The 72,089-nt window shown below is 35.4% G+C and overlaps 1 protein-coding gene across 2 annotated transcripts; it reads right to left on the reverse strand.

Annotated features, from left to right (window-relative positions):
• Nucleotides 1–7,439: 7,439 nt before the first annotated feature.
• On the reverse strand, nucleotides 7,440–45,539 carry BAM4 (beta-amylase 4). Of its 2 annotated transcripts, none has more exons than XM_089822026.1 (10): nucleotides 45,230–45,539; nucleotides 14,877–15,005; nucleotides 14,406–14,655; nucleotides 14,007–14,227; nucleotides 9,977–10,054; nucleotides 9,686–9,845; nucleotides 9,114–9,367; nucleotides 8,851–8,920; nucleotides 8,165–8,233; nucleotides 7,440–7,777 (listed from the first exon to the last, which is right to left on the reverse strand). In XM_089822026.1, the coding sequence occupies exons 1-10, from the start codon at nucleotides 45,511–45,513 to the stop codon at nucleotides 7,577–7,579; spliced, it is 1,716 nt and encodes a 571-aa protein (XP_089678152.1). In that variant the 5' UTR covers nucleotides 45,514–45,539; the 3' UTR covers nucleotides 7,440–7,576. The 2 variants fall into 2 exon arrangements, with proteins under 2 accessions (XP_089678152.1, XP_089678150.1); XM_089822024.1 differs by having other exon boundaries at nucleotides 14,877–15,017.
• Between the last annotated feature and the right edge of the window lie 26,550 nt (nucleotides 45,540–72,089).

Here is a 72,089-nt window from a genome sequence, read left to right on the forward strand (position 1 = left end):
CCTTTTGAATTATGGTATGGTCACTCACCTAATGTAAAACATTTCAAAGTGTTTGGTTGTAAATGTTATATTCTTAAAAATACTAGAAATGGCAAGTTTGATACAAAGAGTGATGAAGGCATATTCCTTGGATACTCCACTAGAAGTAAAGCATATAAGTGCTTGAATACTAACAATAACAAGATTGTGGAGAGTGCAAATGTATGAGCATGCAGAAGTCCAAGTTGATGAATTTAAGAAACCAAAATATTATAGAACTTTTGTATACTTCTATGAAGGAATGATTGTTGAAGATGATGATATCAATCAAGTTGGGAATCAACAACAAATTTTAGTATCAGCTGAGTCACAACCAATAAACGTCGAGCTGCATTCAGAAGCCGAGTTACAGAATGAAGAAAATGCACATTCTAACTCTGAAATCAGTACACATGGAAGAGATAATGAAATACCAAATGGTGATTTGCAAAGTGACTCTGAAGCTGAAGAACCAAATATGGAAAGAAGGACAAAACCAAGATTATCCAAATATGTGAGAAGACGTCACCTTGCAGAACGAATCATTGGTGACAAGGAAGTTGGACCAATGACAAGGAATAGACTAAGGAATGAATCATGTCTGCTAAGCAAGATTGAGCCCAAAATAGTGAAAGATGCACTACAAGATGATAACTAGCATAAAGCTATGGAAGAGGAGATAGATCAGATTGAGAAAAACAAAACCTAGACCCTAGTTCCTAGACCAGCTAATAAAAATGTAATTGGCATCAAATGGGTCTTTAGAAACAAACTTGATGAGAATGTTGAGATAACAAGAAACAAGGCTGGACTAGTCTGCAAAGGCTATGCACAAGAAGGACTAGACTATGGGGAAACATTTGCCCCTATTGCAAGAATGGAAAGAGTAATAACACTACTTGCATATGATGCTTACAAAGGTTTCAAAGTCTACCAAATGGATGTAAAGTCTTCTTTTCTGAATGGTATACTAAAAGAGAAAGTCTACATAGAACAACCAAAGGGATTTGTTGATGACATCAACAAGGATATGGTTTGCAAATTGCATAAAGCACTCTATGGTTTGAAGCAAGCACCTAAAGCATGGTATGAGACTGTACAAATATCTTGTGAAGATAAGATTTGAAAGAACAGATGACAACAACCTGTACATCAAGGCAGAAAAAGGTAAAGACATTTTGATATCTGAAATCTTTGTTGATGATATAATTTTGGGAGGAAAAGATATTCTATACAAATATTTTGCTGATCAAATGAAACATGAGTTTGAGATGTCAATGTTTGGAGAAATCAAATTCTTTGTTGGATTGCAAGTACATCGATTGAAGCATGGTATATTTGTGACCCAATCAAAATACATCAAGGAGATACTCAAGACATTTGGATTAGAAGACTCAAAACTAGTCAATACACCAATGGTAACAAAACATAAGTTATCCAAGAATGATGAGTCAACTAAAGTGAATCAGACAATGTATAGATCAATTATTGGAAAGTTGCAGTATGTTGTACATAGTAGACCGGATATTGCATTAACAGTTGGAATAGTGGCGAGATTTTTTGCTAACCCAAGAGAAAATCATCTAATGGCAGTAAAGAGAATACTAAGGTACCTAAAAGGAACTTATGACTTTGGTTTTTACTACAAGAGGAGTGAAAAGTTTGAGTTGAAAGTCTACACTAATGTAAGTTGGGGAGGTAATATTGATGACAGAAAAAGCACCAGCGGAGGAGCACTTTTCTTAGGTAAAAGATTGATTACTTGAACCAAAAAAAAGCAAAGTTGTACCTCACAGTCCACAACAGAAGCTAAGTATGTTGCCGCTGCTATCAACTACACCAATATTGTATGGATCAAACATCTGTTGCAAGGTATGAAGGAAGAGGTAATTGGACCTGTGATACTCTATTGTGATAACACAAGTGTCATCAACATATAAAAAAATTATGTGATGCATGCCAAAACAAAGCATATTGCAATTAAGTATCACTATGTAAGAGAATTGGTGGAAGACAAGCAAGGATGGAATATGTTAGGTCAAAGGAAGAAATTGTTGATATCTTCACAAAAGCACTACCTAAATATGCTTTTGAGTATCTTAGAGGTAAGTTAGGGGTGATACCTCTATCCAAGGCTATTTGAGAAAAAATAAGACTGCCCTGCATCAAATGAGTTAATTGTTGGCATATTACAAATTGATGCAGAGGATATTTACTTTAGGATCATGCCTGAAGTAATCAAAGTGCTTAAGTTCCAAATCAGTCGCAAGCAAGGTGACAGAAAAAGGAATTGGAGTACCTACAAATGCTATACTTGCATGTCAAGATGTTGAAACAATAAGTCTTTGGCATTGTTGTCAAAGAGGGAGAAGTGATAAAGAACTGATCAAATCTACAAGATCAATTGGATAGAGGGAGAAGTAGAAGTAGTTGTTACCAGAATAGCAGAACATGATAATGTAAGAGGGAGTCAGTGAACAGTGGTTATCAGATACATTAAAAAAGGGAATGTTCAAATATGCAAAGGAAATCACAGCTCAGAGGGAGAAAACAATACAAACAAGAATCAATCAGAGGAATAGCAAAACAAAAAGGGAGAAGACAGTTTATCAACAAAGAATTTAGAGGGAGTCATAAGTTAACTTATACTGTTGATAATGAATAGTTTTGAATAAAGTTTTCTTTTTGACATTTGATTTACTATTTTAACCTAGTTGGCATTTTGATAACTTGGTTGATCAGTTTGATTTGCCATCAATGCCAAAAAGGGAGATTGTTGGAAATCTAATTAAAAATCATTGAAAGAAGAAGATTGATTGCAAAGATGAAGATTGTTAATAAAGAATGTTTTCCATCATTGTTTTGTCATTGATGTCAAGCCTACTATTTGTTGGAATGACAATTGTTTATAAGATCCAAGTACTATCACTTAGTTAATTGATGAAGAGGACTTAATCAACAAGATGTAACAAGAGTACCTTAGAGAAAGGTTGAGTTATGGTTTTGTAAAAAAATGCAATGATCAGTTAAGACAATGGTAAAATGATGTATTGATAATATACTTGAAGATACAGAGGTTGGCCACATTTAGAAACATTGGAGGAATAAGTTGCAACAAGGTTGACTGCAAAGCTTAACTAAGTTCATTAGTGAGTGTCGAGCAAGCTAGTTCGAGCCAAGCAGATTTTTAGTTAGTGTCAAGCAAAAGCAAATTCTAGTGTATGTTGAGTGATATAGAAGGAGTCGAGCATGTTCAGGTGCCAAGCAAAGTAATAGGTGTCGAGCATAAGTAAAACTTAGTGGATGCCAAGTGAATCCACAGTAGGTGTCGAGCATCAATAAAACGTAGTTGATGCCAAGAAACATAATATGTGTTGAGCACCAGAATTTCAATAGTGCCGAGCTACTGCATTATTGGAAAAGTCAAAGATTTGCCAGATCTGAGCCGACAAGTTTGTTACCTTGAATTTTGTGAACTCGTTGGAGGATAAGGAGGATGAGTTGGTGGCACATAATTTTATATAAACTGCTTTTGAGCGAATTCAAAAGGATTCTTCATGATGTTTCTAAAAGGAGCAAGATGTGGGTTAGATTCAATGAATCCTACCTAATCTATTCGAACTAAAATTAAAGGAGGGAAGAATCGAGCGAGAAAAGCAATTCCAGACTTCTATTTAAGGAGTCATAGGCCAAGAAGCTAGAGCTGCTAGAGTGTCAAAATTACGAAGTGGTTGAAAGGTGTCAAGGAGAAGACATCAAGAGAAGAAGGAAGAACATGGCACAGATACTTTGCTTCGATAAGTGGTCATATAGGAGATTGCACTGGTACATTGAGCATGGAGACTCAAGGAGATAAAGCTTGAAAAGAGAACAAGTTGTCAGAGCTGCAAAGACTAAAAGCCAGGCAAATTGTGAAGAGTTGAACAGAGATCTAAAATCTACAAGATAAGTTGTGAATTGTAATCAGGTCAAAAGCCCTTCTTGTTACTCTCTAACAATTGTGCAAGCTAGCATAAAATCCTATGGACTTAGGTTGGTTTAACAACCATTTGTAAAGCCTTTAACAAGATGGCATTCCAAGTGAATGTTCTAAAATCCTCTAACCAAGCCCATTTCTAACAGAGTGATTAAAAATCCTTTAACTAAGTCACATTTAACAGTGTGTTGTAGCCTTTAACAGAGCAGGGCTTTCACAAGGCATCACTTCAAAAGAGTGAAAATTGAGTAGCATGTTACTGGCGATTTTTCCCAAATTGGGTTTCCACGTAAATCATTGTGTTATGTGTTGATCTTTCATGTGTTATGATTGCATGTTGATTTACAATAACTTGTTAAGTAGAAAAGTTTAAGCTAGGATGAATGAACAGTTAAATAGGCTCACTTTACTTGATGAAAAAGTTTTAATTGGACATTTGGACCTTAAATAACTGATTCACACCCCCGCCCACCCACCCCTCTTAGTTATTCTAAAGTGTTTCTAACAATTGGTATTAGAGTCATCTGCTAATTTAGTTTAAAGGTACTAGAAGCAGGAAGCTCAAAATGTCCAAAAGAGAAGTTTCCAAGCTTAACAGAGATAACTTTGTTGCATCGCAAGGCCTAATGAAACTACACCTTGGATCAATAGGTGATAATGCAAAAACCTCAATTGGAGTAGAACATATAGATCCAGTGAGACCCCTTTCTGCAGATGATTTGAACAAAAGGAAGGAGCACAATCAGGCAATGTTGGAGACACCCTCTGCACTTAACTATGTTGAATTTGATGACATCAAAGGATGTGATTGTACATTCAAAATGTAGAATGCCTTATCAAGCATCTATGGAGGAGATCAAAATGTTCAAAGAGCAAAAAGAAAAAGCCTCAAAGGAAAGTTTGATGACATGAAAATGGAGGAAGGTGAGAATGCTGCTCAATATGCCTCTAGAATGAAAGAAGTGGTAAGTGCAATAAGAAGTTTGGGTGGTCATTTGGAAGATGATACTATCTACAGCAAATACTTAAGAACCCTGCTCCCCATCTATGCTATTAGAGTTTCAACATATTAAAACTCTTATTTGCTCCTAAAGTCCACTTAAATTCTTTTATATCCCCTCTCATCATTTCAATCAAGGGTCCACAAATACTGTCAAAACCTCTAATAAACTTTATGTAAAAACTAGTCAGCCCATAAAAAGATCTTACCTATGTACATTTGTGACCGATCTTCCGTACTGGTGGTAATCCATCAAGCACATTATCTGACACAATATCTAAAAACTCTTCCAACAAATCTATAGCTTTTGTAGGTGCTTATTCTACTTCCTCTACCATATTTTGGAATTATAGCAATACACATATGTACGCACCTCATACCCTCTAGGAACTCATTTCCATCAACATAACAAACTCTAGCAGCACTACATACCCTTTCATCTATATCCTTCAATACCTTCAGCTTATATTTCACTCCATCCTTTATCAAAGTATAGGTAATTGCACGTCCATCATGTATAGCATGTCTATCAAACTAACATAGCCTACCCTACAACATGACATGTCCATAAGTATGATGTCACACAACACCTCATCCTGGTAGCTTCCAATCTTAAACTTCACTAAGCATTTTTCATCGACCATAACCTTGTGGTCATCTTTCACCCAAGTAATACAGTATGGATGCAGGTGTGTCTACCTCTTCAGGTTTTCATTTGTGACCATCTTTTCTAACACTAGATTGTCAAGATTCTCCCACCATCAATTATCACATCACAACACTTATCTTCACATTTGCACCTTGTGTAAAACAGGCCCCTCATTTGATCTGGTACATTCTCACCACTTAGCAAGACTCTTATGTTAACTAGGACTTCTCTTTTAGCATCTTCAAAATGTAATCAATTGGATCTTCATCAACATGCACAACTCTGGAATGACCCTCAATTCTTCTATTAGTCCTTCCTTGGCGCTGGGAACATTCACATTTTTATGCCCTTCTTCTATGCAATCTAAACCTTGGAGAGAACCATGTGGTCAAGCATGTTTGAGTTTGGAATGGTACTACAATAGATGTTTTACATTTGTGAACATCAGCTAGATGCAATAAATGCCAAGTTTTCCATCTATTTACATGGCAAGCATGTTCTAAACCACTACTCATGAATATGGATTAATGAATTTTACTCAAAAACTACAAAGTTGAATCTTGATAGCAATATCACAAAATTTATTTTTCTTGTTGTGAAAACTATCTATTGCTTATCAACTGTCTTATAGTTTTGCTTTTTAAAGTGTACTCCCACTTAAAGTTGCTTTATGATTATAATTTAAATCTTTAATTATTATATGTTGCTTAGGAGATCTTATTTACTTAACTTTTTGCTTAGAAAAGTATTTTACATTCAATACCAAAAAATATTTTAAGATCTATTTTAATTTTTCAAATATTATGTTCTACAATATGAAGGAATTTTATTAACGTAATAATTATTTTATTTCATTTTAGAACTGGTTTTGTTTTTATTTACTTACAAGTTGCCTTAATTTCTTTAAGAGAAGTTATATAATTTTATTTGAATATTATTTTATATTAAAATTATTTTATTTAATTAAGAACTATATTATAGTCACGTCATAATCCTCAATCCCACCTACTGAAATCCTCCTAAATGCCACTACAAAATACCTCCCCGTACTTCAATGGGCTGGCTGGTGTTTTTGATTCGTACAAGCTACATCAGCGAGAGATAGCCACATCAATATATTTTCAATTTCCAGCCAAATCTTATCATAGACTTTTCAAAATTGCAAATGTCTACCTAAATCGCCATCCTCTATCGTACTGACTGTGGGGTTAAGGTATACGTGCATCACTTGCATTTTTTGCAACACTATTAGGTGCCTCCTACAAGGAACGCGAGGTAATCTCGTATAACTGTTAGTGATCTGAGACCCAAAAACAGATTGTCACGTTTCGTGGAAGCTGAAAGGGTCCATTTAAATTCATTTCCAGTATCTTACAAAATATTTTATAGATAATTAGCATGCAAGCTTGCTCTTCTGCAAATTTGTTAATAAATGAGAAAAACATGGAATATTCTCAAGTTCCAGTCCTCAGACACTTTACAAGTAGTTTAACTGGAGTAGAAATTAAATGCAAAATATTATGTAAACCTTAAAATCTTGTACAAAATAAAATTGCTTCGTTGCATTCCTTGACATGTCATAAGTTGTGTTCTCAAGGAAAAGATACGGTACAGCGATCCTCTATAACTAAGAAACATTCTAACGCGCCATCTGTTTGTAATTGAACACCATGCAATTCAGTATAACCGAGAATATAAAGAAACGGCACAGCTGTGTGATCAACACAAATACCCTAATAGACTTGTTCGGAATTTTACTTTTTAACTTTTCCTGAGATGTCTTTCAAGATGTGAGGTATTTCATAAAAGGGATCAAAATTAGATAAACTATAGAAAAAAAGATTATTATGTACAAGAAACTTGGTGCTATAAATAACACATTAGCCTTAGCTATGGAAAGAATATTGAGCAAACCGTTGGAATGTCCATGACATCATCCTGCTTTGCATAAATTACTATACATTTTGCCATTGCAGCCTCCATCTTGAGACTTACTATACATCAGTTTAACAAAATGCACAAAAGATTTCCAATTGTCAGCCCGGAATAATGCCTCTTTCATTCGGAAATATGTGAATGCTCTCATGACTTGTGGACGTTGGTAAGCATTCATCGCAATTTGACAGAACGCCTCCTATAGTATCGCATCAAAATCACAATAATGAGAGGCGTCGTGTATAAGTGGAAGAAAAGCTTAAGGAACAAGGTGTATGGAACCGATGAAGTCTAAAGCCATTTTATATTTAGGGGATTTCAAGGTTCAAAAACATCAAAGGATCTGAATGGCACAAATAGATGAAACTAAGAAGTCATTTTTTACTGAGACATATTTGGCATGACCAATGTCACAATAAGAACAAATGAAGTTTGATAAAAACACAAAACAGGATCAAATGGAGAAGAAAGAAAAGAAAAGAAATTCTGCACAGAATATCACAATCGTATGCAATAATGTCTATTCTCCAATATCAATTAGTGTATAACAACAGAACATATATAGCACAAGAGCAAAGAAAGTTACCTTGTCAAATCGTTGAATTGCGTTTTCACCAGTTAAAGATATATTTCCTTGCAATGCAACTTCTCTTATCTGTAAAATAGTAGAGGTGTTCAGAATTAGGTAGCAGAATGGAACAGCAGCTTGCACAGGGGAAGCAAAAGCGGCCAATATATATAACTCATAGCAATCAGAGAATAGACCGCACAAACTACAACTAGTCAGCTGCAATTCCCGCGTTGGAAGAGATGAAGGGAAATTTGATCTCCTATTCTCCAGTTGTTAGCAATAGTAGCAAGAGAAAATGCCAAAAGAACACTGGGGTCGATAAAAACACCCTAAGATCCTCACCGTAGCACCATATTAGATAGCAATCAAGGATCAAATAGTCAATTGTCTATTAAAAAACTCTGATGTGTTTTGACATGAATCTGGAGCAACAAAATTAAAATGAATGGAAACCTACACCCAAACAAGGACTCAAAGTTTCTTTCCAACACTGGAAACGTTCAATCAGAACCCAACCTCACAAAAAGTACCACTAAGAATTCTGCCTTTTCATCAGAGACTGAAAAATCCATTCACATAGACATCAGTGCACGTGTCTTACAAACATGCATCACACTAGCCTAACCAAATTCCAATAAGCTTGATGAACATACAATAAATGAGAGAACTTACAGTGTTGTTCGAAAATAGGAAACACTTACCTGCTTAAGAAGACCTTCTGGACTGCAATGGCAGATCTCTGGCTGTTCGCTGTCAAGCATCTCCAAACAACTGATAACACATGTTTTGAGATACTGAATCTTCTATTTAAAAATATTAATTGATAAACACAACTTCAGAGCATACGATGCAATATTTAAAAACCTTATAACGAAATTTTGAGTTGCATTTACTAGTTGATTTGTTCAATGACTATATTCATTAATATTCCAAGATAAATAATACTTAATGTTGGCAAACTCACGGAACATTAATTGCTGTCCCATGTCTTGCAAAGACTGCAGCTATTGAGTCATAACCATTCCTGTAGGCAGTATTATAATACCCAGCAGTAAGCTCTGCTGCATGAGACTCTGTATGATACCACCAATGTATTCCAGCAATTTTTGCCACTAAGAGAACCGAGTCTGGTGCATCTCTTTGGTGTGTCTTCAATACCTTAACAGCTTTACTAAGGATACAATCAGCATGTTCAACCAGCTTTCCACTGTACCACTCCTGCAAAAAGCTAAAATCAAGCTTTTTTATTGTTTCTTACATTCAATATGCACATATGAGATGCTGTTAACTCTTTCATCTCCAGATAACTTCATCCCTATCAAAAATTTAAAATATAAAAGCACATTTCGTCACTAATGTTGCTAAATCCCTCTATGGTCTTCTCTGTCGGAAATGACGGCAGATGAAGTATCATACTTTCCTATTTTATTCATTAGTACTTCTGAACAAATTCAAAGACAATATGCTTTTTACTGGTATATAGATGCAAAATAAATGCACAGAAATGCTCATAATTCAAAAGAAAGCTCGAAATACCAGGAAGAATTGTCCATAATCTGACAAGAATGTTCCCTGCCCATCCTTGAAAAATGGTTCTCCCAAAGGAAAGCTGTTGTAGCTACCAGCACCTTGTGGCCCAGTGAATCCCCATTCAGGCTTCCCTGCCTGAAATGCAGTTTGCTTCAAGTCTTCCATCCTGCAACATACAACCTTTGAAGGAGATTATAAATTGTGAAGGAAATAGTTACTTGCCAATAACTGGGACACTTGGAAATGCAAGAATCTGGTACAGACCATTTAAGTAATCTAGTAAAGAAATGTCCTCACATGTATTTGTCATAGCATTGGAATTCTCCAATGCCCGGGAACTTCCATCTGCCATCATAAAATGGATGTGCAGGGTACCTGTATACCAAAGTCAAATTTGATCATGCCAGGAGAATTTAGCATACAAAAGAAATTTTCAGAAACATTTGTGCCCTTCTATATTTGGCAAGAATTAATTAAACAGAAAGCAATTTTTTTAAACTGTCCAACAAAGAGATTTCCAACGGAACAACCGATGCAGTCTGTACTACAATTTCATTTCTTTTTATATTTTGTTGAGTATGACCATTCTTAAGAAAACTGACCTGTTACAGGCCAGTTAAAAGTTGCCAGGTAGATACCAGAAGAAACTCACCTGGACCTGGTAACACGCATTACCACTTGTAAAGAGCAAGTAAAAGAAGTTGATAGCTGAGTCAAATGGGATGAATTAATTGATAAAATCTTTGTACCATCCATGGCTGAACTCCTTCCTAGATTCAAATCCTCCCACAAGACATCACATTGGAAGTGAGTAAAATACCACATCCAGCTTGCTGGGTTAGATGCATCCCAGCAGACAGAAGCTGGTACAGGTTCCATATCCATTTGATGGAATATATATAATAGTCCCCTCCTTGAAATTAAACTTAGCCTAGACCCTCCTAATCGATTTAGTAGTTCCATTTCAAGATTACCCTTGGGCTTCCCACTGAATTCACTTTTAAGATTAAATATTCAAAAATATTTGAATATTTATAGGGTAAAATGCAAGGTGAAATCTGTGATGAGAATTGCAAGAAAGAACAAACAAGAAATAGGTGAAGATTGATTAATTTTCAGCTGGTAATTAGTAATTACATAATCAAATGGGCATTCCACATAACCATATCACTGAAAGCTTTGAAAAATATTAGTTTAATTAAATTTACTAAACAAGAAATAGGTGAAGATTGATTAATTTTCAGCTGGTAATTAGTAATTACATAATCAAATGGGCATTCCACATAACCATATCACTGAAAGCTTTGAAAAATATTAGTTTAATTAAATTTACTAAACCCTTTTGCTATTCACTGTTGGTGTGGAATATAATACTAACCAAGCAAGCAGCTTAATATATGTTTGAAGCTGAGCATAGTTAAAGATTACCGCAGCACAGTGATTATTTTAGTTAACCTAAGAAAGAGAAATTGTAATCCTAAGAAAGGTGCAGCACTTTAGGAGACCATTTCTGACAGCGGGTTAGGTTTGATTGTGTTTCTTTAATCATATTTTACCTTGATTTGCTGCTTCAATTCAAATATCATTGATTAGTGGCTGCAGCACCTTTTGGGTACTGATTCAAGTTTGATTGGGTAGTGATACGAGTTTAATTGTGTAGTAATTCTTATTTAAAGTTTGCCACTTCCACAAAAGGGTTAAACAATATTAAAGCTCTCTGAAAACAGCATGGTCAGAATTCAATATTATGTTTGCATTTTAAAGAGCCCTAAAGCTAACGCTAGAACCCTACAATGAAAAGGAAATTTGATTATAACTATATTTACCTCTCCTTTTTGGCGGTTTTGTATTCATTTTTTTCTAGTTGATCCTCCTGCAGCACAATGAGTTGAATAATCCATCTACCCCAAGGAAAATGGGAGAGAAACATAGTCAAATATGGCCTTCAGAGTCTTCAGCAACTATTCTATATTGATTCTATGATTAAAGATGCAATATGATTGATGATAGGAAGTGACCTTCCAAACATCATCCTCAATTATTTATGGGTATGATGTGTCAACTTTCCTCTCAATCACAAGGGACATCCTCCAAGATTTTGGGATCACTAAAGACCTCACTGAAGAAAACATCATGACAACCTATTTCATTGACACAAAAATTGATTGGTTGTTTGCTGTGCTTGTAGGGAAGGAGGAAGTAGGCAGCCACTATTCTTTGGAGCACGTGATTTAACTCCTCCAGGTGGCAAAATTCTTGTAGATAATTGATGCAAGCTTCATTGGGGAGGATTTTAGGAAACTTGTGAACTAAAATGGGAGCTTCCTGTCAAATAGAAAGTGTGGAAGAATAAACAATACCTTAAGGATCATTGACCTCATAAATGTGTCGATGAGAGGTGGCTATGAATTTCAAAGCTCTAGTAAGAGCTCTAATGAAAGCTCTTGCGGTCAAAAATAGTGCACACAAACATGGTTCTATCTAAGCTACCAAGTTCCTAAAAATTGCCTGCCAAAGTGCAAAACTACTAAACAGATTTTAGTTCAAGGAAGAGATGAATTAGATTCACCCAAGATTTGGCCCAGGCACCCCAAATACATCGTGGGTCCAGCCCCATGCAGACCCAAAAGAATACAAGATATTTAAAAAATTTAAAAATGAGTTTTCGAGGCCATTCAGCTTTATAAAATTTCTTCTTCTAAATGCTTATGATTTTTCGATCTAAAAATGCTGTTGGAATGGTTGTTAAAGGATTTTCAGGCGAGTAGAGCAACTTTGTGCAACAAGCAGACAAATCATTAAAAATATATAATATTATAGTCATGTAATATTAAAAATATAAAATTTATTTATATAAGTATTTATATTATGTTTATATATATATAATATTTATAATATTATATTATATTATTCAATTGCATATTTATATATCTTTCATTTCTTGTATATTATGGTCAATCCCTAACCAATACCAAGACAAAAAAGCTTAAATATGGCATACTCAAGCCCTAAGTTGTTGGGACGGCTGTAAGTACACAGTACAGGGGCACAAGCAGAAAAAAAATTCCCTTGGGTACATGTGTTGGGTTGTGTGTGTGTGTCATTATTAATATATATAAATTAAAAAAATCAAAGAAAATACAAAATATACAGAGTTGTAAAACTAAATATATTTAATAGTTGATAAATATATTCACAAAATTATAATTAATGAATACTAAAGTCTAAAATACTATATATTAAGTTGGTAAGTTTGAAATTAATTTTTTTTTTTAAACTTTGTTTAATTATTTAATGTTGTTACAAATAAAGAAAAATAAACAATGTAAAATAGACTCTATGATTAAAAAAAATTAAAATGTAAATGACAATGTTAATTTTCTAATGGCCGTTAATTATGGCTTATGCCCGAAGCTTGACTCAAGGCTACTTCAGGTGTGATATTAAGAAATTTTCTGACTCAGGGCCATCTCAGGTGCCTACCCGGTTTGATGCCAGGCTATTTGCAAGTTTCAAAGAATTCTAAATTGCCTCTACAATTTCTTATGAAATGCTGACACTGTGATAGGCCCCAGGTAGGCACCCAGGCAAACCCAGTGCAGGTGTGCAGGGCCAAGGGAGCGTACGCAGTAACTGAGCTCAAGCCTCAAACCCATATTCAAGCATTAACCCAAACAAGTAACGTAGGTTTCAGTGGTTGAAATTGTCTAAGGTTGGTAGCATTGATTCAGCATGTATCTATTACCAAACTTTAAGCAAATTATCAACTTCTATCTTTAAGCGCAAAATTAATTTTGATGATACATTCCAGACTCCAGAGCAAAAACAAGGAATATTTTGATGTTTAAAGTTTGAATTATTAAATTATTCTTTCCCAAAATCTAAATCTTCTTGCCCACTCTTCATCTTTTTCATCCAATTGCAAACCTTATTTGTGCTCTACATGTGTTCCTTTCTGTAACTTGGTACTAAAAACAAAAAATATTTTAATTGATTCCACCTTTCATATGTAGCACAGCATACTTTTGCAAGGGATCGAGAAAAGGATGAACACCCTCTTCCCTTAGGCCAGCTTACTTTCATACTCTTGATGTATCTAACAAAAAAACAAATGTCTACATCTTTTCCATTTGGTAAATTAAACTCAAATGACATTGGACAGCTACCCTTACCCCCATAGTGTCAATCATAGAAACAATACTATTTGCATCTACCTTAACAATCAACCACACTTTATGCTAGTATATTACTTTCATATGTTACCATCCATCAGAAAACAAGCAGATAAAACAACTTTAAAATTTTCCGGATGTGCAACTGAGAATACCTGAGTTCACCAGATGGACCAAGGCCAATGGTAATTCCTTCAATTGTATTTTCCATAAATGTTTGAAATCTATCTATGAAACTGATCATTAAATCTTCATAGCATTCGACAGCTGTTCGGCCATAGAACAGAGGTATTTGATCAACACCAATCGACAGATATTCATCGCTAGGGTAACCATGTCTATCTCTGTAATAGATATCCTTGTTCATATTTCCAATCTGCACATTGTAAATATTGAGGCACAGGATTATAGAAATTTTGAATGTCATGTTTGGTACAATAGCTCCTACAGAACTTCCTTCTGAATTTAAAAATGAAGAGTGTACCGAAGTTGTGGAATTGTACAGCATGAATACAGTAGAAAAGTCAACTCAGTTATAAACAAATTATAAATACCTCTGCAACCCACAGTGGTAGGCTGATGTTTACTCTTGGACTTGAAAAGGGGTACAAGCATGCATGGAATGATAAGACTACATGCAATTTTAGGCCTGCCTCACATGTCATCTTAAACAAATCCTCATATACTGACCAATCATATTGCATAGGTGAAACACGTTCAACAACTCCCCACCAAACCTCAACCATGACCCCATGTACACCAGCCAACTTCAATGCACGTAGTGACACGGACAAAGCCTTAAGTCTGTAACATTAAGCAAGGAAAGAAGACTAATGTGTCAAGCTTCACAATATTCTGGAGGAAGAAAGAGCCACCTTGTGATCTGATTAAGCTGTTAAAACATAAAAGGAAACGAAATATGCATAAAATGAAAAATTTGTATTTTTACAAAGCCGAGGACTCTGCAATAATCCTTCATCAACACAAACATAAAAGAGGTGAGAAATAACATCTCTACTACATACCGTTTAATTTTTACAACCCCTGAGTCAGTTATTCCAAACGTGTCTAATGGCATCATGACAAAGACAGGGACCCTTCTTTTATTTGATTTGTCTAAGCAATGTGAGCTGCCCTCCTCATGATCTGCCATACTGTACATAACCCTTAAAGTAAGCATAACATTTTGTCAACAAAGAGAAAACCAAAAACAACATGACTTATTGCCTAGATTGTAATCCCTATTGGACCATATAAGCATCACAGCAATATATGATTTAGGCATTAATGATTATGGTGTCTCATATGTTGTATTTTAAGAAATAAAATTGAACTTATGATAAGACCTTTGGCACCAACCATGAAGTATCATTATATTATTCCAAGTACTTACAGACAAATAGATAAACTTAACACGTTGTTATCTCAAATCACTAACAAAAAAAATCCTTGAAGTACCCTTCAAGTATCAAAATTCTACCTAGTGGCATAAGCAGGAAAGTACAAGTCAACATTAGCAAGAATAAATTGTTATAAGCATGGTGTGAAGATCTAAAATAAGTAACAGACATCTGATAATACTGGTGATAATTTTTACAGCAAGAGAATTTGATCCATGCCAACTATATCTTCTAACAGTTTCCAATTATTAAACCCAAAAAGAACCCATTTTTTGGAAAGTGTCCATCTCATAATGCTGCTTTTGGTTTATTTCTAAATGTCTTACACAGTCAAAGTGAAAAGCAATGTGTAAGTATTTAAAGATGAACTGATTATCAAAATATATAAGTCTGATGTGTATACCAAACAGAAAAATCAGCATATTCATGCCATTACTTTGGGTGGAGTTTTGAGATCCCAAGTTAAATGTCGAACTTAAACGAAGAGATTAAGCTTTGCATAACAAAGAGACAAATAACATGCAAAGGTTTGGAGTACTGGGAGAAACAGAGCATAAGTTTCTAACTACTGGTAGGAGCTGATGATGAAGATTGTGACAATGCAACTGTATATGGAGTGTTAATTAGCAGTTCAGCTGCAGTTCCCAAGAGAGCAAGGCCCCTTTTAATGATACTGCATAGAGCAGTCTTTCAGAAAGGGCAGAAAAAGCCCCAGCAAAGGATTAAAAATCAGACTTTTATTTCAGCAAGGATTTTCTGTCCCCACCAGGAACAAAAACAGAGTTAGCAATAGCAGTGAAGGGCTTGCTTCATAAAGAAGAATGTACTGCTAGGAAAGCACATATGCAGGAGGACAAGCCCAAGGAAGAAAGTTTTCTCAACACAATAAAAATACTTAATATCTTTATCGTTCTTACAGGCCGCTTTGCAAGGCACAGATCTTGAATGAGGACAAGCCTTATTGCCCTGAGTTATTAAGGAGCCTATGGTAGAAGGCAAACCCCAATGAGCAAAATCTGATAGTACTGGTCCAGATACTAACAACTGTTTTCCCCAGCTGAAGATATCCCTTGAAGTCAAGTGGCAGAATCAATTACTGGCTTCTGGTGATGAGAACCGGCAAGGTTCAATTTCCAATTGTCTGGGTGACATCCCAATTTGTTTTGTGAAGGACACCCCAAACCTCTCTCATTTTTACTTGGAATCAATGCATTGATCCTATTTCAAATTAGGGGCAGAAAATCCAGATCTGCAGGTTTATAGGCAGAGGACCTTCCACTGTGGAGATACACAAATGGAGGGAAGTAATTCTGAGTAAAGTTGAAAGCCTTTATGTGTCCCTGATCTTTAGAGGTTTCTTCCCATATTCTATTTCAGATCCTGATGATCAAGATTTTGTGATATTGCTATCAGGATTTAACTGTGTGATTTTGAGTCAAACACATTGACCCATGTTTCATGAGTAGTGATTCAACATGAATCACCCCTGTGAGCATCACCTAGATCCAATGAGTGCTAAGTGTTCCATTTATTCTCATGAGAGATGGATTCATGTTGAATCACTACTTTTGAAACATGGGTCAATGAGTTTGACTCAAAATCACACTGTTAAATCCTGATAGCAATATCACAATTTGACTTGCTGTGGAAATTATCTCCTACTTATTGATCAAGATTTTGTTAGGACAGCAGTCCATGGTTCTTTGGCAGTGCCAGTGTTTTCATGTGTCTTTGGAAATCTTTCTTCAATCCAGAGGTTGAAAATTTTCAGACTTCCAAATTGGATTCGCATTTGTAATCTTCCCTTTGATTATGCAAAACATTGGTTTTGTCGAACTTATTAGCAGAGCTGGTTGGTGAATTTGTTAGAATTGATCCCGTTTACAAAAGCGCACAGAACAGCTTTGCAAAGGTTTTCTTGATGGTGAAATTCCATTCCATCCAACATTGTCTGCACAAACCCCATGGAGTGCCACCCGTGGTTGCATCCTATTCCATGATTACTTTGATCCAAAATATATTCTTTTCGTATTGTTGTGATTATCTACATGATCAGATGTATTTGATGGCAGTACATTATTTTGGTTGCCAATATCTTAGCTGTGATAGATGGTTAGTTTTTGACTTTCACTACTATATGATCATATTATCGTAAATGATTATTTTAATGCTATATATTTAAATTAAATATTCAATTTAACTGTAGAGTTTATTTATATTATATGTACATTGAGAAGTAGAAAATGGGACAACTAGTGTAGCGACATTCTTTATGTCTAATTGCATCACTGGAGTGTCAATATTCCATTAGTCATTGTATTGATATATTATGTGCTTTGGCTATTTATATTGTGAGCAGCTACACTTGATGTTTGTGTGTTTCAGTGAACAGGTACTAGACACCATTCTACCAGTTGTAGGATTTGAATGCCTTTATCCTAGGCAGTGGCACAGGAGATAGCTTAACCGGACTTTCATGTTGTTTCAGTATCATCCCTATATGGACGGTGTATCCGTAATTGATTTATTATCCCTTCGGTACGTGCTGGTAAATCTGGATTTCATAATGGATATTGTGTTAGAATTGTGAGCGTGTCTATGCATTTAGTGGTCCACAGTTGTCGCAGACAATCTAGACTTTAATGCTGATTTTATTGTTTCGAGCATTTATTTTATTGCCAGCTAATTAGCTGCAACCCAGTTTTATATTATCATGTATTTGTTTTCATTTTGAGAATTTGGGGTTTTAGAAGTGTTGTGCTGCCCAATTTTTTTGGGAGTGCTCAGATTTCAAAATTTTATTGCAGTAGTGTCTTTGGGCACCTAAGGGCTAATGGGTTTTAATTTCATAGCTTTTAGTTTTCATTGAGTTTGATTTTGGCCATTTTTGTAGATGTATTGTTTTGTATGTCATCTGTAACTTGCATGTTGGCTTGTTTGGCTTGATAGATCTATTGGATGTTGTAATACTCCCAACATTGTAATGGGATTGTGGAAGTGTATTTTATTGCTTTTGAGCATTTTGAGCTTTCCTTGTCACACCCCCTTGAAATGCCTTATTTTAACAATCTAATAATAGTTGTGTCCTATATAGTTTTTGGTTTCAATTAGACAGTGGTTTGGTATAAATTGTGTCCTAAATGGCTTTTGGTTTTTAAACAGCAGTTTCGTATAACTGTGCCCTACATGGTTTCTAGTTTCAATTAAACAGTAGTTTTGCATAATTGTGCCCTAGATGGTTTCTGGATTCAATTATATAAGCATAGATGATAATTGCATATTGCCTATTTTTGAGTAAATTGGATTTTCAATAGTAGAATTGGATTTATACAATCAATAAAATTTGGATAGATGAAATTGTTATTTTACATTACAAATATATGGTGATGTTATGATGCTGTGATAGCAGACTAGCTACGTTTCTTTTGGTAAGTGGATGCAAGATCGACTTGGCCTCAAAGGAAAGGGGAAAGGTATATGGTTGTAATCAATGATGACTGGTTTGTAGAGGACAGGACAGATTAGTGTCACCTTTGTCAACCTAAGTCCCTAGTAGGATTTTGAAGAGGGTGTGTTCACTTATGCCTTCACCCGATTTGGTGATAACCATGGAGTCGTTAGATAGTAGCACCACCAACTTGCACCAGGTCCAACTGCACTTACCTAATTACATGTGGGTAGATAAACCAATTGAATACCTAAGTCGTTCTATCTACACTGTAAATGCCGTGTGTGTGTGTGTGTGTGTGTGTGTGTAGGTTATATATTACAATTATATTTACAAGTGTATCTATATATCACTACTTGATAAGTAATTGAGTATCTTAAATACAATTTATTCATAATTATTTTTAAGCATTTGAGATTTCAGGTGAAAAATATATATCTATATACAGATATAATCAAATTATAATAACTTTTGAGTTGTTATTGAAACATTTAAACCATTTGGAATCTGCTTACCATATTCTTGGTCAATCATTTTATGTCAAGAACTATGGTTTGAATTATTAAATGGAAATTTGAGAGGGAGATCGGGTGTGGAATTCATAGCACTTCTAAACATTTGAGTTTCAATCAAATCAATCTATGATTTATTACAGAATTGGAAGATGTCTAGGAGCATACTGATTCTATTCACGATGAGAAGTGGCCGACTTATCATACCTAATCATCAAACATTAGCATGCATTCTTGCAGAGATATTTAACATATTATAACAGTTATGGACGGCATTCATTTCTGACATTTTTATTTTCTTGTTGTGGCGGAGGAAGAATACAAGGAAGTTACATCGTTTGTGGCAATTTGGGGTTCAACGGCAGGAATAGTAACACTAAGAAGAGCTTGCTCAAATAAACTATCTCCTTCATACTGCAATTACAAGAATGTTAGGTCTGCACCATTTTACTTTTGCTTAGTCTTGTTAAGCTGAAAAGAATAATGGCTATTGCTTGACGTAAAGAAAACAATGAACCAATACGTACATGGTCTTTAGTGACAAATAAGTACGTTCTTTCTGTTTTACTGTTTATTTACTTGTGTTTTCTTATTACTGGAAGAAGAAGAGTGTTTTTATAATTATAGCTGGAAAATTCATAATGATATACTATTCAAAACTGAAGATTTATGGAGCTGTTCTATTATAGCTGAAAGATTCGTTTGTGCTGTTCCTTATTTGCAGAAAAGATTCATTGTGTAGTTCTTTATGCAAATCTTGAAGGTAGGGTTATAATCTCTTCATTTAGTTGCAAGTAGAAAAGAAATGTATATTTCTTTCATATCCTTCCTTAACTGATAGTCTAACTCTACCGTTTCCTTAATAAATAAATGGGTTTCTCCTTATATATCACTACTTACAACTAAGAGTATAGTTGTAATAAGAAAAAGTAGATTTCTTAATTAAGTACACAGCCATGGTACTGAAAAGTCTCTCATTCTGATCAGCTGGGAAAAAGAATAAGAAAACTATTTAGTCTCTACTTCTTTCTTTATTCCACCTAGAGCTGTTTAACAACTACACAGTGCAGTTCAGATTGACTCTACACATTTCAGATCATAGTTCCAAAAATTGCCTTAAAATCGCCAATTTGGCAATAAGATTCATGACTCTTGATTTTTTTTGGATCGGAAATCGTTGGCGGCGATTTTTTCATGTGAATCGCCTAAATTGCCAATATCGGCGATTCATGGCAAAATTTCCAAAATCGCCATCGGGTATCACCAGAAATTGGCCGCGGCAGCAAGCATGGAAAGTTGGACTTAAAAAAAAACACGTTTTATTTGCTTTCTAATTTATCTTTCCTCTTTGTTATAAACCTAAAGAGCCTTCTATTTGCTTAGCATGAGTAGAGGAGATGAAGAGTGAGAGAGAAGAAAAGAAAAGAAAATCCATAGGTTTCCAACTGGCAAGAAGGAAGAGCACCAAAGAGATCAAAAGTCCATCTAGGGAGGCCATAAATTGCATTGGGAGCATTAAGGAGTCAATATCAACACTCCTCATCTCATTTGCAAGAGGTAAGTGCTGGTTTTTTTTTTTGCATGTTAGTGCATTATGCATTTTTTGTTAAATTTTTTTAGTTTTCATTTGAAAATCTTGAATGTTTTTTATTTTTACTAAATTGCAAACTAGGGTTTGTTGTTTTGTAGCTTTTGTTTATTAGTTGCAAACTTTGATATTTTACATGATTTTTTTTTATTGCAGCGGCCCTTTGCTTTCATTTTCCAATTTCCACAATGGGTAAAAAAGATGAATGCTGGAAATATAATGAAGAATTTCCTGGAAGAACCAAATATCAAACAAAATGTATATTTTGTAAAGAAAAAATAAATTCCGAAGGTATCTATAGATTGAAATACCACATTGCTAGCATACCTGGCCATGATGTCACAGTTTGCACTCATCAAAACACTGAGGCAAAACACACTTGTTTAGTGGCATTAGAAAAAATTGAACAAGACAAGTTGAATAGGAAAATGCAACTTGAAGGGTTAAGGGGTATTGGCTCTCGTGCTCCCGCATCTGCAACCGCATCTACATTTGCATCTGTATCAGCTTCCACATCCATAGGTTGTGTTGGAGAGGGTTCTTCCAGGCCTCCTTTTCGTCCTAGTTCTAGTGCTCATGCGAGTGTTAGTGGTAGTCGGTCTTATACTGAGATAGAGTCCAACACCAACCTATTGCGGCCTAGAGTGCGAAAAAACAGAATGGACAGTTACTTTGTGCCCTGCAATACTCCTGGCTCCCAACCCACGCTCGAGGGCATGGGTTTGAACAAGGAGATTCATGATGCTGCCAGAAAAGAGATTTGCAAATTTTGGTACTTTTGCAACATTCCATTTATTGCAGCCAGGTAATTAATTCTTTTTTCTTTGTTTTCTTTAAAGTTAAAGTTAAAAGTAAAAGTAGAACTTTAATTATATCTACTTGTTTTATGATTTGAGTTTTTGACATCTAAATTTCTAATCAATATCATTATCTATTTGTGACAGGGCTCCTTATTGGCAGAACATGATAGATGCAGTTGCTATTTGTGGTCTGGGGTTTGAAACCCCAACTGAGGCTGAGTTGAGTGGATACCTCCTAGATGAAATGGTTAAGGATATGAGGCATGAGCTCGAGGACAACCGAAAGGAGTGGATCGAAAAGGGTTGCACCATCATGACTGATGGTTGGACAAATAGGAGAAGAAGAACACTCCTCAATTTTCTTGTATCCTGTGGAGGTGATTGATCATTCTACTTTCCTACATACATAATTTTAAATCGTGATTGACTATTTCAAATTTTGATTTGTTGATTGCTAATTATAATTCATTGTTTTGTTACTTGTAGGATATACCATGTTCCTCAAATAGATTGGTGCTTCTACTCGTAAAAAATGCCACATACTTATGTGAAGTTATTGAGGAAGTCATAGCAAAGGTGGGGGAACAACATGTGGTGCAAGTGGTGACGGATAATACAAGTTATGTTACTGCAGGTAAACTTTTAACTTTTCAAATTTTGAAATAAATTTATTTGAATTTTAAACTTTTTCTAATTCTAATTAGAATTTCTAAGTTTCTTAAGTTCTAACATGTTTGAAATTTGAATTTCTAATTAACTTAAAATTGTTATAGGTAAACTTTTGATGGAGAGGCACCCCACCATATTTTGGTCCCCTTGTGCAGCACACTGCATTGACCTCATGTTGGAGGAAATTGGCAAACTTGAGTGGGTCAAGTCATGTGTGGAAAGGGCAAAAAACATATGCAAGTTTATTTATAATCATTCGTCTTTAGCACAATAAAGAAGTACACAGGAGACAGAGTTAGCTCGTCCAAGGATCAGGAGGTTTGTCTCAAATTTCATCACCTTGCAGTCCTTGTTGACATCAAGGGATGATTTGAGGAGCATGTTTGTTGGGCGGGAGTAGATTTCATCTTCCTATGCTGTGACCACTACAAGGATAGATGTGGTGGATTGCATATTTGATGATAATGGTTTTTGGAAACCTGCTAGAGAAATCCTGAAGGTAAATTTATTGCAATTTAACATTTAATATTTTACAGTTTACTATGCTAATTGTTTAATCATTTAGTTTTATCTTAAGTTATATTATTGAATTATTCTATATTTAAGTTTTGACTCAAATTTTTGTTTTACTTTATATGTAGGCCACTGAGCCCCTTGTATCTCTCCTATGAACTGCTGATGGGGAGAAGCCTTCTATGGGCTACATATATGAGGGCATGGATAGGCCAAGGAGGCCATTAGAGCCCAGTATGCAAGAGTGCAGGAGAAGTATGCCCCTATTTGGGACATCATTGATAGAAGATGGCAGAATCAGCTCCACAGACCCATCCATGTAGTAGCTTACTTTTTGGATCTGGCATTTCGTTTCTGTCCTGACTTCAAGGCGGATGAGGAGGTTCTCACTGGATTATATACAATGATCCAGAGGTTGAGTACTAATGAGGATAGCAGTGTTGCAATTATTGAGCTCGATAAGTTCAATAATAAAGAAGGGCCACTTTTCTCTAGCAAGATGGCCATAGATACTCGGAAAACAATACAGCCAGGTAAAAATTAAATAATATATTCAATGTTCATGAATCTAGATCTAAACTTAAAGTTGATTATGTAATTTTAGAGTTAAATTGTAATTTGTAATTTGTAAATGAGACTAATTGTTTTTATTTTACCTTATTTCAGATAGATGGTGGCAAATGTTTGGAGCCACAACCCCAAAACTAAAAAAAAATTGCCATCTGTATTTTGAGTCAGCCAAACAACGCTTTTAGATGTGAGCGCAGTTGGTCCATGTTCGAGCATATCCACTCGAAGAGGAGAAACAGGTTGACAATGTAGAGGTTGAATGATCTTGTCTTTGTTCATTACAACCTTTGTCTTAGGATCAGACAAATTTTGGGCACTGACTCCTCTCCTATCATTCTGGAGGAGATTGATCCAGGATCAGAGTGGCTCACAGGGGTTGTGGATCTAGTCTTCATTGAGGAAGACCATGCGTGGGTTGACCAGGTGGATATAGAGGCTGAGGCAGCTAGAGAACGTTCTTCAAGCATTGGTAGACGCACGCGCACACACACAGACATAGGCCCTAGCGACGTTCGTGAGCCCATCTTACATGTGGGAGATATGGCTCGGCAGTCCTCTAGGACCTACATTAGACGCCTTGCTACTAGATAGACTGGATACTCAAAGGCTGAGGCTGAGGCTGCAGCCGAGCTTGAGGATGATGTTTTGGATGATGATGACTATGAACCTGAGGCTTGAGCTGGAGCCTTGTTTTTATATTTTGTTTGCAGATATTGATACTGAATCATTTATAGACATACGTTTCAAACTTTCATGGATCTTCATGTTAGATTCTTACATACATTTATGATTTGATGTCTTATGGATCATCTTACATACATTCTATGATTTAAATCATTATGATCATTTGATTTCTATTTACTTCAGCTAGCCTACAATTTACATTTTAGATAACATAGTTACGTGTGTGATGGATTCTATGTTCCAAACTTCCATGTTTATGTATGTTAAGTTTTAACTTCTATTTGATGATGTTATAGTGTGTTTAAGTTATATTCAGTAAAGGGTGCATGAAATACGTTTTAAATTGTTAAAATATTTAAATTTAAAGGGTTTTGTCAAATTTGCCAATTCATCGCCGATTCATTGCCGATTCACGATTCGATTCGGCCTTGCTGATTCCGATCCGATTCCGATTCACGTTACTTTGGTTCAGATTGACCCATGTTAAGAATAAGATTGAATGCTTTAATGCTGAACAAAAGAGACAGACTTTAACATGAAAGGAAAATATAAAGATACTGACAGTAAACTAGTCCTCGGTATTCTCAAATATTGTCAATACAGCAAGAAATAACTGTGAAAGAAATAGAACTTAGTTTTTCTCTTGCTGTTCAAACTGCCTATGGGCTATAACTGATATTCTTAAGCTATAATATCTGAAAAATGACAGCAAAGATAGCCTTATAGAGAGGCAATGTAAGAGAACATAGTGAATGGTACCTTGCTGATTATGTGAGAGGTTCTCAGCACAGTTGTGAGAGCTCACTTAATAAGAATGGAACTTGTCGATGAGCCTTTCAGTAAGGGCCTGCATAACGAGAGCAAACAGCTCTGGCACATGTGCTTCTTAGGACCAGATGAGGACCTAACGGAGTACTTGGCTGAGAGTTTGTGTTGTGCAGTTTCATGCCGAATGGTTCACATGTTACATTGGCATGGTACTATGAAAAATTTAAAAGCATACAACTTAAGAAACAAAGCTAGATGTTTATGTTTATATGCAAAACAAGTATGTCAAAAACATACAAAGAACAAGACGTTATGACCCCATATCTCAATGAGTTCCTTAACTCCTAATGTGTCTCTAAGGGTGCAAGCTGGATAGGGTGCAAAACTGACCACATGTTAATCATGTAGAGTGAATCCTTGGCCAAAGTGCACTGACCAGATGGTAGTGCTTTTCAGTCCTTAAGCTCCCAGATACAGACTTAGTGAGGAGTTACACCAAGCTAGCAGTATATATAAAGTGTAACTGACTAAGGATATAGGGTCTTACACCAGTTCATCGTGACTTGGCACAACCATATACCAATTTCTTGCAGAGGGCTGGGCCCACTTCAGTAGGAAGTGAGCAAGGGAGGTTCGAGTTATGACCCATGGTTGGGTGGATAAATGCCCTAGTGATATCTTTTCTCCCTTAATGCAAAAAGAGATTGAAGATGCTCCAGTGACAGTAAGTTACTAGATGTAACGTAAGATTCTTTCCATTCTCTGTACTTTGATAATGATGCAAAAAATGTAAATTTACAGTAGAATCTACTTGCAGTTATCTTAAGAAATGTTGCAGTAATGATTTATTTTTATTGTTCAAAATTTCCAAATCTTTGGTAAAGCATTAAAAACGAGTCCTTCCTTTTGTTCCAAGTTTAATGGTTACGAGATATTTGATGGCTTCCATGAGAATCTATGCTCTTGGCAAAGTGGTCAATGAGGGTCTATGTGCTTGTTGATGCTCATGTATTTCCTGTCCTTGGTGTAGACCAAGTTGACAATGCCTCTCGTGTTTGGTCCTTGGTGTAAACCAAGTGGTCAATATTTGGGTCATACCGTCCTCAGTGTAGACCGAGTGGACAAAGTCCCTATTTCCTGCCCTTGGTGTAGATAAAGTGGAAGAAGAGCTTTGTTTATGTCTTCCATGTAGACCGAGTGGATAAGGTTTTGTTTGTTCTTTGTTGGTGATGTTTAGCCATATGACTAGGTATGTTGAGTAGGCAAGGGGATTAGCTCCTTACGTAGATCCTTTGCCTAGAAGTGGTTGTAGTGGAAGCATCGAAGAGTTTCTTAAAAAGTGAGAACAGAATAAAAAGAATTGGGTAATAAACATTAAGCAAGAGTAATTAGAAACCCTAGATGTCACAGATTGACCTATGCGAGTAGTGGAATTCATTGAATGCCTAAATGGCATGAGTGGGTCATGTGGATTGTAGATGGTAATTGAGCCCCAAACGTCAGTATTGACTTGTGCAGGCAGAGATACTCCCTATGATTGGTACTCTCATGTCTAGGTCCAATAGTAGTGAATAGCACCTCTATGTGTGGTGGTATGTGGTATTGTCATTGTGCTTTGGATGTTGTCCACATGTTGAGTTTTCTTCATGTGTCATTGTATTTTGCATTTATATTTATTGCATTGGATCATTGTATGTTCCTATGAGATTATGCATCTGCTTATTGTGTGTTAGCCCTTCAAGGTGTGAGTTCTTAACCTTATCTTTGTGGCCATGTTACTATCTCCATGGCACGGTGGGGTGGGCAAAAGGTTCCAAATGGTAGGGTAGCATTACACTTTACCACTACTAGGGACCAATGCACATGTGATGAGCTTCCTCCAGAGACGAAGAATTCAAGCATTAAGTGCTCAATAATATCCTTCCACTTGACTCGTGATATATGTATATGGTTATGCTCTTGTTGGCTATGTTATTAGAGTAGTTCCTTTATTGTTTATGCTTTTGAGCTCACAAATGAGTATTGCGTCAATATGTATGAATTTGATACTCCTAGAAAGCTTGTATTTAGTTATATGTTGGTGTCGGCAAGCCTACCCAATGTTTTTACACCAATCCATAAGTAGTTTAGCACATTTTACCCCTAGAATAATGACATGTGACACAGATTAGCGCATATGCATCATATATTAGTGCATATGCCCTATGTTTTAGTGCTTATACCTCCTACTATAGCACATACAAGGTGCAAATTAGCACATACACTTATCAAAGTAGCGCATATGCCTTATGTTTTAGCAGATGCCTTAAATTTTAGCACATCTAGTTTAGTGCACATAAAACAATGAGCACTTCACAAGGGTCTATCAGAAATGTAATTTCATATTTGGATACCCCTTTTCCCCGAGATGCCTTCCGTAGATCCATAATCGGAATTCAAAGTTTGTTATGATGTATTTTTTATTACTTTCCTTGTTTTAGGCTTAAATTGCATCTTGTAATCAAATTATATCGAGGATGGATTAATCTCATCAATCGGCAACCCTTTATAAGGGTTCATAGATGAAATCTAGAATCTCACATAGTGACTTGAGCATGTCTTCATTATTCATGCGTCTAATACAGATTGTCTTGCAACCTTTGGTATTGTTTCTAGTCTTCCACTTGTGCATGATTGTGTGATGATTATGGTTTACCTTCGTGCATACTTACATCTTGCTTATGCTTTATGGTTTTGTGATGCACTTATGTTCAAGATGTTTATTCCATGTCAAAAAATGGTTTAAGTACATAATTGACCCTATGTTTCCAAGGGTTCATTTGCCAAGCATTACACCCCATGTATTCAATAGATAAACTATGAAAGGTTGTGTTGTGGGATTTTCACACCATCACCCCATTGCAAATGGGGACCCCCTCTTTTTTGCTCATAGTTGTTAGGTCAGTCAGGTTTTCACAGTAAGTTTGGTAATTTATAGCTTTAAAAAACTGAGGGGTAACGCAACAAACCAAATGTCCAAGTTATGATTTTAAAGTGGGAATGTTAAAATTGAAGTCTGTCCAGGCCATGTTATGATGAGTTTGTTGGAAATAAGAATGGGAAAGTAAACTCTGAGAGGGGGGACTGAATTAGCACTTCAAAACTTTAACCATAAAACATTCACCACACATCCATCTCACAATTTGCATGTAAATTGAAATAGCTAGCTACACATGTTCATCCATAGCATGAAACAAATAACACAACACAATAAGTTTGTTACCTAGAAACCCTCCAATGAGAAGATAAACCTGGGGTGGGGATGAAACCCACAAATCTCTACTGTTGCAACTGTAAAGTGTAGCCAATTAAGGTTACAAGAAGTTTAACCATATACTATCCTATGAAAGGTCTAACCTGCTAAAGGCTTACAAAGACTGTTAAGTCTCACCCTATTAAAGCATTTAAACACTCTGCTAAAAGTGTGCCTTGTTAGAGGACTTAAACTTGCAGTAAAACAAGCACTCGCTTAAGAGATTTACACAAGCCTATTAGGACTACTCTGTTAGGAGATTTGCTCTGCATCACTTGTTAAAATGATTCAGCACCATGATCCTTCAGTTAGCACTCTGTTGCTAGATGTTAGATCTTCTCTCTCCTGGTGTGTACTTGATCATTCTGATCAAATGTCTACAATTCATAACATTATGACAACCTCCATAGCCACCATGAATTCTCTCTGCACTTAGCATTCATCTCTCTTGCGTCTCCTTCTCTTCCATTATGCAATACAAACTGTTTAGGTTTTGTCTCCTTAAGTAAACACAAGTTGACTAGGGTTAGGTGAGAATCAACGGCTATGGTCGATCCATTTTGCTGCTTAAAACATCCCTCAATTTGATTGGTTGCATGTACTGCATAGGGATTCGTAATATACACCTGTATATACCTTCTAGAATCATAAAACAATCATTTAGTCAGCCCAAAAACAGTTTACATAGAAGTTTGTGCCATTACAAACAACTATGTCCAAAATTGTTCACTCGGCAATTGAAGTCTTTGATGCTTGACATTCACTGTATCTTCAATGTTGTAACTCGTCTTCTAAATGACTCAACATACTCTGTTTACTCGGCTCATGAGTGACTTGGCACTATCTACTCGACACATATTGGTGCTCGACACTGACTATGTATATTACTCGGCATGTATTGTCTAGCACCTTATGCTCAGCATGCTTTGATCACTCGGCTCGCACTAATTGCTCAGCTTGCTCTGATCACTCGACTTGCACTGTAATTCTGCTAAATAATGACTAAGTGTTTTGTCACTGTCTTGTCAAAACCAATCTAAGATTAACAGAGTTGAACATAAAATCCTAAATGTATCTAAATTTTGGCCAATTAATTAGACCAAAATTCAATATAAAGGTGTATTCCATGCATAAAGGCCTTAAAATCCTCATAAAATTTGATTTTTCACATTCACAATGGCCAAAATCCTAAGGAAAAACAAATTTTCTTTATAAACATACACAAAATCTGGACTGTACATGAATTTCCCTTCATATTTTGATCAAAATCTGGACTATACATGAATTTCTCTTCATAATTTGATCAAAACTCAGACTATACATGAATTTCCCTTCATTTTTTGATCAAAATCCAGACTCAAGATGAATTTATCCTTCATATTTTGATATTTTTGAAAAAAATCCAAGTGTTGGAGGTCAAAATCCAATCACAGCATGAATTTCCACCACTTTGGATAGTGTTTGCTTGAAAATTTTCTAAGTGTTTGAGAAATCCAGACAAGGGGTGATTCTCCCCCAAGTGCGAGCTTGAAAATTTTCCAAGTCTCGAAGTTGACCAAACTAGGGTCATTTTTCCCTTGGAGGAAGTTTGGACCTTTAAAAAATTTCTAAGTTTCGGAATTGTCCAAATGGGGTTCGTTTTTCCCCCAAAACCAAGAGCAGAACATGGTTTCTAAGTCTGGAAATTGTCCAAACTAGGATCGTTTGTCCTAACATGGGTGCTTTTTCCCTCAAGAGAAGTTTGGAATGTAGGAAACTTTTCAAGTGTTGGAAATGTCTAGACTAGGGTGCTTTTTCCCTCAAAAAAAAGTTTTGAAGGTGGGAAATTTGTCCAGAGAGATGCAAAATATTCCAAGCGTTGAAAATGTTTGGACATGGGTGTTTTTTCCTCAAGGGGAGCATGGAATGCATAAATTTTTGTAAGTGTAAGAATTATCCTAAGGTTGAATTTTCCCTTTGGAGCTAAATCGCAAAAATAAAATCTGAGTACCAAGGATGTCCATACTAGGGTAGATTTTCCCCCTTGTGATGACAAAGTGAGATCAAAAATTTTCAGCTACAAGATGAACCCTATCCAAGCCTTGATCCATTTTTGCCACTTTGCATGACTGGTATTAGAGTGTGGATGTGCCCTTTGGATCCATGGATGATGTGTTTTGAGAGGGAAATGTGAACTTACTCAAATTTATGAGAGTTCATACTTAGGTCATTTTTCCCTATTAGGGCCTTTTCTATCATTAAATGAAGTAAATAGTGAGAAATAAATAAAGTGAGAGGCTTCTAGATGGGTACTAAACTTTTATCCCATAATGCTTGTGGGTGGTAAAGCAACATCCCAGACCCCTTTTGAAGGCCATCAACCAATAGAAGAAATAATAAGGATTTATAAAGACAAAGGCTAAGTGGCTAAGAAGTTTAGAGCAAGTGACCACGGTGAAACATGATCCAACATTGGTGATTGAAGTCTAGGTGAAGAAGAGAGGTGCGGCTGCCATTGGACGGAGGCCTGACATTGCTGTAATTCTGAGTTAAGCCATGAAAGTGAATGAAATCTGAGGATGGCCTCCATGGAAGTAATTTTGTGCCAAACTTGAGATATTCATCCTAGCTTCTAAACTGGTCTAGCTATGGTTACAGACTTTTTTTTGAAAAATCATATAAAATAAATAAAGGATTTTAAGCACCCATACTTGTTTGCTGAGTCTTCCTTGGTCTAATACTAACCATTTGCAATCAATTCCAGTCATTGGGAGGACAAGGTAAGTGAGTTATGAGCAAATATCTGAGAACTACCTAATTATTTTTTCTTGTCTAAATCTGGGTTTTTTTAGTAGTCTGATTATGAATGTATTGCAGACCTTTTTGGGATTGCTCAAGCATCATTTGAGTCATTTTTTAGGTTTGAAAATGCATGTTGCAGACCTAGGTCTGCAGACAGCCTACAACAGGGGTGATTTTTAATAAATTCCTCATAATTTCCAAACTTCAGCAATTCATGAGTTTGATATTGCCGAGTCTTTACAGGATCCTTTGGCATCTAATCACTAAATCTGCAGCTTAAATTCACCCAAAAAGTGAAGTTGCAGGTACGTCTTCAGACATGGCATTGGTGATAAAATGTGATCTTGGTGCTTAATGAAGTCATGAGTTTAATTTGTAAGTTCACACCTAGATTCATGGACATGATGCATGGTATGTTTGACAAGTTCTTAGGACTAAATCCATAGCCAATCTTCAGACTTGTCCAGTTTGTCCTCATCAAATCAGATTTGAAGGCAAGACTAATCTTGTCTTTTTTTGAAGCTGTGTTGATCAAACTTTGTCTTAGAATTCTTATACGAATGCTTGTTCTAATTACCACCTTTCAAGGGATAGAATCACTGAGTTGGTATAGAATTCATGGGCTAATTCAAGGATTGTGATGCCTGAAATTCTTTAATCCTTACTGACTTTGAGCTTTTTGTACCAGAAATCATGTTCGGATCAAAGGCATGGATAATAGTCACAATGAAGCAAACAAAAAGAGGGTGGAGGACAAGTACAAGCTCAAGGCCAAGGATAGAAATGAAAGACAACTAGTCTAAAGCGATCCAGATCAAAGGTAGACAACACTTCAAGATGGTGCACTTCAAAGTTGGAACAGAGGAAAAATAAAATCAAGGATCAAGATGAAGGAATTATCCCAAGATCAAACATTCACCAAGCAAGAACATGCGACAAGTCCGGATTTAAAGAGGTCCATTGACAAGTTCAAGGATTCAATTTGTGGACATTCATGTGTCCCTATGCAAGTGAACTCTACACTTAATTAAATGTTTGAAGATATAGATTATCTTACAAGGAGATCAACTTGTCCCTATTCACATCAATTTTCCAGAAGGATCGAACAAGTACACCAAGGAATGTTCGAGGATCATTCTAACACCAAAGTTAGCATAGAAGCATGGATAAGGACATAAGGTCAAGTCCGAGGTCGAGAGTATGAGAGAATCTAAGGACAAGATTTCCATCAAGGAAATGACCCCAATGATGATTGAGTCATGCAAGGAATGGGTTTACTATGCCAAGAAAGATGTTAATGTGTTCAAGGGATTGCTCCAAGGATCAAATACAAAGATGAAGAAGACAAAGAAGAATTCCAACCAATGAAGGTGGGAACACCAAGGCTTCAAGCATTGTAGAGCCAATCCATCCAAGAGAAAGAAGTCCAAGAACGATGAAGAATTCCTAAGGATAAAGTGGTGGAATTAAGAAAAAAAATGCATGGAGAAGTTAGATATAGCATGGAGGCCTTTCTAGTATTGATGGAGGAACTTAGTGAAATTTTACTTAAGTTTGTTGATTTTACTAAAAGGGAGGACAAAGGAGTATACATCTTGGATGATGAGTTGTACGATGACTAGCTTGCTTCCTTGCTTCTTATTGATCCTCAAGACTTTGAATTTTCTCATTGGCTAATTTTGTGGTGCTTCATTTCTATTGGCTACTTTTGGTTTCCCTAATCAAGGTTTCCAATGGATTAATTTGGGCCCTTGATTCTAAATTAATCTTGGTCATTCATTGTAACTAGGGCTCCTATCTAAATCACACCCCTCTCGTTTGTAAAACAAAACTTGTTGGAGAATTGTTACTAATATAATGCCAAATTTGCTCTACTTTTCATTGTTGTGTCTTGTGTGGTAAATTGTTGTGATCAAGTTCTCATTATTGCATGGTGATCCATATTTCCTCACTTAGCTAAGGATTTCATTTCATGTTGTTTAGAAATAGTTTAGTTGGATGTAAAAATTGTGGATGTTTACTTGCTTGACTCGAATATAAACTAGGCCACTAGCCTCTTGCTAATGGTAGGAGTACCTTGTGTGGTCAGCTAGTGAAAATATGCATTCATTGATGGAATTGAAGAGGGTAGATATTGATATGAAAACCATTTGAGCATATCCTTAGAAGCTTGCACTAGGTGGGTGAAGTCGTTGAGTAAGCTGCATCTAGTAGAGTCCAAGTCCATCCATGATTCCTTGCATTAATAGTAGAAATAGAAGTTAGAAGTTTACGATGGAGCTGAAGTGGAAAAGTCAAAACATATTTCATTGCACATTGTGAAGCTAAGTCTTTTGAAGTGCAAGCAGTTGATGTCCATTGAATGAATAGCATAAGTCCCTAAATGATTACCAGCAAATCACATTATTTCACTAAGCAAGTATCCACTGTTGAAAGGAGATTTGAAGTCATTTCAAGATCTTACTTTGCAAGCTTAGCATGAGATATGACCTTATATCAAGAGAGGATTGAATATTTGGTGTTTCATTCTAAAACATTAAGGGTCCGTTTGGTTGCTGGAATTGAGGCGGAATTGGGACATACAATACCGGAATTTTCAAACTTGTTGGTTGTTTCAAAAAGTGAAATTGGGATTGGATTTTCCAAATTCTAATTTTTGCCCAAAATGAGCATACCAACCTTCCATCTCAAAAGGTAGAATTGGAAAACCAATTCCAATTCCACGTTTTTATAAATTAAAATTTATGAAGTATTCCAATCTGTTTGTCTGTGTTTACCCTTTGATGTGTTATGGTGATTGGACAGACCGCTAGGATGATATCCAGACAGTCATTTACAAATCCTCAAAGCTTTGCTACAGTCTGAATTGCCTTCCTTTTTCTATTGTTACCTGCAACCAAGAATTTAAGGGTAAAACAAAAAGCAATGTGAAATCAGAAAGTCTTACTGTATCCTACAGTTGGTGTCGGCCAAAACAATCTAGCCTCGATCTAATTCATTGGGTTCAAAAGTACCGTATCCACAAACTGATTTCTGTGACTTAGGTAGAAGCAGTGCATTTCATGTCAATTCTGAAGATATTCGCAGATGAAATCATTTAATACGGTAAAAGTTTCTGATTTTGTTCTTTTGAATTTTCATGTTGATTCTAGAGATATTTGCAGATGAAAACAAAAGCTACAGGTTTGACCGACAGGTACGAGAGAAAGAATGGAGCAGGCCCAGAGTCCAAGTCTCAGTGCCACACCAGGTTGAGATTAGCAATAACGGTATAGTTAGTGAAAGCATAGCAGTTGTGTTAAAATCTCACAAGATCTCTACCACGAATTAATCGCCATCTGCAGTTGGGAAAATCAACATGGCCAATTTTTTTGTTAAAAATTTTAGGTATCAGTGCTATGTCTTTTATTCAAATTCTAAATTTCAATTCTAGGAATCAATCGTAAAAAATTCATCTTCCAGATAAACCAAACAGGTCCAAGTCATATTCTAGAAACTATTTTCGAATTTGCAAATTCTAGAACTAAGATAATCCCAGTATTGCAGAGTCCAGCATTTTGCAATTCTTGCAAACAAACGGACCCCAAGTGTTTGATCCTGCATGTTGTAGGGGAATAAAACTCACATCAACAGGCTGCCCTTTAAATGTTTTTGAAGCAATCAGCTTGAACATAAGAGGAAAGAGTGTCACTCTGTAAACTTAAAGCTTCTAGTTACTGGTGTTGCTCGTTTGTAGGAATGGACTGCTAAAATATGCAAACCTCATCCAAGTTTTGTGAGAAAGAATCATGGCTAATTTTTGGCAGCATAAGCAAAAGATTTATTTTGATCTATTCTTTCAGAGTTGATAGATCAGTTAGGCAGCACTTTTCCAAGCACACCATTACAACTTAAGATTACTACTCATAGTCCCCAGCTTGCCCTCCCTTTGCATCATGACTTTGATCGTTCCCATTGGCATGGCTCAGCCCCATTTGACATGGATTTACTACTTACTGGTTATCTCCCAAACCACAAGAGCAAACTCATATTACGAGATTCTTTTCCACTATTGGAAATACAAAGCCTTGAACATTAAGAGGAACTGCTTTGAATCCTCCTAGGTTGTTCCAAAGTGGCCTTTTGACCTTGGTTATTCCACGGCAATCTTTAACTCACAAACAAAAATCTCCTCCATTTAGGACACAAACGAGGATATCTAATAAGATTTTCTTTCCAATCTTCACTAGTTCATGTTTTTGAGGCTTGTGTTCACCTTTCATTGATATTGGTATTGCTCTCTACAACCAGCATAGTGCTTTATTTTGCCCTGTGTGCCGTTATTATTTTGATTTTCATTGATATCGCCATATCAGTATTGCTCTCTACAACCAGCATAGTGCTTTATTTTGTCTTGTGTGCCGTTATCATTTTGACTCTAAAGTTCTCCCTTCCTAGAACTTTCTTTGTTAACTGTTGTAGCCTCTGGTCCCATGACCTACTTTTGGTCATCTACGTAGATTAATATAGTTTATTTCATTTTTTCCTTTCAAGGGAGTATATGAAGCTTATGTAGCTAAGACTGGGGTAGTTACTTACCCTTCACTAATGAACGTAGTCAAAAGGTGATAAAAAGATTAAGTAGAGAAGGTTGTAAAATCAAATCTCCCTTGTGATGTTGATGTCAGAGGATTTCAGCCTTTGGATCTTGAGGAGGAGGACGGAGATGATTTGTTATCTAGAGAAATCCTAAGCATCTTGGAAATAGAAAACCAAAAAAACTATACGAAACAAAAACTGGAAAGGAAAAAGCATAGGAGGAGATTGCTAACAGTAACTAGTTCACTAGTGAGTAGTTCTTTTTATAAACAGGATAGTTAAAGTTTCTCTGGGGTCAATGATTTAAAGAATGAGGTGGAGGCAGCAGACGAATGAAGGCTTTGACTTTAAAGCTCTCCCTTCGAAGAAAAAAATTTGGGGGATACCTTAGGTTGCATCTCTTATTCTTCAAGAGGCTCTCTCAACTCCATCAGAAGAAGAAGTGCATCTCTATTTTGTTCCTCTCATTAGTTGGGGAAAGTGGAGGCTTCTTAGCGTAAAACACTTGTTTCTCTTAATTATAAGCAATACAAAAGTGATAAAAAGATTTATGGACATGGATGTGACATAGAACAAATCAATTAAGTTTTGCTTTTAGAAAACAGGAGTGAAGACCTTTGAGGTAATATTCCACTTATAGTCTATTTTTATTTTCTTTGTTTTCACTTGGCATAAAGGTAGTGAAGGATTAAACCTTTACAGATCGAAAAAAAATCAAAAATTAAGTATTGGGCCAAATTAACTATTATATGTTTGCTTGATGCAAGCCAAACAAGACGAATATGTCATTGATCTTCCCAGTCTAGAAACTCAAACACAATGGCAATATACAACCAAATAGCTACATTTTCAATTCAGATCTAGGTTTGTCTGTGGATTCAGATTTCAGTTATGGTGATTCAATGATTTTCATTTTTACCCCAGATAAGTAAGGCTAGCAACAGTCACACAAAACCTATGTATATGTTGAAAATATAAATGGATAGCCATAATTTGCACAATAAAAGTTCAAAATACAAATCACAGATAATAATTGATAACTGTGTTTATATAGTCTCTTTATCTGCATAGCTGTTGCCATTATCTTCTGCTGAAAATATAGCAATAGCAAGAGAGATAAAAGAAAGAGATTATACTCAATATGCTGATTAAACTTTTGTAATGTCCCCAGTATGGAGACAATGAATTAATAAAATTGGAACAAGTAGTTTTTCTCAATCACATAAGTTTCTATTTTTCAGTCATGGACATGGGGCCATTTGCCATTTTAAGTGGCAATCAGAGCGATTTTCTTTCTCTTAGCTGAGTTTATCCTACAGCCAATTTGGTTGCTTCCTTGACAAGGCATGTTTGAGAGTTTTTGTAACTGGAGAAATCAGTCCTTTATCATCACCTACAGACAATGACCCAGTCTACAAGCGTAGCTGCAATATATGACAGGAAAAAGCAGCCCAGAGCAGGTTACCAGTTTTAGATTACTCTGAATGACTGGTTTTAAGGCCACCACAGCGTTTGTGTTAAGGCTGGGTATGAATACAAGTAAATACTAAATATCTCTCGTGTGAGTTTGCATGTAGAAAACTGTGTTTCAATAATAAGCTTTTTAAGAAAAATGATTTCCTTCAAGATTCTATTTGTTTGTTCGTTATATAGAATTTGACAATCATGGCAAATCAGAAATTTCATCCAAACCTCAAAAGAGAGGATATTTCAATTTTCAACTAGCACTGCATATCAAGGAGATGATTGATCTGCATTTGGATTGATGCATGCACCATGCCCCCGCATAAAATCTAAAGTTAATCAATTGTTGTTTACAGATTGAGCTCCAAAATGGATACCAACAGCTTGTCAATTAATAACTATATTGCTGCTCATTTACAAACAAGGTACAGACCTATGAGTGCTCACTGAGTACATGCAGAACCCAAAAACATAGCCAACCAGCCTTAGTTATGCTAGTAACTATTTCCTACAAAAAGTCAGCAACCAAAACCCATTAGGCTCAAGATGAAGGAATATCATGACCAAATCACATCTGGAAGGCCAAAACATCTCTTAATTTTCATCAGATGTGTAGCTAACTCATATTCCCTATCGAGCCTAACAATTACATTGAAGCATTGAACTATCTAAGCTCTCAATTCCAATGTTCATAGGTGTAACATGATGAGCTTAACATAGGATTTCCGTAATCCCACATATTCTCTCAACTGAGATTCTACCAAAGATAAATTGTCAATAATATTATCCCCTTAAGATATCTATCCACTATGCCTTAAGCAATGTCCAACAAGCAATTTGAAATTATCTTAATTGAACCAATGGTCCATGACAACCTTGACAGTTCAATGGTTCATGAGAAATATTGATTGAGCCTTAACTACCTCCACAAGCTACCTTGGCTAAACTTTCAAGTTTTCAACCAAAACATATCCCCACAAGCTATCTTAACAGAACACTTCATCAAAACAGAAAAAAACAAGGGATTTCACAAAAAGAAACACAAAAGGTTTGTATTACTCAATTCACGAATGATGTCAATTAATAATATTTGATTATTTTCTGATTGTGGACTTCTTGTTTGGAGATGAGAAATCGCATATCTTCTATTGACAACATATTGGGATTATCATCATATGGCTTCTATGACATGGGATTATCACTATAAGGCATTTATTGCTCAATTATCAAAACCAAACTAGCTTAGAGCCCCTAACAACCATACTATAGCTTGTGGAGATAGACCACATTTGTAATGGTATAGTAGCCTACAATCAAAAATGAATTATTACAATCTAGATGTTCCCACCATAGTTGGAAAACTCGGACTCTGCAACAACTCACCAAGCCCCCCAAAAGTTTATTCAAGAAAAAATTGGCCAGTTTTTAGAAAAACTCAAGAAAACTCAGGAACCTAAAAAAAACTGCTAAAATTTAATTTAAAATACATTTTTTTGCAAATTTCAATGAAACACAAAAGAAGCAAGCAGAGTTTAGATATATATAAATGCACAGTGGGCACAAAATCGCATTCTCTTGCGGAATGTTGATGGCGGGAAGCATAATAGTAAATAGTTTGTGTCAAACTAGAAGTAAATACATCATTACAATGACATCTTCCTCTTCCTAGCTCTACTAGCATACTATAATTCTCTATTTTACATAATATATATATTTAGGTTTTTTGCCTTTTGTTTTTAACAATTTTTTTTTAAAATAATATTTTTTTTAGAAAAAAATAAGTTTCTCTGAAAAACTCGCCAATTTTTTGCAAAAACTCTACGATTAATCGACGATTTTTTCACAAAAACTCGGCAATTTTTCATCTAGCCGAGTCGCAATTAAATCTAGGAAAAACTCGCCAATTTTTTGACGATTATGCCAACTATACTTCCCACCACTGGATATCTCCAACTTCCAAATAAACAGAACACAACTTGTGCTTGCGCGTCTGTTGAAGTTTGGTAGCTTCTGTCGGATAAATCTATGAGACTAAAGAGCAGATATATATATACATGTGTGTGAGATACTATATATATATATATATATATATATATATATATATATATATATATATATATATATATATATATATATATATATATATATATATATATATATATATATATATATATATATATATGAGATATTATATATATTTAAAACTATATAAATTATGTTATTATTATTTTAATGAATAGACATATCCCAAGAAGGGACAAGTCTCCTCTTGATATGATCTTAATATAAATAAGTGATCACTACCAATTGGAAAACACCAAATAAATGGCAGTGCTATTACATTTGCAACGATCCTCAGAAATCAACATGGTATCAAAGTTGGACTGCAAATGTGAGAAAGGATGGGGAAAGTTGTTCCAATGAAGCAAAGTTTTAATAGTAGATATATCTCAAGCAATCTATTTTTGTATGCCTGATATATAATAAGAAGGGAGATATCGTGTTTCCAAGCACTTCTGCCTTGAAGCTCACCTCTGATGCAGGAGCATCCAGAGGTATAAGGGCAATCCTATGTCAACCAAAAAAATGTACTTAGACTTAGTTTCTGTTTCAAGTGTTTTCATTTTTGGATACCTATTTGGGTCAAATAAAGGTTCCAACTCTCACAATTCCACTATCAGTGTTCTAGGATAGAGTATTTGAACACCTTGGGATACGTGTAAATGCCGAAAAAATAGGAGTGTGTAATTGAGCCATCATTTTGGTGAATTAGAAGGTGTAAATTGGTCAAAAGATTGTAATTGTAATTTAGAGCATTCCAGAAAAAGAATCAGGTCGAAAGGCCCCACAGTTGAAAGTTATTGCAATTTTTCGATTTTTGGAGACCTCCTAAGAATGCTTCAAAGTCAGATTAGGGGCATTAAAAGACCTTGAACGGGGCCAAAAATGGGGGACGAGCGAAGCTCGTCCATACGGCTATAGAGCGATTCGAGAGCTTTCCGAAACTGTAAACGGTTCGTCAATCGGAGCTACGGTTCAAAAGTTATGCCTCCCGGAAGTTCGGTTACCGTTTCTGGATTCTTCTAATTTTTGTGCCGACTTCTAATGCGACTTCTAGAGCCTTCTATTTGGTCGGTGGATGCCAACTAGCACTTTCTAGAATGTATTCCTAATCCTTAACCCTCCGAGGTCTATTTAAGAACATTTTTGGCATTGTAAAAGATAGTTCGAAGTGGAGTTTGAGAGAAGGTACTGGGAGAAGAATTTATCTCCAGACTTATATTGTTGTAAGCCCTTAGGGCATGTTTTGAAGTCTCTTTTCTCTGTACTGAATGTAGTAGCATTTTCTCACAGTTAATAAAATTTTCCCTTTCCTGTTGTGTCCATTCTGTGCTTGGGTCGTGTCCCCATCAACCTCTCACCAAATCCCAACTACACTCGAGGCTTATGGGTGTACTATTGAATCTTTGGAAATGTTGTTGCTTCCCATGGCAAAAGATTGGACCGAGGCACTTGGTTCCATGGGGAATGCCAGTCTAGTAGTCGTGATGTCTACTAGACCAAACATATAGAGGATGAATTTTCGTGGTTGGCGCAGCAAAGTGCTTGATATAGCATTTCCTAAAGAATGTGGAACCAAAGGTTTGGAGGAGATATTAAACAAAATATGCTCAAAAGCTCGCTGTGCAATTCGTGAAGGTTAAAAAATGTTGGTATTGTTGGATAGAGCCACATAATCCAAGCGGGTTCCTGTCAACTCTTTGTTAGCAGTGCATCATCATCTTGTCTCAACTTTGGAGTGTACTTGAGTTGGACTAGTTGTGGAATCTAGAGAACCCCGTGAAGTCCATCATTTCTGCACATTTGTAGGTTTTGGTGCAGATGCAATGTGCACATACTTGGGAATTGAATCACTATGAAGACTACAAGTTGATAAAAGAAGGAAAAAAAAAACCTCCAAAGAAGAATAGCATTTTCCATACCAAAGAAAAACTAGTTTGGAAATATTTCAAAGCAATTAATTCGAGCGGCTAAAATCTATTATCCAAGTCCATGCACCCGTCATTTTTAATCAACAATGCTGACAAGGATGGCCAGATGGCTTTTCACAGAGCAGCGGCAAATCTTAAATTGGCTTCCAAGCTATTATCTCCAATGTTTGAAATATCTTGATGCAACATAAATGCATCAGCATGGGAAAGAAAAGAAAAAAGTTATTACCATACAAACATTACCTAGGGGGTGATCGTAATAAGCACAACCCCACCAAAATGGAGAAATACGATCTTTCATAATAATATGACATTTATATTGTGATATTATAAAGTGTGTAGAAGATTATAATAGTGTTTTTATGTAACCTGTTGATCGCAATTTTGGAGTGTTTAGAAATGCCAAGTCCATTGTGGTTGGACGCAAGTAGATGGGGTTCCATTATTCAGCATGGGTGTCTGTTCATTAGCGGGCTCTGAATTTCGCATGTAAGTGTGGTTGTCATATGGTACATTTAAAGACAAGATGATTATCTTTAATATGGAGAGTCGAGCCCACAAGTAAACTAAGAAATTAGGTAAGTATACTTTATCTAATTGAAGGATTATCAATTCAAATGAAAAATTTATAAAGTTATGCTAATATTCATGATAAGATTATTATGGGAGAAATTCCTAATATTGAGAATATAAAAAGGAATAAAATTCATACCGATTATAAATAAGAATGTTATTTTAAATATTAAAGAAAAGGATAATAATATTGTTTTGATAATAGAGATGATATTATTTGTTAATGTCATTATTAAATTGAATAAAAAATTATATTATTATTATTCTTGAGTATTCTCTCTCATTTTTTATTTCAATTCATACTATAAGAGTTATGTGCCTTGATCTTTTCCTCCGAGAATGTTATTGCAGGAAGAGATGATTGTGATTCAAAGGGAGCACATTTCATTAGAGATGACCTTGAAATGAGAGGGAGTATATAGAGGATATGATTCAATCAACCTTTAGTGCTCTTGGTCATAATGATTTAGAGGGACTAAACCATGTTGAGATGGATTCTCTAGTGATCAATAAATTGTAGTAGTCAAGAGGACTGTGATTCATGAATATAGCTCGTGACTGTGATTTTAATAGGCCTACCCCTTGTGTGCATCATGAAGAAGTGATGACTTACAAATGATATCACTTATATTTGCAAAAGTTATTGAAAGGTGATGATCTTACAATAACTTAATTTTCTATTATGATAGTTATCTTATGATGTCTATGTAGATCATGATACATTATAGTATTATACTTTGCATGGGGGATGTTTATATGATAAGCATTATGAGAATGCGTGTGCACATACCTTATAAACATTTTTTTTAGTACATGGTGAATGTTATGCAAATTGATGTTCAGGAGGGCCATTACATAGAGTACTTGGTGAATATCATGTGACTTGATGTTCTAGGAGGCCATTACTCACAGTACTTGGTGAATATCTTGCATCTTGACATTCTAGAAGGTCATCACTCAAAGGATCACTCAAAGGGTGTTTGGTGAATATCATTGATATTTTGGAAAATCAATACTCATGATATCAGATGTGATATCAAACCTTATTGAGTAATTGATAAATATCATGTATTCCAAGAGAGCAATACTCATGATATCAGATGTGATATCAAATCTTTATAGTACTTGGTGAATATCAATTGTTGATATCTAGGGAGACCAATACTCATGATATTAGATGTGATATCAAACCTTATTTGGGTATTTGGTGAATATCATGTGTTGATCTCTGGGAAACCAATTCTCATGATATCAAATGTGATATCAAAATGTTACTCAAGAGTATTTAGTGAATATCATGTCTAAATATTCTAGAAGACCCATACTCATGATATCAAATGTGAAATCAAAATGGTGGAATATTAAAGATATCCTTAAAATTTGTCATTCCTAATATTACCAATGGTGTAATATTTGTCTTGTGTTTATCCTCCCTAGCTAAAAGGGAGTGTTGATGTTTGGTAGCTTCTATCAGATAAATCTATAAGACTAAAGAGCAGATATATATACTCTCTCTCTCTCTCTCTCTCTCTCTCTCTCTCTCTCTCTCTCTCTCACACACACACACACACATATATTTGTGTGTGTGTGAGAGAGATAATATTATATATATATACACACATTATTATTTTAATGAATAGACATGTCCCAAGAAAGGAGACGTCTTCTCTTGATATAATCTTAATATAAATAAGTGAACGCTGCCAATTGGAAAACACATACGAAATAAATGGCAGTGCTATTACAAATTACAAGCCAAATCAAACAAACAAAGAAATTAAATTGGTCAACCATCCAGAAAACATTTTAACATCTGTTCACAAACAATCTGTATTTTGATATAGCCTTCAGCTCATGTTTAAGGTGTACTTCAGTCATCTGTTGGTTTGTTCCAAAGGTTTACTTTTGTCTAATTAACATTTATTTTTCTCACATTTGAGGTGTACTTCTGCTAGATCAGTCATCTTTTGGTGTGTTCCATGGGTTTACTGTTGTCTAATAAATATTTTATTTTTAAAATCGTTACCGAAGGATATTGTCTACTGAATCTAAAAATATGCTATGATATTGTTTGTTGATTATTAGCTCCCTCCAAAGAACTTATAATAGTATAAATTTGAATCAATTGGAATTTTCTTTTATATGATGATACTGAAATTTTTAGTTCTGTAATTGTACAAAAACAAACTTATACATGTTTATCCTTAAAACCTTGGAATTTCCATTTCTCATATCAAAATGTTTCCATTTGTATCCTGCTTCTCATTTCTGAAACATAGATACCAGTCCATCCCACAAGCCATAGAAGAGGGAACAAAGCTTCAAAAGAGATGTTACCAATAAGGACTCAAGCACTGGATTTGTTAATGATGTGTTCCCTCTGAGCTATTCCATAAATGCTATAGTTGATCATATTGACAGATTACTACAAGCTTTGCACCCGAGTACAAATCTTGAACATGTTCACAGATGTGGTTGCAGAACCTGAATACACTTTAGTACGCACCAGGTTAGGCACAAGTGTAGAGATGCAACTCCAATAGCGCTTGGACAAGGTTTACTTGCATTACAAGGTCTATATTGACCATAATAATAGAATCAGAGATTAAATTTTGAGAACATCATCTCATCGACCTCTACCTAAACATAAAACTTCAAGGTCAGCGTTAAGAGTTGATACTACAGTTTAAATTAAAAGTGCGGTAAAGCATAAGAAATAAGAACTTTTTGCTTTCTGGCTCTGTGTGTAGCCTTAAGCATTCTTATGTTGACTGTTATATGTTTTGTTCGGGTTTCAGGGCCCTTTTAAAGCCTGTTTTCCATAATCAAAAACAAATAAGAACTTTTTTGTCAAACATGCATGGCTGAAGAGCCACAAAGACCACTCCTTGCGTAATTTAGGTCATGTACACTTCTTTTGACCCTAAAACTCTCCATTTATCTCTAACTAATAAATATTAACTAGAAAAGAAAATGCAAATTTTTAGCCTCCGTACAGAACTCCAATAGAAGAGTGCACGTAACGCTCATCTAACCACGTAATAAAAACAAAAGGTAACTACATCCAGCTAATAGAGTAGTTTTGCATACCAATAATTCCTCTATAATTACACACTGTTCCAAATTAGCCACCGTTGCGGAACGCAGATCTCTCAAGCACTAAAATGCAAGCCAAATAAAACGAGAAGTGCAATCTCAAACCAAAGAAAAAAAGAGATTCACACCTAATTTACTCTCATTCACGAGCATTTTCAACATAATGTAAAGCGAAGATAGTGAGTTTACAAAGGGACTTCATATCTAACTCATTCTCGGATTATAAATGAAGAGAAATTAATTGACGAATTTATTTCTCCTCGTGCAGAGAATAAATCAACTTATAATGTCGAAGAATTTATCGACAGTCAAAAGACGTTGAATTTTCACAAGGGAGATTAAAGGACCTTTATTTCTATCTAAGCTCCGTCTGCAAATAGAGCACTTTAACCTACGGTGTTACAATTATGCGCAGCAAAACAAATATAAATTTACAGAAAGGAAATTTAAAGGTCTCCATAAAATCCATTGCAGGGCTGCAAATAAAGTTCTTTATAATGTAGCATGGAATTTACTTCCGGCAAAACAAACGTTAAAATTTACAAAGAAAAAACTTTAAAGGAGTTCGTTTTAAATTCATTCCAAGGTCGCAAATGAAATGCTTTAAAATTTCGAATACTTTCTTCACAGCAGAGGAAAAAAGAACTCACTTGAAAACGAAAGTCCCGGGTCTAAGAAATCGACCGGACGTTCCAGCAAATTTGAGCACCGAACTGCCTTCGCTCGTTTTAGGTCTCTTCCTGCCGAATAAGCCCCTGGACAGATGGCCATAATGCCTGCGCGCACAGTCCTTGGCAATGAGGCCTTGCCTAAAGACCGTATTAGCGCTCACAGAACCGCGGTAGCTCCTGCGCGAAGCCCCCAGCTTGGGCGAGTTTTGAGGGTTTAATGCAGAGCAGGGGTGGAAACAGGGGCTAGTTACAGCAGTCTTCATATCCTCCTCATGGTCACTCGGATGCTGAAGCTAAAGGCCTCCGACCCAAGGATTTATGTGCAAAATGGAGAAAGCCGTAGGACAATTACCTGACCCCTCATGCGACCGGGGGCAAATCTACTTTCTCCCCGCACGCGATGAACAAAGTGATGGCCTTTCTAGTTGACGCCTATACGCTTTTAGCTTTTGCGGCTTCCAAGTTTACCGTCAGCTGATGACGGGGTTTGGCCGTCTGTTGACTGAAGAGTGTCGTGCTTGTCAATCATCGGTAGCGTCGACAATGCAAAGGATATTATAGGAGATAAAGAGCGTCAATTTCAAGTGAAGGACACCTTGCCTGGTAACAAGACTGAGCTGTTGCTTCGCTTCAACTTGGCATTCCCGCAAAATATCATTTCGTTTCATTTGAAAGCAATGGTTTTAGGCGGTTGCTTCACATTTTGGCTGGGATAGTTGGATGCATGTTATACTTATCAAATCAACCTAAGGAGGTCAAGGGGAAAGGATTTAATAATTGTGGTTTCCAATGGTTGAGATTGTACTTCTAAATTGCAACTAGTTGTCATTTCAAAGTTATCTATTGTTTTTTTTTTTTTTAGTTAATATTAAATTTTCTTTTTAGTATTGTTAATGGTTTATTAAAATTTATTAGTGTTTATAATTATTAATATTAGAGTTTATAAGTATTAGTTCTTGCACCAATACAATTATTACTTTAACCAATAAGTTTCAAATTTTTTTTTGAGTTGTAAGTTTTTTATAAAGTTTGAATATTTTTATTATTTTTTGAAATGGAAAAAAGCTATCTAACTAAAATCTTATTGGCCCTCACTAATAATAGTAAGGGAGAAAATTAATTTTTAAAACAAAAAAATCAAGAAAAATTTAAAGCTCTAACTTTTACCATTAATTGTGCAATTAATCATTGAAAATATCATAAAAAATGATGTGACACTACATTTACTTTATCATTTGAAGAATTTCAGAATTTAAATTCTTTATTATGATTGAAAATATCATACAAGATGATGTGACACTACATTTACTTTATCATTTAAGAATTTCATAATTTAAATTCTTTATAAAGTTTGAACATTTTTATTCTATTTTTTGAAAAACAAGAATAGTATTTAATTGGAACCTTATTAGTTGAACTCAACTTACAATGCTAATTACTAATGATATTTTGCATTTTATTACAAAAAGATTAATTGTTAGTTGACATGATGATAAAAATGAAGCAAATTGTATTTCGAGATTCAGGTCTCCAAGTTTTACGCCTACTATGTGCTTGGCTCAATTTTACAATATATATTGAGAACTATTAAAAAAATATTATCTTTTTTTGAAATGTACCTATTTTTCCATGTGAATGAGTATAATTATATTATTGAGTCATTAAATATAAATTTTAGTTGCAATATTAATTCAAATTATTTCAAATATATAAGCTTCTCAATTCTTTTAGTTAAATATTCTTTACATTTTTAAATATTTTTAGTTAAATATTTTTTATTATCAAATACAACCTTCTACCACTAGATGAAAATGTCCTTCAAATTTTCAATAGTTCTCCTAAAAGTTCAAAAAAGGATTATACATACACAAATTGTATTTTTTTTCCTTCAAACTTGTACTCATATTTATAAAAAAATAACATGTCATGCTTAATTTCTATTTATGAATTAAAGACCAACACCAAAAACTTATTTTGATGTTCTTGTGCCAACAACACCACCAAAAGTAGGAACTTTGGTGCTTGCTCCTCTTGTTAATATTAGAGTTATTGAAAATCTTATCAACACATAAACACATATAGGAGGAGGCTCTAATAGACACAACAATACCTAATAAATTGAGCATGGCACACTTACAAGCTGTGGTGGGACAAATTAGATGAAAGTGATATAGTCATCTTACATCCTTCTCTCATTTTGATGATAGATCACAGAGTGTGATTTGAAACGTTGATGTGAAAAAAGCATACACAATCAGATCCAAAAGCAATTTAGGCAACAGTTATAGTATAATTGTAAGTTGTGAGCCTCTCATCTTAAAGGTCTTAGATTCAATTCTACTAAAGCTTAACATATAATAATAATTAATCTTAATAAGTAATAATAATCAATCTCAACTTCAAATTAAATCTTAAGTCCACTAGTGACATGCCTCTAACTTAATATTCATCATTTCCCATACACAAGCCTTCAAAGTGTGTACCTAAGAAACAATGTAGAGAAAGATAGTGCCCATATTTCAATCTTCAATAGATTTATATTAGAACAACCTATCATTTAATATATTTTCTTAATATTTCACATTAGTTATGTTACATGCATTGCCTATATAGGATAAAAGCTTCTTCTCAATATCTCACATTAGTTATGTTAGTTACATTGTCTTTGTAGAGAAAAAGGTTAAAATTATTTCACACTTCAAATCAATAAGAAAAAATAAAAAATAATACATTAATAATATTATCCAAAACTTGGTGTTTGCGTGGCATAAAGAGTTCCCAGTAAAACTCTTTTATCCATATTTATCCCTCTCTATTTATATGTTTTATGTCTCTCTCTAACTTAGACTCTCGTTACCTACTTCCTTATCCCCGTCTTTATATCTTTCTTACTGACACACATACACTCATTTCTCCCTCCCCATCTCTACCTTATCTTACCTATCCCATTATCTTTCACATCTATCAATCCCAATATTTCCTCTATTTCTCTTTCATGTGCTCTATCTCTCCATCTACTTCTTTTTTATCTATTATATATATCTCTCTCTATCTATCCATCCATTTATCTATATATTATCCATCTATCTCTCTATCTCTATCTCTATATATCCATATTTCATCTTGCAAATATCTGTTTCTCTCCATCCCACTATTTGTTTAACTATTGTGATTGTGTGATAAATACTTTCATAGATTAAAAATGATAAATAATGACAAAGAAGTACATGATGATGTAGAATTAACAAGATTAATGAATCAATGGATATAAAATTTTAGGTTTGAATGAACCTACATATATATAGAGAAAGTGGTGGTTTGAATGCATTAACATGTACTTATTTGATGTAAGATTTGTTAAAATTGTGTTTATAAACATTGAAAAACATTATTGGCTCTAAAATTTCATCACTCAGGCTTTTGGTTCTCACCTGCCTTCTTTGTTTTTTCTTTGGATTCTACAAAATGAAAAATGGATATTACTGCATTGAACATTTTAAACATGCCAAAAAAACAACCAATTGTTCTCCATTAAATTCCCTATTCACCACCCATATTGTCTTCTCTATTTTTCATCAGTTTGTGTATATCAAAAGTGCTTTGGATATCCAATATGACAAAATTAGTGTTCCTTAGGAATTTCTCCAATAGATCATAGAATGTTTACAATTGTAATAATGATTAACCTTGCTAAACGATACTATAGTCAATGTGCTTTCTTGTGAAATGTAAAAATGAGAAATTTAGAATTTTTATCAATAAATTTCATAGTAGACTGCTTGTAAAATTGCTATCGGGATTTAACTATGTGATATTGCAAATGGGGTTGCAAGACTTGGGTTTGACCATGGAGGAAACCTCGTAGTTAAGCGTGCTCAAGCTGGAGTAGTACTAGGATGGGTGACCTCCCAGGAAGTCCTAGTGCTTCACCCCTATGAGCATCACCTAGATCCAATGAGTGCTAAGTGTTCCATTTATTCTAACGAGAGATGGACTCATGAAACATAGGTCAATGAGTTTGACTCAAAATCACATAGTTAAATCCTGATATCAATATCACAACTTGACTTGTTGTGGAAATTATCTCCTACTTATCAGTTGACTACTTGTTATAATTAATATTCTTAATATTTATCGACCTGGTTTTTGTTGATGAGGTGTTTGAACTAGTGTTATGCTCATGGGAGTGCCTTCATTGTTGTTACTCTACTTCCTTAGGACCTTAACTAATGTTTCCTAAATTAAGCATAGCATTCAAATAACCAATAATATAGATGTCCAAGGATAAGTGACATCACAAAATAATATTTTACTAAACAAAATTTCCCAAAACTACAACGTTCCTATTAGGCAAGCTAAAATATTTTTTTTTAGCATCATCAAAATTCACAAAATTGAGAACCTTGTATAACTGACATCTAGACCTCATTAGTGGATTCCAGAGATGACATCTTCTTGCCAATCTATCACTATATATAATATGAATTTTCAACTTATAACATCAAATAGAGTATGACTAAAATGTTAAGGCATGTTTTGTTGTAATGGTTGTTCTGACAACATCAGTAAACTTTTTTCTCAAGATTGCATTGGTTTTGCTTTTTCACTTTCCTATTTCTTTTTTTGGGGGGGTTAATTAGCTTTAGCATGGATGCATCGAGACAATTTAATTATTTATTATTTATTTTTATGAGAGAAACTTTGCAATTGTGTTTGGTTAAATAACACATCTCTTTTCTTCTTTCATAGAAATGACACCCAGACAAGCATAAAGGAGATGATGATGTTGCTGAAAATAATTGGTTAATTGTGTATTATCTTTGATGGTGTTGGTGTTTGAAAACGTTACCCATTTCCAATTACCCTGATGAGAACAAGATGCATCTAGGGGCAGCTAACTCCCATTATCAACACATCCATTCAGACACCAGGCCAACTATAAGGCATGACCCTTCTTCTACTTCAGGCTCTGCAAAACCTAGGTGGGTAGACCTGTAGATTCTTTATATGGTACTAGTTGTCAAAGCATACACTGAATCTATTATGAAGCAGATAAAAAACCCCTAAATCTTCTACACTCAACCAGGAATCACAAACATGAAATAGCTAAGAACATAACTCATGAAACTGGCAAGCTAAGTGTGGGTTAACATTGAATAGCTTTCAACATAAAAGGGAAAATTGATTTAATATGTTGACAACAGCAAGACCCAAGTACGAACAACAGAACTTAATGATCCTATCTCTGACCAGTGCCTTATCTATTGGGCAATTAAATGAATCATAACCATACATCTCCTGGAATTCTTAGACATATCTCTACATCAAGATCCCTGATCTATCTTTCACCTTGTGAATAGACATCTGCTACAGAATGAATCTCATACTCAGAAAATCCTATCATGAAATCTGCAAACCCTGTGACAAATATCAAGCAATTACATGGTTCTTTGTTCCATAAGCAAGACATTTTAACCACATACATTTCAAAATGTAATGCAACCTAATTCATGCTCTTTGATCACAAATTAGAAGAAATAACAGAGCCATAATCAGGAGACAAGATTCAAACTGAACTTCAAACTTTTGCTGCACTTTATTTGTTTTCCTTGAAATCAAATACATGAAATGTACAGAAAATAACTCATAGATCACCCAACAGAAAAGAACTATCTGTAAAACTTAAAATGTTGTTCAATACAAGAAGAAATGCTGAAGAATGGTTTCTCAGTGCAAAAACTGGAACCTTTTCAAATGAAGAAAGAAAGAAAGATATAGAAGAGAAAGAATTCCCGGATCTGTTCTGAAGATGACAAGTGTCCATTTGAAATTCAATCTTCTGTAACTGAATAACTTCTTCCTTCCATCTCCCATTCTGATTTGATTTTGTTTCATCATTAATCTGTAACAAACTTGCAAAATATCCTTGCCTAATGATGAAAACCTTTTACTTGCCAAAAAATCTGATTGCCCCATAAAAAGCCACTGAAAATGAGTTTTTACTGAGTAAATTAGAACAAATTCGACCCTAACTGCATTTCCATTGCCTTCTACTGATATCCAGGTCATTATCTTGACAAAAAACAAATCTGAACTTCCTGGTCTGAATATAGTTGCAATTCAAGTACCTGATAGAAAACCTCATGTAACTCAAACTGACTGATACCTGTGCAAAAACTGACTCCAGATTTGGAAAGTTCGTCTTCTCCCGATTCCAACGGTATATGATAAGGCATATCTAGCCTCTCGAAAACACCTGAAATCTTCGTTTGAAAAAAAAAAGTCCTCCGGTAGAGACATCAGGTCTGCAACTTTGATTTTAAATTTTGAAAAATTTAACAATATTCTAAAGTTTCAGACATCTATTAAAAATCCCTTTGATTTTAAAACTCATTTACGTGCAAACCTTTTTAGAAAATAATTAAAAACTATTTTTCACATTCTTCAAATTTTCTCCTATCCTTTGAATCTGGGGTCAAACCTGTTGACCAAGCTGATGACATGTGGCACTTTCTGATTTGCTCCTTCAATGTACAGTCATTGCCCAGTCACTCACGCCACATCATCGTCGCTACCTCGCTATATTAAACCTCGTGCATCTTCTACTTGGCGAGTTAACGAGAACCGTCGGATCTGCCACGTGGCGCAATCTGGTGCACTCTTGAGTTTTTATGCCACATCATCATCTACCTTGGAACTCGCTGCCACATGTCACATGTTGATTCACTGATGGCACTGTAAATGGGATCAACGTAGCATTTTGACTCTCACCGGATTTTGCAAATTTTCCGGCAGGTCGCTACCTCGCTAGCCGGATTTTTTGAGATTTTCCGGCTAGCGACATAGCGACTGGCCGGATTTTGGTTTTTTGACGCCTCAAACGGTGCTGACGTCATCAACCTCTTGCACGCACTTCTCCAAAACTTAGCACTGTCTAGCCAACTTGGCCGAATTGGTGGGCCTACCTGCCACATGCGTTGGCCTTCACAAAAGGCCTCTTACTTTGACTCATTATAAGTTATAACTGTTGCTATATTTAAATAACAGAGGTTACCCAGATACTGGCAATGTGGGATAAACCCATGAACGCATTCCCTTGCGAAAGGCGCCTCCATTTTTATTTTGGTCTTCCATAAATCTCCTGCGGTTTGTGTATGGATCATGTTAGTTTCATGGCGCTAATTGTTCTTAGCTCAGCGTGGGCCTTTTTAAACTTTGACAAGCGGACCAAACTTCTGAATGCGACGACTTTGTTTTAATGGCTACTGCAGCTTCCTTGTTATTGCCAAAGTTCTCCTTTCTGTTACGCCATGAGCTTTTATTAAAGCCACAGGGTGCATTCAAAATAGGGCGCCTTAAGACATAGGTTGCCTTTTCAAATCGATGCCTCCTTGTTTCTACGTGGGACTGTTCTTCTTTATGATCGCTATGGTTCTGTAGGGTCTATTGGTCTGTTCCTAAACTCCTCCCCTGTTCGAGCATTGACTTCTCTACAGATGGATTCCTCTTGTTGTTTGTATCATGTTTGCTCCTCTCTTCTTCTTTTTTTAAGTGGACTGTGCGGCTTTTTCTTTGCATGATCTTGGTTCCCTGTTTCATAGCTATAGCCCTCCTTACAACGTGCTTTGTACCATTCCACCTCTGCCATTTTACTTTGACCTTCGCAAAATTTTTATTGAGTAGGACAGCTTCAGAGTCATCAATACAAGCTCCACCTTGCGTTGAGCAAAATATGTAAGTACCAAAGGGTCTATAAGGGCTTCTTTGATCAGAACCTCCTAGGTAATTATTTCCTATTGTAGATGTGCACTGTAGGACATTCTGAACAAGAGTTTTGCAAACCCCCCCCCAATGTAGAGAGATGTGTTACAACAACATTGTCAATCCTCATCGTGCTCCCCCAGTGAGGCACAAGTGTATTCAAAGGCTTGACAATTGATTCAAATGGTGTGAGGAGCATTCTAGGGACAATATCATACCTTCTTTTGCAGAAACCAGAGAGTGGCCAGGGTTGCAACAACACCTCCCATGGAATGACCCGTAAATACAATGGTTTGTGTCTTTAAAGCTTGTGTCACTGATTTGCAAATTGTCAAATTGATATCAGGAGGTCCGTTAACTGCCTTTGAAAACTGACGCAAACCTTTGACTAAGCTTTGAAACTCAGGATCTCTGTTCTTTCTGACATGTTCAACAGGCTTGCCAGATCTCATTTCATGAAAACATCAGGGTCAAAAGATACTTGCTGTCAAAGTTGCCTTCTTTGAATCACCTGCAAGTAAACACGCCAGGAAACAACAAATTTGGTTCGAAATTGGCTTGGAAAACTGGGCAAATGAGCACATGGGGAAAAAGAAAATTGGGGTGTTAAAACTCTGTCATGAGGTGAATATGACTAAGCAATTTTGGACTCATGACGAATCACAGGGCGCAAATGGCGATCAGTCAAAGAAGGCTACTCAGAATTTTGCAACTAAGAACACTGACTGAAAAGTGATTTTGGCAAACAGAACTGACCTGGAAAAGTGTGAAGAAAAAAAACATCAAGACTTGAAAATTGGCATGCTTCAAGAATTTCTAAGACACAACACAATGGTACAATCCATTTAGGCTAGCCAATCACAAGATCAAAGTTATAACATGCCGAACAGGGGTACGGATCAATCTGGATACCTTAGCCGTAACAAAACAATGCAAACTGGGTTTTTGATCATGTTAGCAAACCGATCAAATGGATTCGACATGGTCTCAAAATTGGAACATATGAAGTGTCTTACCCCTAGAACACAATGCAAAAAGAATTTTTTTATTTGGGTCAACTGGGTCAAAGATATGATTGGTCGAACAGGGCTTCCCAGAATTGTGAACAACTAGTTAAATGCACAAAGCAATGAATGACCAACTTTGTGGGGTGCAAAACCTAGTCAAACGGATTCGAAATGACTTGAAAATTGAAACATAGGTTCTCTATTATGGACACTAAGCATCCCCAAAGTGACTAGTCATGACACAGTCCTAGGTAAAAGATATTCAGATGCAAACTGGGCCTCTGATCGCTATTTGACACTTGGGCAGAATTGCAAATTTTGACACTAGCTCAAAATGGGACTTCACAGAATGATTCGGGATGACAAAATAACATCATGGAACACATGCATATGTCAAATGAAAGGTGTTAAGCCACTCAAACACCATCTAGGCCTCAAACCGACAACCAACTACATATGCATAATAGGCACTTTAGGGCATGATTTTTCAAAATTCACAATACATGACTCAAAATTTGACCATGCAAATTTTAGTCCCAATAGATGGTACACAAAATGTCATATCTTTACCAGATAGCATATGTCAAGATCACTTAGGTGATGAAGACAGTTTCCTGTGTTTAGATGCATAGTTCTTCTTCTTCTAATTTGGCTAGTAGGGTTTTGTCTTTGATCTATATTCAAATTCTCTATGCCCATATTTTTGACAGTTGTAGTAGTATCCTTCAAATCTAGGTGTAGTAGGTATTCCTCGGTCTTGACCTATACTCATGTATTTGATGTCCCCGTTTCTTGCAGTAAAAGCAGTAACCAATAAACTTAGGTTTATAAATTTGCATGCCATGTTTCTTCAACAAATATTTGTAGTATGACCAATTTTTCCACAAGGATAGCATGTTGGTTTGTCTTTTGACTTTGCATTCCTCACTTCTCTATTCCTGGATGATTCTCCTTTCTCAATGCATGAATGTCCTGACCCATTAGAATAGCTTGATGACTTGATAAGTTCTTCAAAATATTTCATTGATTCCTTTGGTATGTTGAATTTCTCCATAGATTCCTTCTCATTCTTTAATTCATTTTTAATTATCTCATTGTCTGAACTGAGATTTGCAATTTCCACATCCTTGTGATTCAGTTTTTGATTCGCAGTCATCAATTGATTCATCATATCCATTTGTGTATTTATGAGCTTCTGCACATCTGATATCATTTCTTCAAGTCTAGTAGACATTACCCTTTTGTCTTCTTCTACCATAGTCTTGTCTTCTTTAGCTTTCTTTCTTTGTTTAGTCACTTCACATAGTCTCACTAATTGGATTTCATGTTCTATTTTCAGTGTCGTTATCTCTTCATTGAGATGTTTGTTCCTTTCAAGTAGATCCATAGATGCTTTTTTGTTGGGATTGATTGGTTCAAATAGCCCTTTAGTCTCAACTTCTTCATAAGAGTATTTCTCTATTTGGATGGCAATTTCCTTTCTCCTTTTAAGGGAATCCTTCAAACCTTGTCTTTCCTTCTCAAGTTTCTGCAGTGTGAGTTGGATGTCAATCACATGATTGTCAATAGTCTTGTCTAGTTTGAAAGCCTCCATCTTCGAAGATCTAATCTCCAATCCTTTAAACTTCTTTCGGAGAACCAAGCTCTAATACCAGTTGTTAATTTATGGAGGAGTAAACTAGATACTAAGAGGGATGGGGGGGGGGGGGGGGGGGGGGGGGGGGGCGTGGTGGTGGGAGTGAATTAGAATCTATAACAATTTATATTGTACACAAATTCATCCACATCTATCAATAACGTGTAAATGCAAAAATATAAATGTAAAATTGTTGTAACATGTAAAACAGTTCAATCACATGCATGAAAGTAATAACACAAAACACAATATTTTTTACCTAGAAATCCTCCAAGGTGTAGGTAAAACTAGGGTGGGGATGACACCCACAAATCTTCACTACTGCAATAGTAAAGTTAACCAGTTAAGGTTACAATATTTGATCATAAAATATGATCTACCCTATGAGGAGTCTATCTTGTTAAAGACTTAAGAAACTATTAGGTTTCACCTTGTTAGAGGATTTGGCACTTACAACAAAGTAAGGACTTTGTTAAGAGATTTTCAAAGATCTGTTAAGACCACTCTGTTAAGAGATTTACCCTGATTCAAGTCTATTAAAATTTATTCCTGACTCTCAATTTTCTCTGCAAGCTAATTTTGAGTCTTCTCCTTACTAACTGATCCTCTCCTCTGATCTAATAACATTTCCCTTTCCCTTTCACATTCACTGCTTATGAATAGGTCACTTTCTCTATTATATGATAATAGAACCCTTGAATGACTTCTAATCTTCTCAATCATTCATAGTATAATGCTTCATGTTTGTACATATACTCTTCTCCTTCATCATGTATATGATCTAGGTAAAGATCATCGCTATTTAAATATTTCCAAAAAGAATTTTCTAGATGGTTCTAGGTTTTGCCTCTTCATCTTGATCATTGAATATACACGTACAGATATGTGATCCACATCTTGTAAATGTTATGTAACAACCTCTTCAAAATTGATAATCATTTTTTTTTAAACTTTGTTCCATTCCTAACTTTTATGTAGACTTTGTATTGCTCGGTCTTTACTATTTCTGATGCTTGACATTGTTGTTACTCAACCTTTGTTAACTTCTGATGCTTGACATATATTTTTCTCAACACATACTATATCACTTGGTGCTTCTATACTTGGAATTTACTTGGTCACTAATGAGCTCAATACATATCAGAAATTACTCTATGACCATACACTTACTTGACTTCTATAGAACTTTCTCGGTACATACTATCTTATGTACATGTCTTAGCCTATGTAGAGTAGGTCGGTCATAGTGATGAGTGTCTGACTCTACCTTGTAAATGACTAAGTGGTTGACACTAATAAAAAATAGTGGTTAGAGATACCAACATCTTCCTCTTCCTTATGTGATTCCTCTCAAGATCTCAACAACCCAACAAGGTGTTCCTCATCAGTAGTTTCCCATCTAACCCTAGATTTCATCCAAGATATGTCTTGATCAATGATGTGCTACATTACTAATAAATTCATAGCAAACCAAACCTTCCTTGCTTCTATCTTTGATTTTCTAAAAACCTCCACACAACAAGTGTGTATTTTTTGTTTGGAATCTTCTTAATGCTTGTAGTCTTTTCTCCCAAGTTAATGCCAACACCAAGAATAAAGGTGGATAAAATATTATCAAGCCCTACCAAGGCTTCTGATAGGATCAACTGATGCATCATGGAATAGATATTATCCTTCCTTTCACCCAATTATAACACCTAAGTTAAAATCATCGAGTAAATACCTATGTTTGTTTGGTCATAATTCTCTAACTAATAAAACATTTCACCCAAAAGTTAGTCAACCACATCAGACAATCCAGGGTGGATGAATTCAAACATCTTTTCCACTCTAAGTCTCTTGCCATGGCCATGGAATGGATTTCTTTTATTTTGACATTACAAGGTGAAAATACACTCCATTTTTACTTCACCATATGATCAAAAATAGGAAATACTCATCAACTAAAGGATCATGCAAGCAGAAGAGGAAAGCTCGCATAACTGAAAATAAGGGTGGCTAATGATGGCATGCAATAAATGTTAGTCACATCCAAAGTAGTATTTTGTGGAATGACAACTTTAAGTTATCCCCAATTGCATGCTACCTTAAAGATTTTGTAGTTGTGTTTGAATGAGGTGGAAAAGAATAAATGTTATGGATGTTTAATCAACCCACACGACATCAATAAATTCTTCCATAAAAATCTAAGATATGTTCAGAGTTAGAGCCTAGTTTGACATTCTATTTGCTTCCTTGTTTCCAACATTGTTTATGTTGGAATTACAATAAGAAAAGTAAACTTCTGAGAGGGGAGGGGGGGTGATTTAGTGCTTTAAACTTTGACCCATAAAATATTCACCCTACATCCATCTTACATATTCAATAAGTTAACTAAAATACCATGTAAAGCATATACATCTAAATCATGTAAGTAAGCATTCACACATTCATGACGCAATATATGATTACCCAGAAACCCTCCAATGAGAAGGTAAAATTGGGGTGGGGATGACACCCACAAATTTTCACTACTGCAGCAATAAAGTGTATCCAATGAAGGTTGCAATGTTTGATCGTGAAACATGATCTACCTCGTTAAAGGCTTACAAAGACTGTCAGGTCTTACCTTGTTAAAGGATTTCAACACCCTATTAGAAGTGTGTCTGGTTAAAGGACTTCAACTCCCAATTAAGTAAGTACCTTGTTAGAGGATTTCAATTCAACCTATTAGGAATACTTTGTTAAGAGATTTAATTGATTCACCTGTTAGAATGTCTCAGCATTGATCTTGCAATTAGCACTCTGATACTTGATGACATATCACCTCTATCATGTTGTATACTTGATCCTTCTTGATTAGATGACTCTCTATTGTTCACTGTTTCCTTCCTCTATTCTCCTTTAACTGGTTATGCAATTCAATTCAAATCATAATACCTTGGTCACCATGAATGTCCTAGTTTGCACATGCAAAAATCTCCTTAATCATTCATTCATTCTCTTTCTCGCATACATGAAGTTTAGGGTTCATCCTCCTTAAGAAGACCTAGGTGATTTAGGGTTAGGTATTAATCAATAGTTGTGATTCATCCATACTGTCTTTAAACCTTCCCTTTACCTGACTGGGTGCATGTAATACATAGGGATTCCCAATTGAGATTCATCCTTATCACCAAAATATCGTAATTCAATCCTTAAGTTAGCTAAAAAATGGTTAACGTAGTAGTTTGTGCCAATACAAACAACTATGACAAAACTATGCTACTCAGCATCTGAAGTCCTTGGTGCTCGACACATACTGTGACTTCAATGTTGTCACTCGGCATCTGAATGACTCGACATGCACTACTTGCTTAGCTCCTAAATCACTCAGCATATATTGTCTGCTTGGCACTTGACTGACTCAACACTCATCATTTACTCGACATGCTCTAATTTACATGTTGTGCTCAGCATATGTTACTTGTGTGACATGAGCTAAGCAAATGACTTAAGTGTATAGACACGTACTTGTCAAAACCAATATGAGATTAAGAATCTCCCCCTTTAACACGAGTGTCAAAAACACTTGGTTATACATTAATACTCTTATTATTGTGAGCATAACATGAACTCTTATTTGGCTTCTATACAAATTTTCAAAATATCAAAATTTGACAACATGACTTATAACTCAAAATATCATAACTCCCCCTGAGCCATTTGATATGTTCTATATTGTATTTTGTATCAAAATCTTTCTCCTACTAAGTAGATTTGCCTCAATTGATACTCTTACTCTATTTTCTGCTTGGTTTCTCTTACTCCCCATTTTCTTACTCTTGTTCTTTACTCCCTCTTTTTGGTCCCCCTTTGCTCTTACTCCCTCTTTTTGACATTGATGTCAAAGGGTTATACACTAATAGTGTATTTGTCCAAAAAGGATTTATGGACCTCGATAATAATTTTAAGAGCTACATCCCAATTATCACAAGCTACCTCCAAAGACTTAATTTGGATGGCCAGCTCGGCAGCAAGGTGTACTAAGCCATCTAATGTAGAAAGATTGAGGTCTTTCTCCATTAAGTGTTTCTGCATAGCCTAGCTCCTTGTGTAGAATCTCCATGTGAGGAGTCAATGTAGACTAGATGCTAATTAGTTTAGCCCTTATGTTGGTTTCATCTATTTATAGTATGGCTAACTAACTTTGGGTTTGCAATAGGGTCCTAAAATGTTTCTCCCTTTGAGTTCGAGTCATGGGCAATTTGGCTCCAAATGACTGCATTTGACTTTCCAAGCTTAGGATATGATCCTTATCTCCTGTGTGAAGAGTGTAGGATTATACAATTTGGAGTATAGAGAGAAAATGTTCTCGAGTACCTTTTTCACACTTTCTACCTTAGTTGCCAATGCAACTTGTGTTAGTGCTATATTACTAGATATCTTCTCATTCACTTTGTTTTGAAACTTCTTCTTAGACTATTCTAATAATTTGGCATTAGTATCTAGGTCTGTATCACTTACTCTTTCCACTATGTCAGTCATTTGTTCAATGATTGGCTTTGTTTCATCTAGAGCAGGTAGACTAAATGCATCTAAGAAAATCTCTTTGATCTCAATCAAAGCTTGCTTCTACCTATGCTCCCTTTTGAGTAGTTCTTGATGTTTCTTTCTTGCTAGGGCCTCTTGCAGTATGCCCATTTGCTCAATTATTATTGCTAAATAATCAAACTTAGGCAATACAATTTCTTCATCTAAGCTAACATCTCCATAATGAATTACCTCTTATGCCTTAGATGAGCTAAGACTCAACACTAAGAATTGCAATGGTGTTGCATCTGTGCTTGGCCTCTAAAGAGTTTGACTGGAAGGAGTTCCTAATTTTGGTAAAGTTACCAGTGCTTGAATTGCTTCTAGCTCCTTTGGCTTAGGTATCAGACTTATCACTTTAGGCTTGTCCTTTTTCGCCTTTTTAATTTTAGGTGCACCTTGAACTTGTGTTGGAGGTGTAGGTACATCTACCTGACCTGTTTGACTTAGTGCAGGTACATCTACTTGACCTGTTTGACTTGGTGTCCTATCATTGATTGGTGTATCCACCTTATCTTCTCCAACTATCTCAACCTTGTCTTTTTTAGGTTCTTGAGAATTTTGTGAGATTGGAGTGCTTTCCATGGGTGTATTGATAGTGCATCCTACTATCTCCTTCATGTGATATACAACTAAGGGTTTTGAGGTTGTTCACTTGTGACTTTAGGAGTGATTGTAGTTGTTTCTTGTGTTTCCACTTCCTCCCCTATAGTCATAGATTCTGACTTTTGGATTTCATCAACACTTACTGCCACATAATTTGGCCTGAAGTGTGGATTGGACAAGTATTCTTTTCAAATCTTCCTCTATCAGGGGATTGATGTTTTGATCAGTAGGATCAAAAACATCCTTTACTATCATAGTTTCAGTACTTACACTTATTACCTATGGAGAGCTAACACTAGGTATTTGTGTATCTTGTACACCATGTTCTGGCTGCTGCTCCTTCTTAGCTATTACCTCATCATCTATATTCATATTAGTGCCTCCCTCAATTGTTCCTTCTTCATTTTTATCCTCTTCATCATCTTCTACCTCAATAGGTTCTTGTTCATAATCTTTGACTATGGCTAGTCTATATATAATCTTCCACATTTGTTTCGACTTCTTTACAACATCCTCTATGTTGTTCTATAGTATGCTAAATGCCTTATACTTAGGTACAAATCTTATAGCATATTTCTTTATGGTTTTAGGCATTTGTGCCTTGCTAAGTTCTAGCGTAACTTCGATGAGGGTTGTTTCCCTTATTTGCTTCTCTATGTCTAAACAATAGTGTCATTTCTACTCAACTCTGTCATATAAACTCTTAGGTATGGAGTTGGCAATTTCTAGAGGAGCTTTCTTAAAATTAGCCATCACGACATATATTGCCTCCTCTACTTGATTCTTCTCAATCTTTCCAAGGTTGTCAAATTTAATGTGAGAGAAACCTAACAAATCAACATTATTTCTAATGTTCTCACATAAATTATCTAGGGCTAGGGAGGGACTATGACTCACCACTTAGAATTGGTTGTTTTCATCAAATTTAGTCTTCTCCTCATCAGATTCAACCTAAGAAACATACTTTCTTTATGTGCTCCACCTTCTTGCTCTTTAGGCTTGGCTATCTCTTTAGCCTTTTGTGTAGTTGCTCTTGTACTAACCCTAGTGGTAGGTGTTGTTGGTTTGGGTTGACTTGATTTTGCAACCTTCTTTGGTTTTGTCATTGCAAGTGTCTTTGCCTTTCTTTTATTTTTTTAGTAGGAGTAGGTGCTTCCTCGGCTTCTTCCTTGACACTTTCTGCAGTTTCTGTCTCCTCCTCCTACCGGTCCTCTCCTTGACCTTGTGTTAGAGCTAGTGGTGCTTGAGCCTATGTGTCTTCTTCTTCTTCTTCTTCTTCTTCTTCTTCATCTTCTTCCTCTTCCTCGGCTCCTTCACTGAATTTTTATTTAAGTTTCTTTACCAATTTGTTCTTCTTCTTGATTATAGAGGCAATCTTCAACTCCATAATGATTTTTAATTTGGCCAATTCATAGTTACCAAATGCTTTAGCTTGTTTGTCCACTTCTTCTACAAGTAATGTCGTGATTGTTGCAAAGGCCTCATCAACATTTATCTCATAACCTAATGGCCTTAGCCATCTCACTCTAGGAATTGTTGCTTGAACATATGTATGATCATGTCAACTAGGAAGAAAACATCATCATAATGTTTCTCCACTAGTGAGACTAGTATCCTAATCTCTTCTTTATAGATTTTTTGAAATCTTCAAAATAACTCGTCATTACTGACTCAAAGTTATTGTGTAGTTGTTCAATGAATTCTCCTATATGTACTACAATTGATCTATTTGTCTTCCATGCAACCTTACCAAAAGTAGGAAATGTATTCTGGACATAGAAGAAAATACATACCAAAATAGATCCAAATTTACACTGAGCACTCTTTAGTTTCCTGATTGCTCCTAGGTTTTCAATTAATTGCTACAACTGCAACTTGGCAAGATCATAAGTATGATCTTTCTTCACAATTTTGTAGCCTATGTCCACTACAATGCAAGGTACATTGTTTAATCTACTTGACTGATAAAACTTATGTGCAATTATCCTCACTGCAAAATCTATCAGGGGATTTTTGATTGTGTCAATGGTCACACCCCTTTTGTTCCATACAGCTCCTGTGTTCTTTTCAATAACTTCCTTTGACTCACTTCTCATAGTTTTTGGCCAATCTAGGGTTGGATACCTTGTTACCCTATGAATAATTTTCTTTTTAATTTTAACTGACCCATTCTCTAACCATACTTAGCTGTCATGTATTCTACTCAAGACAATCTTAATCCACTCAATTTTGAAGACATTTGAAAAATCTAGGGCACGAGTTAACCCTTTCCTCTCAACAATGTTGTATTCTTCCTTCAATAATCTATTTTCACATAATCTTCCATATTCTTCTCTAATTTCCATGTCACCTATGCTTCCAATCATGTAATTATAACAATTCTTGACATCTTGTATCATTAAGACTCGTGGTGGTATCATATACAACGCACCAAAGGGATCCTGCTTATACACTATGTCTAGAATAGCCTTAAACATAGGTTGTTTAATCTCATTACTAATTAATTGAACATTTAAAAAAAAATTTCCCTCTACACTTTTCACTTTCGAAGAATTAGATGCCATCACATAAATCTAGGGTTTACAAAATTTGAAATTGCGTAACTCGACACACAATAAATACCGTAGAAATCCTGATGAAATGGTGTTGAATAGTCGTTCAAATCTCTTATAGATGCTTAGATAAAATTCTTTAGATCACCTTTAGCTCTTCATCTTCTTTCTCGATTTTGAATGATGTTAAATGAGCAAAAATTGATCAAATAGCCCTAAAAATACTATAATTAATGCTAAGTGCTTATACAACTGTAAGCTCAACATCAATTGATTTTTGGCTCACTCAGCATCTACATGTCTTTCCGTTCACTCAGTAATCATCATGAGCTTGGCCTCAACTAACCAATTTTGTTATCTGGACATCCACTAACATTTCACTCAACAACCATAAGAAACTTTTCATGCTCAACAATAACATGAAAAAGCTAACAAAACTTTAAAGATGTTTCTTTGATTTCTAATAACACTTTGCATCTTTATTCGTGTGTATGTAATATTTTTAGAACTAGATCCTTGGAACTGATGTATGGTATAAATTTTTAAATATCAGTCCCACATGCCTCTTGATTGCTTAGTTTAATGAGGTGTGATCACCTGACCCATTGGGTGAAGTGATCCCATCTACACTTGATGTGTTGCAATCCTCCTTTCTCTTCCATATCTTGTTCATCTCATTTTTGACAATTTCAATATATGCCTTGCCTTTTCCTTTATTGAAATTACAACTTGGTGCCTTTGACCTTGTTGGACAATATCAACTAATGTGAACAATCTTCAACTAGCTAAAACATGTGGTTTAACTCAACCACCTTTTGTAGTCACTCCTGAAATGTGTTCTAATACAATTCTTAGGAACATGTCCATGCTCTTGATAGTAGTGACAACTATACCTTGTATTATAATCCTAGTTATAAGAATTATCATTGTTCTTTACCTTTGTTTGCTTTTTTGATGACCACATGGGTTTGGATCTTCACTCAAAAGCTCTGTGACCATACTTCTGATAGTTATAACAAAATCATTCAAATCTTTGAGTGTGCATGGTCTTGGTTCTACATTCATGTGCCTAATGACCTTGTTTTTTGCACTTATAGTAGTTACCCATGCTCTTCTGCTTAACATTCTGATTTACAGTCTTGCTCTTGCACACATTGGCAATATATCCTTTCTTACCACAATTATAACAAGTAGGTTTTGAGTTCTTACCTTTGTTACTTCTTTCTTCAACACTTTTGGATTATTCTCCTTCTTCAGTACTTATGTATCCCAATCTAGATGTATCATTGTTAGATCTAGGAGATCTCATCAAATATTCAAAGTACTTGATAGCTTCACTTGGTTTATTGAAACTTTTAGCAAACTCCTTTTCCCTTTTCAGATCATTTCTCAACTATTCATTCTACAACTTTAGTGTTGTTATCTCAATGTCCTTGGCATTCAATTCATGATTTGCAATCATCATTTGACCCAAAGTTTCCAATTGCTTGTTAGCAATCCTACTTACCTTTAATGATTTTTCCTCTAGTTTTTTGGTCAAAACTCTTTGGTCATCTTCAACCATGGCTTTGTCTTCCATAGCTTTCTTAAAAAAATTCATCTCTTCAGCTAGAATTATGTTCTTTTCCATTAAATCTGCAATTGTTACATCAAATTCATTGGAGTCTTCAATGATTTCTTTAGATAATCTCTTGCTTCATTCAAGTTATGTAGAATGAGTTGTATTTCAATTCCCTGATTCTCAATGATCTTTGCCAACTTATAGACTTCTATTTCCAAGATCTTTCCTCAAATATGTTAGGCTTCACTTTTAGAGAACAAAGCTTTGATGCCAATTGTTGGAATTGCAATAAGAAGAGTAAACTTCTGGGGGGGGGGGGGTGTTGGGGGTGAATAAGTGCTTTAAACTTTGACCCATAAAATATTCACCATACATCCATCTCACATATTCAATAAGTTAACTAAAATATCATGCAAAGAATATACATCTAAAGCATGTAAGTAAGCATTCACACATTCATGACACAATATATGATTAGCTAGAAACCCTCCAATGAGAAGGTAAAACTGGGGTGGGGATGACACCCACAAATCTTCACTACTGCAGTAATAAAGTGTATCCAATGAAGGTTACAATGTTTGATCATGAAACATGATCTACCTTGTGAAAGGTCTATCATGTTAAAGGCTTACAAAGACTATTAGGTCTTAACTTGTTAAAGGATTTCAATGCCCTATTAGAAGTGTGCCTAGTTAAAGGACTTCAACTCATAATTAAGCACCTTGTTAGAGGATTTCAATATAGCCTATTAGGACTATTTAGTTGATTCACTTGTTAGAATGTCTTAGGATTGATCCTATGATTAACACTCCGATGCTTGATGATAGATCACCTCTAATTTACTGTGTACTTGATCCTTCTTGATCAAATGACTCTTTATTGTTCACTGTTTCCTTCCTCTATTCTCCTTTAATTAATTCTGCAATTCAATTTAGATCATAATACCTTGATCACCATAAATGTCCTGGTTTGAGCATGCAAAACTCTCCTTAATCATTCATTCATTCCCTTTCTCGCACACATGAAGTTTAGGGTTCATCCTCCTTAAGAAGACCTAGGTGATTTAGGGTTAGGTATGAATCAATGGCTGTGATTCGTCCATATTGCCACTTAAACCATCCTTTTACCTGTTGGGTGTATGTAATACATAGGGATTCCCAATTGAGATTCATCCTTATCACCAAAATATCATAATTCAATCCTTAAGTTGGCTCAAAAATGGTTTACATAGTAGTTTGTGCCAATACAAACAACTATGTTACTCGACATCTGAAGTCCCTGGTGTTCGACACATACTATGACTTCAATACTGTCACTCAGCATCTAAATGAATCGAAATGCATTGCTTGCTCAACTCCTAAATCACTCGGCATATGCTGTCTGCTCAACACTTGAGTGACTCAACAGATGAGTGACTTGGCACTCACTATTTACTCGACATGCTCTAACTTACATGTTGTGCTCAACATATGTTACTTGCTCGACATGGTCTAAGTAAATGACTTAAGTGTATAGACACTCACTTGTCATAACCAATTTGAGATTAACATTTTATGTATGTCATTCTGAATTCTTCTAGGGTGACCAACTCAAATTTTATACTGTGGATGTAGTTTTGTAAATTTTATACATCCTAATGATAACATTGATAATAATTAATTAGTCCTCTTCAATAGGAATTTTTATAACCACCAACTTCTTTGATGCTTTAATAGCTGACAAAGTTGCTTCAACTTTAAAGCCATCGTTAATTCCATCTTGTAGATATTTACCATTGAGTGCAATAAATTGTCCACTTGCATCTCTGATTACAAATCCTGCCCTAGATGGTCATGGAGTCCCTTTTGAGGCATCATCAAAATTGTATTTCCATAATCCTTCTTATGGTTTTTTCTATTGGATTAGATTCTAAATAGAACGAGAGAAGGCATTAACCCTAAAGGACCCATTCATAGGTCTAAACTTAATACTAGGTAAAGGCAAATCAATTTAATTATCACCTTGAGTGTAAAAGGGTACAAGAGTTAAAAAAATTTAGAAGTCGTTGCTCCAGTAGTTTTTTGGATATCATTTTCCAAATATTATGTCTTGTCCTAAAATATCCTTCTATTATTCTCTTTCCAATCTCCCAAATGAGCAGGGATGAACAATAAGTCCATATAATAGAGAAAGTATATTTACATAGGGGTTTAAACCATTCTAAAAATAATTTTCTAAGATTGCTATGTTGGGGACCTTTCCAACCCATTTTTCTTTGTGACATTTGATGAGACCAAAATTTGCCTTTATTTTATGATAGTTTTAAGATACTTTGTTGATACTCTATTTTATCTTTGCCAAAACATTTGTGGACCTATGTTTACTGAACCTATGATAAACCTATTGGTAGAAACTATGCCATCTTTTGCTAATATTATATATAGTATGCAGTATTTCATATAGTTATCAAAATGTGTGTTCTTATATTTGAATTTACTTTGATAAATGTTTATTTGCAAACGTGTCTTTGTATTGAAACTAACCTGTTAATAAAGACTGAAAGATGATTGGAGGGATTCAAAAGTTGAGTGCCAACAACATTCAAGGAGAAGAAAATGCTAAGGAGCAGCCACGACGGAGGAAAGTTGCAACGGTTCCAGAAGACACAACAGCGAGTAAGGAACAAACTGTTAAGTTTTATAGTTGTGTTTTTACAGTTCTGTGTTATGTAATGAATTTCTGAAATCTAATGAAATAGTTTTTGGCTTCTCTTTTGTGTTAGTAGATTAGTGAAGCTGACCAAGGGGGCCCACTTGGAAGGTGGAATAGATTAGGATAGAATAGATTTATTTCCAAGCATTCTTAGTTTCATAAGTAGAAGTTGTAAGTTTCTTCTTGTAGCATTGCACTTTGTGAATGTTCTTGCAGCATATGTGAGAACAATTATAGTGGATGATCCGAGTTGGAATATTTGTTATCCTTTCATTGTATTTCTAGTATTCATAGAGTTAAGTGTGTTAGTTTCCTATAGAAATAGTGTAAGTTCTTTTCATTGCATTTTACTTTCCTGCAACATAAGCTTAGTGACTCATTAAGAGACCTAGTGCACATACTATGCTGACCATTTCAAGTATATGTCCCTGGGTTGACAAGATTAAATGCACCTCATAGTGGGAAAAATAGTCCTTAGTTTGAATTTATTATTCCTAAGCATGGCCTAGAGCATGACTATGATACACCTATGTTTACCGAACCTATGATAAACCTATGGGTAGAAACTATGCCATCTTTTGCTAATATTATATATAGTATGCAATATTTCATATAGTTATCAAAATGTATGTTTTTATATTTGAATTTAATTTGATAAATGTTTATTTGCAAACATGTCTTTGTATTGAAAATAACTTGTTAATGAAGACTAAAAGATGATTGGAGGAATTCAAAAGTTGAGCGTCAACAACATTCAAGGAGAAGAAAATGCTAAGGAGCAGCCACGATGGAGGAAAGTTGCAACGGTTCTAGAAGACACAACAGCGAGTAAGGAGGAGCTATGAAGACTTATTACCTTCTCTGCATTTATTCTTTGGTGAGCAGATGTTCAAACTTTATTATTCCCTCCTTAAGCCGTTATTCCTTCTTCCCGCCTTCAGTTGTTATCCTCCTATTTTCTCTCTTGTGGATTTAAAGCTAGGTCATTTACTTTTCAATTATCGAATAAGTGTTGATTTCCTATATATATATATATATAGGAATTGACCCAATTGAGTTTAGTTTTTAGCCAATTAGAAGAAATAGTTTATGAGAACAAACTGTTAACTTTTACATTTCTGTGTTATGTAATGAATTTCAGAAATCTAATGAAATAGTTTTTGGCTTCTCTTTTGTGTTAGTAGTTTAGTGAAGCCGACCAGGGGGGTTCACTTGGAAGGTGGAATAGATTAGGATAGAATAGATTTATTTCCAGGCATTCTTAGTTTCATAAGTAGAAGTTGTAAGTTCCTTCCTGTAGCATTGCACTTTGTGAATGTTCCTGCAGCGTATGTGAGAACAATTATAGTGGATGATCCGAGTTGGAATATTTGTTATCCTTTCATTGTATTTCTAGTATTCATATAGTTAAGTGTGTTAATTTCCTGCAGCAATAGTGTAAGTTCTTTTCCTTGCATTTTACTTTTCTACAACATAAGCTTAGTGACTCATTAAGAGACCTAGTGCACATACTGTGCTGACCATTTCAAGTATATGTCCTTGGGTTGACAATATTAAATGCACCTCATAGTGGAAAAAATAGTGCTTAGTTTGAATATATTATTCCTAAGCATGGCCTAGAGCATGACTATGATACACCTATTGTGAGGAAGATCATTTTTGGCATTGTTGTCGGGGATGGTGTCAAGCTAGGAGCATTTTTGAGTCATGTTCTTAGATAAAGTTTTTTTTTGGAAATCTTCAGTTTGAAGTTTCTTTCACCATTCTGAAAAATTTAATTGCATGCATCAAAGAGGAAGACGATGAGATGAATATGGCATATTTCTTCCACAGGAGTCTATTAATTCGAATGAAGAAATTGAAGAAGAAGAAGTTGAGTTACCTTCTGAAGATGCAAGCCTTGTTTTTCCCACAACATTATCAGCAAGAGCTGAACCAATAAATATAAGTGGTCTTCAACCTTTCATTTAAGTATTGGCCAATTTTCTTGATAACACTGCTCTAAATTCACCAATTGTTAATCATCTAGTACCCAATGTCTCTTTTCAGCAACAACCTCATAATCTGATACCTCCAGTCATGGCACAACCTACTTTTCCATTTCCTCTTCCAAGTCTTGTAACCAATGCTAATCTTAAGAACATACCTCCCACTGCTCTTCCAAAGTTCTATGGCCTTGCAACTGAAGACCCTGATACTTTCTTGTTTGAATTTGATATACTTTGTCATAGTTTTGACTACAACATTGATGCACATAAGCTTAAATTGTTTCCAACAACATTGAAAGAATTAGCTCTACGATGGTTCATGGGCTTAGGAGCCAATGCAGTAGGAAGTTGGGATGGGATGCAAGCTCTATTTCTAGATAAGTATAAATAATATTACAAAGCATCTGGTTTAAGAAGGGATGATATCTTCAAGATATCACAAAAGGAGGAAGAAACATTGGAAGATTATGTTTCACATTTCTTATATACATTGTAGAAAAACCCTCAGCATACGTTGTCCGAAGATTCACAAAAGCTAGTCTTTCTGAGAGGTGTGAATGATGATTGTTTAGAAGTATTGGACCTGATGGCTGGTGGTGACATATATTAAGCTTCCTGGGATGACCTCAAGAAGATCTGTCAGAACTATTCAAGGTCAACCATAAAGAGGACCTCGTTCCACAGTCACTAAAGGAATTAGTCAAGGCATTTCAAAGCTTGAGATATCTAACCTATTGTTAGATTTCAAACAAGACATCATCAACAATATCGCTACACATCTGGACACAATGACTACAAAGAAGAAACAAGTTGAAGCTGAGTTACAACTAGCTGAATACTGCCCTCATTGCCAAAAGTAGAAGAGGGATTGCCAATGTAATTTGGTCGCAAGCATGGAGAACCAACATCTTCCAACTGAGTATGTCAAGATAGATGGAGATGATGAGCAAGTATTCTTTGTTGCTCAACGCCAATCATGAGCTCAACATCAAGGTATGTCTCAAGACCCCTTGCAAAATTCAAATTCATATGGTAATCAATGGCAAAATTGTAATCCCCAAGGTCCTCCACAAAATCAACCCAATTGGAACAATGCTGGGCAAAATAACCCACAACAATCCCAATGGCCTCATAATTCCCAACCACCTTGGCCTAACCAATAGAGTAACCAATGGAAAAACCAATAGAACTATTGGCAAAACTAGCAGAACCAATGGCAACTACCCCAAGGGAATTGGCAGTCTATAAACCAATGGAAGGGATCTCAACAATGGCCTAACCAAAATACTGGTGCTCCACAATTACCACCTCTAGTTCAGCAACTTGCTCTAAATCCACCACCTGCAAATCTTGGACCTCAAAAGAAAACACAGTTACCTGCACAACCTCAGCCAAACCCAAATAGCCAACAACCACAACAACCCATGTATAGTGTTGATGCTCAATAGTATCCTACTTACACCCTGAATGTTGCTAATATACATCTGAGATCTAGTACAACTTTACCAATGCCTAAACCGCCTCTTATAACTGAAATACCAGACTCTCTTGCAGCATTAGAACCCTTAGTTGCTAAAACTGTTGACTCAACCAATGTTACTATGTCAACGCCAGCTCAACTAGTAGTAGAACTTCCTTTTCTAGAAAAGCTGATACAAAAGAAACCTAAACAAACAGAGGAACAATCTTTTAATATTGTTGATCAATTGAAAAACATGCATGTCTAAATACCTGTGTTTCAAGCCATTAAAGATGTTCCAATTTATGGAAAATCTATTAGGAAAGCCTGCTTGAAGAAACTTGGAAGGAAGAAAAAGGACCCCACCATAGTCCATGTTGTGGGACAATTGCTTGACACCATGCTAGGGAAATTGATTACACCAAAATATTCTGATCCAGGAAGTTCGGTAGTGAATGTCAGTATAAATGGTCAATTTGTTAAAAATGCTTTAATAGATCTTGGAGCTTCTATAAATGTTATGACCAAGGATACTATGAAGAAGTTGAAAATAGAAGGACTAAGGGCTACACCAACAATTCTGCAACTTGCAAATAGTTCTATTGTTACCCTTGATGGGATGATAGAAAACATAGTTGTAACCTTAGATTCTCTAGAATATCCTATAGACTTCATGATTTTATCCCCCAAAGTTAATCTATCTGGTTACCCTGTCATCTTAGGTAGACCATGGTTAGCCACAGCTGATGCAAATATAAGTTGCAGATCAGGGAATATGACCAAGCAACAAAAAAATTTGATTTATATCCTCCAACCCAACCATTACCAGATTTAAGCACATCTATTTGGCCAGATTTAGGGGATGAAGAAGAAGAGTTAAACTCTATAGTATAGCTCATGATATTGCATAGAAAGTCTTTTCTAAAATTGCAAGTGGAAGATTCAGTACTTTAGAGTATCCTCACTAATAGTTGTGTGGTAGAAAAAGATATATCTGAAAGTTTTGTATTGGAATTAATAACATATG

The sequence above is a fragment of the Cupressus sempervirens genome, chromosome 3 (assembly GCF_028749045.1).
Source record: "Cupressus sempervirens isolate cs-2001-9-10 chromosome 3, ASM2874904v1, whole genome shotgun sequence".
NCBI lineage: Eukaryota > Viridiplantae > Streptophyta > Pinopsida > Cupressales > Cupressaceae > Cupressus > Cupressus sempervirens.

Excerpts from the sequence above, each read along its gene's own strand:
- BAM4 (XM_089822024.1), bottom strand. The coding sequence starts at position 45,513 with ATGAAGACTGCTGTAACTAGCCCCTGTTTCCACCCCTGCTCTGCATTA. Across the intron at positions 10,055-14,006 it reads GGTCCATCTGGTGAACTCAG|GTACCCTGCACATCCATTTT; the intron begins GTATTCTCAGTT and ends TTTGGTATACAG. Across the intron at positions 9,846-9,976 it reads CAATGCTATGACAAATACAT|GATGGAAGACTTGAAGCAAA; the intron begins GTGAGGACATTT and ends TGTATGTTGCAG.